Below are 72,089 nucleotides of genomic sequence, written 5' to 3'. Positions count from 1 at the left end.
TTTGAAAACAGCTTGAACCAAAACCATGTATATATACAACTTTACTTACACATGGACTGTTTTTCAATTAACCATTCAAATGAGAGTTGTTCATTATTTTCCCCCCATCTGGGTTTTAAAAAAAATAATAATAATAGCAGTTCAAATCATTTATGTCTCTCAAATAAAATAACTGTGTTCACTGAGCATACCCTTAAGGATGACTGATTGCCACAAAATTTATTTATTTATTTATTTAATATATATTACCTAGTCGTTCTACCTATGCATTCATATAAATTCGTTTTCATTAAAACAAAAAAGGTTTGAAGTAAAAAAATTTGTATTTTTTTAAAATCATCAAACATATACAATAAAACCTGTTCTTCTTGTACTAAGTCTAATGATTTAAAGAGCACATAGGGTAATATATGAAAAACAACCTCAGGGAAGTTATTGAAAAAAGTAAGCTCTCTGACACCCATAATTGATCTTCTCTGTGGGCTATTATTGAAGACTATCATTACTGGGGATTAAGATAATGTACTATTTGTGTTTTAAAATGAAGAGGAAAAAAGTTAACATAAAATACAAACCAGCTTTGCACGTGTGGCTCTCTAGATATACAGTAGGGGCTCTCTATGATGTATTGCAGGAAAGTTTTCATTCTTGTATTTTCTATTGACATGAACTAATACTATTTGCACTGATTTTTCTGCCTAGATTGTTACATTATTGAGCATGAATTTCAGTTCTATAAACATCCTACCAGACAGTAAATAGCAAATCTGTTTACAGTCTCGTAAATTTGTCTTGAATGACTTCAGTTTACAGCCCCTCAAAAGGATTTTAAAAGGATGTTGTTTTCTTTACATTTTTACCTTGTTTTATACATTCAAACCCTGCTTCTCCAAGTTTTTCCTCATGTTTTATGGAGTAAACAGTAACTCAATTGAAAAAAAAAAAGAAACCTTGGTGACAGGAGTTTTGCATTTGGAAGGTTTTATGGACTTCCAGCGGCGGTGAAAAGCTGAATTAACATCCAGAGAGCGCTGCAGGAGAACGGAGGTGCCATACTGTGAGACAGCCTAGTTAGTCTCCACAGCAACAGCCTGGCAAGCACAAAGGCTGGGGTGGGGGGATTTGTGTGTGGAATGAATATGCCGGAATCCCTCCTCTGAACATTTAGCGCCTTCTCTTCACAAAGCATGCCCTTCTGGGTCCATCTAGTGGTCAGGCAAAGGTATGTCACAGGAACGAGTTTAAATAAAGTTGTGATCTTGAATCCAATTGCATAACATTTTCATATGAAGAAAACATCAAGATGTCATAACCGCAGGATCATGCTCTTCCAAATTCATTTTCATAAGCACTTTCAAATGGGAACCACGGTCACTGTGCGGAATGGGAAAGGGAAATTTGCATATATTTCAAACATTTTCATGGACAAATTGCATAAGAAAATAAATTAGGGGTGTCAAACTGAATCCCAAGTTGGCTGCAGTGTCTGTGGACTTGTATGGCTTTCTTGTTCTTCCGTGGTTTAATGGTAGTCAGAAAACTAGCTTTTGGTGCATTATCGCTACCTTTTGTGGTTTCCTTTCAATCAGCTGCCAGTTAAGGCTTTGAAAACAAGGTGTGTGGATTCCTTAGCCAATCAATGACTTAAATGAACCACTGATGACAAAAACACCTTGACAACCAGTAGACACTACAACCCTCCGATATATGGTTGTCGTTGTCATTTATGTACTGCAGTTTTCCTGTTTATTATTGAATTAAATTAAATTAAATAATAATAAATTATAGATAAACCAAAAACCAAACTTTTTGTGGCCACATGCGTTTCCTTTTTTACCGTTTAAACAAATGATCTATTATAACTTTACCAGAATCCAGTTCACAAATGAAAAAAGTGCAGCAACAAGTATAGGTCAGTTTCATAAAATACCACAGAGCTGACATACAGTAATAAAATCTAGTTTGTATCACAAACCAATGGAGGAGCATAATGGAAGTAAATATTATTAATGCAATTTCATTAGTGATCGTGTGACAGTTCATACACTGGACAGAACTTTACTTGAACTGGGTTATAAAGATCCTACTAGTTGTCTTTGTAGGCACCTGCCCGTCTGCTCTCCTCTCTGGGCAACGTTTGAATTCTTTCAAACGTTTCCTTGCTTTCTTACCTGGCTTCCTTTCCAGAGTTCCTCCTGAACACGTCATAGGGAAACATGAAAGGAAAGGAGGCGTGGAGACGAGGACCGTGGGACGGTTTCATGAGAATTCAGACATCCTCATTCACGCCTCTGTCATTTTGCTCTATCACACGCACACACACATACACACACACACACACACACGCATACACACATACTCTACTCACACAGACAAACTTGTGCATACTTAATACTTGATTTGCATAATGCCATGGATATTGTTCATGTACTGTTAGAACCCCCAGGTGTTCAATCTACAAAATAACAGTGACAGTATGTGTATATGGCCACAAGGTGGCAGAAAATACACTCAATACATGATAATGACCATTCACAGGTCTGCAAACATATTCTCCACAAATCAATTTTTTGTAAATTACAACAGGATGATAAAATTCAAACCAACACGACACAGTAGACCATATAATTTTTGTTCTCCGTGTGAAAATATTATTATGGATATATTGAATGAATCTTTTAAGAGTGTTTAAAGTTAGTGAACTCACACCTGACAAATAATAATTAATATAATATTGATGGCTGGCTCCTCTCTGTGTGCCACAGCAATGGCGGTGGATATGCTCCACTGTGGTGAATGTGCTTGTTCTCCACTGATGTCATCTTCTTGGAAGGTTTAATTAACTGTGCCCTCTAAAGGATTTCGCTCAGCCGCTGTGGTAAGATCAGAAGAAACATTTCACTCCAAAAGCTTGGGGATGAGAGTTGAGGCTGCCCAAGCTGATATCCAGAAGATGAGCCTCAGTTATTTGCACCACAATGCTCAAAGCATACGCAGTAAAATGTTCAGAGTTAATTTAACTCTAACTGAGTACGTATGGTCCTACTCTGGGCTAGAGCAAGACCATTTGTACTCTGTAAGAGTTGCTTTAGCACTGGACATTCTACTGTGTAGGGAGAGCCTATCAGCCATGTCTGACAAATCCTGCTGGCACAGAACTCATCAAATAATGGTTCATTTTCCAATCTGTGAGGAATGCAACACGGAACTCCACTAATCAGCTTATTGCTCTCAGTTTCAGTGATGGGCCTTTGGTGTGGTGTGAGTCTACACAGAAAACATCTTCTGGGTTTGACAATGCACTTTGAACTCACAACTATCCAATGACAGGATGTTACATGGAGATCATGCCTATAAATACCATGAACATGTGTGCTGCAAAAGACAATAGGAGAAGAATGTACTGTGAAGTAAAAGACGTAGTGGCTACATGGAACTAGACAAGACTGACCTGTTCTTAACAGCCATAGCCAAGTACAATGAATGATTAAATATATAGATGCAGCCCCCAAAGCCCAAAATGGAAACCTAATGCAGCCAACGCCAACCAACCATATATTTTCGATGGTATATTTGCATACTTTTTTTTTCAAAACAGATGCACTCAAGTTCAAAACCTAACATTTAAGTGGATATCGTTCAAAACCCTAAAAATAGTTTTATAATAGTTATAGAAACAAACTCGTAATTGAAGTTACGTAAACGGACCAGTCACAGCTGACTCCCATCTGAGTTGGTGTTGAGGGAATTTCAATGTTGTAGGCAAATGAAATAGACCAGATAGACTAAAACCGGCATTGCTGCACCTGTGACTTACAATATGTTACAGTATTTTCAGCATTTTTATGTATTTTATTTATTTATTACATTTTTTAGCAATATAGCAGTGTTGAAATTTTTGTTTACATAATTTAATTTGTAATTTCTATGCCAATAAATCCTTTACCACAGAATTCCTATGACTTTTTCTTGTTGCATGGACAATGGCACATTCTATACAGAAAAGATGTGTCATGTATAGTTTGTAAAAAAAAAAAAAAAAATCCATTCATTCTTACTCTGTCAACCACAGAACAAAGTAATACGTAAACTAATTATGTACAATAACAAAAGAGAAAATAGAGAGCAACAATACTGTAAGGCCACCTGTAGTAATCATTGTGCTATGATGGACAAAGTATTCTTGACGGAAGAAAACTAGTGCTGGTGTTTCGCCAAGCTGCGTGTTGGTGTGGAGTGTTGTATGAAGAGCTTGGAATATGTGAGCTCTGTATTGAAAAATGCTTGTTAGCAATTGTAAAAAACTGTAAGTGCACCATCCTGTATTTAGTCATGTGTGTTAAGAACATTTTTACACTGCAATGGATACTCAAAATTGAGAGAGAGAGAAAGTCAAGAGAAAGAGAGAGAAAGATTAATGACTGCTGACAGCAGACTCTTGACTTGTCTTGTGTTTTCTGGCTGAGTGCATGCATACGTGTTTGTATAATTTTCTCTGATATGTGTTTGTGTGTCTTTCTGCACCATTTTGTCTTCCTGTGTACACACCCTCATTTATAGTTTTTCACAACTGCTAATACACATTTCCTGAAAGGATACTGTATTTTCCAAAAACAATAAACAGAAAACAGAAAAGCTCAGACTGATCTGACCAAACCTTTTGGTAGTGTACATTTTACGATCTACTCTAATCTACACAAAATATGTAAATGTGCACGAGTTTGCAGTAAAACCGTACACAATATCAAAATTGACTAAATCTATCTAGTATTTTTCCGGTAGACAAGAAAAATCAGGAGAACAAGCAAAAATAAAATCAAAGCAAAAAACGAAAAAATAATTATAATAAACTATTCAACGAAAATACGGGATACGTACAGGTTGTTAAAGAAAGAAAAAGGTCATATTTACACTGCCCCAGCATCCTGCCTCTGGGTCTGGCTCAAGCCATCATAGGCAATGTTAGCCCTGGCCAGGCAGTGGGGGAAGTGCCCCCTGGTATGCTTTATCCACCCCTGGCAAGACTTGAATGTAATGTTCCCACAAGCCTCATCCATTGCCTGGAGAGGGTTTTCCCGCTCAGACAAATTTCTTTCATATACCCCAGGGTGGCGGATGGCAGTACAGTGTAGCATTGCCACCATGCTGGCCAGAGACTTCCACAATAGCCCAGTGGCCAATAATGTTCTGTCCTCTTTTCCTCCATTTGGTGAGGTTAAATCAACAAAAATGAACTGATGTGGAGTGCCTTTGGCTTCAAGCTCAAATATTCCCTGTAAAAAATATAGGAATACATATATTACTGTAGAAATACAGTAAATCACTAAAAATCATATAGCCTGTACTATATACTCTGGAAATACATAACTGGTTTTTGGCTCTTTTTGATATTCCTTTCAAAAGGAACACTTGCGTAGGCTTTGTTTCATTCATATTCTGTTGCATTAAAGGATGTGGTCAATGGTTGTAATGCTGATTTGGTCAGTTCTTTGAAATATACCCGCATCTTTAATTATTCCAATCTGAATTTCCTGCAAACAAATAGCATTGATGGCTATGACCATGTTGACAAGTGCAAGTTTCCTGCTCTTCTGAAATAAGTTATGGTCTGCCTCAATGAGTTTGTCTTCTCTCAGTTCTGCAAAAAATAGAACAAGTACTGGGCAACCATTCATTATTATTATTATTTATTTTTTTTACAAAATATGAATACAATTCCCAAGTTCATGTAATACAGTACAGTGATATAATGCATTTCAGGAGCATTACACTAGAGCAAACAACAGGTAAGGCAGCAGAGTATAGCACTCCAATGTTACAGTAGGCTAGATAGCAGTAGATTAACTGGATTCTTCTCTGAAGTTCCAGATAATAGATGCTATTGTGAAGCGGCTCAAATTTGCCTGTGCTCTTTTCCCAGCTTCTCTCATTGTCATTCTATGGACAAGTAAAGACAGCAGCACAGATCTCATCAGATACAAATGTTCTCATTGCCCTTCCTTTTCCTCTTTCACCTCCTCTCGGTTGTACTCTTCCTTTTACTTCAGCTCTTTCTGCTTTGTTTGGGTCTATTGAAGTATATGCTTACCTGTGGCCATTTTGAGGTTGCAGGTCCTGATTGGTGTACTAATCTTTTTCTTCAAAGTGTTTGCACCCAGAGAATTGGGCGTAAATTGAGTTCAGGTTGTGAGGTCTTGCTTTAATCATACTGATTGTTAGTGTTCCTAAAGGAGCACTTGCTGCAACCTGTGCTTTATGAAGAAATTTGTGTGTAAAGTTTTGCACCATGGGTTCAACAAATCTGGAACTTGTGAAAACAAGTGAATAGTCTTCATGGTTTTGAGAAATTAGTCTTTTTTTTTATAGCTGATGTAATGGTTTGGATGTTTTGCTCATAGAATCTGTTTCAGTGAAGCTATATAATTTGCCAGCGGAGAGGCTTGGCATCCTGACAGTTACGTGTGAAGTCCTCTCACTGGCCCCAAAGCTATAAAATGGGTGCAACAATTTATGTCAGGTAATTCCAGCAGTTGTATTTTGTTAAATAGCACACCCAGGGGGTGTAATTTTTAGTGATTACTACTGCCTGCAATTAACACCTGCCTCATGAGAAGACTGTGTGCTTGTGTGTGTGTTTTGCATGTGTGTGTATGTATGTGCAAAATGTGTGTGTCTGTTTGTGTTTGCGAATTTTTCACAAACACAAACCCATTTGTGTGTGTGTGTGTGTGTGTGTGTGTGTATGTGGCATGTGTTTGTGTCTGTGTGTGTGAGAAACAGAGAGAGAGAGAGAGAGAGAGAGAGAGTGCACTCGTGTTTAAGGGTGAATGTTCTTGTGCCTGTTTGTCTCTTTCTCAGTGATCTATTTGACTCTGATCTGCAGGGAGCTGAGGTTTAATTATTCGTTCACAGGCTCTACTTGCTTGTATCTGAGGGTTTTCAGTAAGAGAGTTCAGGCTGATTAAGATTCCTCTGTTCTAACATTTTACTGCTCATAGAAGGCCAACCTGCAGTACCTTAAATAAGTATGGTAACGAAAGAGTGAACTTTTTCACAGCTGAAAATGGGGGGACTCAAAAAAGATTTTAGAAAAACAGCAAGCTTTTTTAAATTTATCGGATATACTTTATTAAATACAAATTTAAATATGTTTGCATATGTGCTATATATTTTACATGAATTAAAAAAATTATTATCCTTAAACATTTTATTGTAGCACACTAACTGCTAACACATATTTCTTAGTAAGCTGAAATGTTTCACATAGTTCTTAGGCTTTCACAGTTCACAAATGTCCCCTCCCTTTAATCTTTGAGGCATTTACGCATTTATGAATTTATGATTTCCTCAAGGAGTAAACTTTGACTGACTCACAATGGGATAATTTCTCTACTTCGGAGCTCTTGCTTCAACTCCCCATCTATGTAGCCTGACAAGCACAAACTCATGATCTGCTTCTGCTCCTAGCATGATTCTGCAAGAAGGAAAGCCAATGAAAATCCTTAACCACCTTCATTACCATAACCGCCCTCACCATAAATCAAGTCGAATGAAGAAAAGAAAAGTCTCCTCACAAATGAGGACTATTTCCGTGGGGAGTAATATTTTTAGTCAGTTGTTTGTGGATATTTACAAACCAATAAGTATGGTGAGTTCTCAAGTATGGCAGCCAATAAACAAGAAATGAGGGCCGTCAATAAGCCAGTTCCCCCAAAGTTCTTTTAAAGAGCCGGGGGGGTATAGCTGTTGGGACTCAGAAGTTCAGACTGCTCTCTCGCTGAGCTCTGAGACAGACGCGCATGCTGACATTTACAGACTCCGCACTGTATGTTTTGTTACATGATAGGCCCCGCACCACGTGACCCAGCCCGTGCAGTGCCCGGCTCGACTCAGGTTTTGAGACCCCGGACACTCGAGTCGCCTCGGACGCCTCAGATGACAAACAAACACGGCTATGGACATGGAAATGGGGTATGCTCTTACGTTTATAAATGCCTTTTCATATTTATAGAAAGAGATGATGATACAGTGCGAGCCCAAGAGGCAGAAGTAGGACAAGCAGTGAACATACTGTCCACACTTTTACATTCAAGGCTTTTAGCACACGCACTTATCTCATCCCACCATCCATTTTCTGACCAGCTTATTCCTGGTGAAGGTTATGGTGGGGGCTTGAGTCTATCCCAGCATGCAGTAGGGGAGAGGCAAGAATACGCACCCTGGACAGGTCGCCAGTCCATCACAGGGCCCACACAGCATTCACTCACACATTCATACCTATGGAAAATTTAGTCTCCAGTTCACTAACTGCATGTTTATGGACTGTGGCTGGAAACCGGAGTACCTAGCAGAAGCCTATGTGGACCTGAGCAGAACATGCAAATTTCACACATAAATGCCCTCGTTTCGGATTAAAACTCAGTACCTTCTTGCTGAAAGATGACAGTGCTATTCACTGAACTATTGAGCCACCCTCCTTTTTAGCGTGTATTATGCAATTACATTATGTTTACATGTAACCCATGTATACAGCGTGCTATTTTTACTGAAGTTATTCAGACTAATTACCTTGCTCATGCGTACAATGGCACTGCCCCGTCTGGGAATCAAATCAATAACCTTGTAGAGCAGTGCAAGCCTAGTTCCCACAATATTTATGAATTCCATAAATTAAAATTAAAAGCTGCTTGTTTTTGTATACCTATTTTGAGCTAAGTTCTTCTTCTGGAGTCAGTAAGTGTGAACACAATGGAATGTGTTTGGTGGGATGTACCAGACATGGCATGAATGGCTCGTATGAATGCTGGGTTCCCCATTGCATTGCATTAACTTTTTTGCTTTGCATTAAGCAATGGTTTGAGTTTTATGGCCATAAAAATCAATGAATGACAGGCCATCGATATTGAAAAATAACAACTGTTTAAATCATTTTCCAAAGTCAAGGGCACGCAGCTCGTTAGATCAAAGCCCTGCTGCAACTATGAGCTTTGGGAACCTTTAACTCAAGAAGAGAGAATTCTCGCGTTGAACATCCTACAGTTGTGTGCCTGGTTGAGCATGCACGTTTTTGGATGTGTTAAAGACATTCTGGTGCATTAATATTGCTTGTGACTAATAACAAAGGCCGTGTTTGTATGCAGGGGCGGTGGTCTGAGGGGTCTGGACAACGGGACCGGATGAGCAGCGGGAGGTGCCGGGCTCATCCCTTTCCGCACAGCGCTTCTATATTTAAATCCCGCCCTGTGATCGACCCGCCAGGACAGGGGCTATCTCCTCCTCCCAGGCCCGTCTCTGTCGTCAGAGCCCAAGGAAGAGTGGATTGTTTTTAGACCCGAACTCATGACGTTTCCCCTTCCAGGACACCGTCAGGAAGCGCGACTGTTATTTCAGTTACACCCTTTGGGGTTAAGAACCGGAGCCTCGGTTTCCTCGCAAGTGGCCGAAAGGCTATTTTTGGTCACGGTTAACCGGTGACCAACCACGGGGCAAGGATGGCCACTGCATGTCCACCTGCATGCATTACACACGGTGAGACCTGACAATCTGAGCACACTCCCATAATAGGCCCATTCAACACCGAGGGGCTCTGGCTGTTTATCTAAAGAATTTATCTCGTCATTTCATTGAACCACAGATGGGTCAAGAAGTATTTCTCTTCATTTTCCTCACACAACGTAGATAAAGTAGAACATGACGGTTCTCTTTTACTTAGTATGCCAGTAATTTAATCTAGTTTCAAGGCAAGGCCCAGCTAACAAAGAAAGTAATTCAATAACACTGTGAAATATTTTATTTTCCATTCAGTTGTGTAATAAGATAAGGTTATGTCAAAAATAGTCCCCAAAAAAAGCTATAGATCTTATTGTTCCAAAAATGTTCTGTCAAGGTCACAGAAAAATGTTCCAGGAATGTCACAGATATGCTTACAGACAAACTCCCATAATGGCACTTATTTAGTTGTGACAAAAACAATGGAAAGTATGTGGTAATGCTGACAAGAGTATGTTGGGAAAACAAGACCTTCGGGATCACTAACCACCTTACCTTAGTACAGGGGATTCCAGACCTGGGTTCCTGAAGGAGTCCCAGAGAGACCTGGGGAAAATAATACTCTTCATGTATCATCATTTTTACAGGTTTATTTACACTAAATTGCACACTTCATTTCATATGTGCTGTACATCTATGAACATGCAGGTCAGTTTTCCTTTATCTTGCTTAATGCTGATTGGTTAAAAGCTGGCCTCTGGTAAGTGAAATGTCTCCAATATCAATCTGGGTTCATTATGTGCCACACCATCTGTGCCTGTGTCATCAGATCGCTGAAACATGAAATAGAATATTCATGATACTGAACCGGAATGTACTTGACGGAAATAGGAAAGAATAATAAGAAATAGAAGAGCGAATTAACCGTTCTTTTAAGGACTGCAAAGAAGAGACAGCGAAACAGAAATGGATACAGTATTTAAACAAACAGTAATTACATTCTTATTCTTATTCTTATACTTATTCTTGTTCTTATTCTTATTGTCAGACCCTGAGGGCCCGAATTTCACTGAGGGACTCCCCATTGTGGAAACGCGTGCGAGTAGTGGTGTGCAGTAGGTGGCAGTATTAATCCATAGTCGAAATGTGTGCAAGAGGTGGGGCCTACAGTCGATGGCGGTATTAATTTTAAACGACTAGTGACAATACAATAATTTTGAAGGACAGAAAACTGCGCAACTGTGGGTGTGAAACGTTGTTAATTTTGTTGGTAGCTAGTGAAGTATTATATTAATAGCCTACAGCACATTGCATATTTTTTTGATAAGTTCAAAGCACCTTAAAACATTTGCTAGTTTGCTTGCTAGCTAACTAGTTTTTATATTACGGCTCAATGGTGTGCTGAAAGCTTACCTATGGCTAAGCTACTTAGCTAACGTTTGTTTAATAGTTTGTTTAAAAGCCAGCTTAGTAGGTCATTGATTGCCAAAGACCTTGTTTAGGTATGGCGAGGTATGGCACTCACCATACCTTGGATTCATAAACATTTTTGTTATTGATTAAAAAACAAGAACAAAAAGTGATATCATTTTGACATTAAATAAAATCAACGAGAAAAAATTCATAGGACAAAGGTTCCAGTTTCTGACAGACACAGTGTTCTGTGTTCCCCACAGGAATTATTATTATTATTATTATTATTATTATCATCATCATTATTATTATGTGGAATATTCAAACACATCTATCAGGAGTTATCAGATGGAAATGAACATATACACACACACACACGCAGCAGTGCTTTCTCAGCCTAGATCCTGGGGGGCATGATCTGCATGTTCCTGGTCATTCCAGCTGGGTTCTTAATTAATTGGGTTTGATCCGGCCCGTTAGGGGACAAGGCATGACTGATGCACGGCAGGTGAGTGAGGCTATGTTTGGCTGAGCTGTCAATTTAATGCTGCTTTTGATTTGACGTCACTTAACAAGTATCTGCTGTTGCCCCTTTGTTACAGATATAAATTATTATATCTTATTTTGGTTGAGGCTAAAAGTGCATTTGTTACATAAATTTACCCATCTGAACCCCTGAAGCAACTGATAACCTTCAGATAAGTGATAGCCTTCAGACAGACAAGTAATCAGATTTGTATAAGCTGGGATAGTAATGCAGTTATTTTTGAAGAGAAAGTGTTTGCTTACTGGGGGCATGTAACTTTAAATAACTAATTACGCTTAATTGACGCAACTGCCTTGATTTTTGATTACAGTACTTTGTTTCACATCATTATAATCTGCTACAATCACATTAGAGCACTTTGCACGCACAGTTACATTCAAAGCAAACTCCCGTATCATGTTTTTCAAGAAGCTAGCAAAACATGTTAAAACAATACACAATTTTACCAACTACTTACTACTTACACACCATATAAAGCATCGAAAGGGAAATGACTGCTACAAATCTTTATTCAGGGAGCGGTCCAGTAAACCATGCCCGATCAGCAGTGAAAAGCGGTGTGCCTCGTGTTCTCGCAGGACCGCGGATGGGAAACGTCAGAATGGACTGCGCTCCATTACGGTACAGGCCGGTGAATTGGCCCAGTGTACGGTCCAGTGGCCATCTGTGTTAACGCTCCGTTTTAAGCCGTGCCAGGGGCTTTGAAACGCGCGGTCCGTGCCAGCGCTACATTATCCACACCCGTAGTTAGCACAGCAGGTACATATTTTGTGGGCTTTGAGTTACCGAGGGCTTGGGTTTCGAATTACCCTTATCAGTCCCTGCAGGAACAGAACAGTAATACGCTTGGCACGTTTGTTTGAGACACGTGTGCAGGGAAGGAAAAATATTTTTGAATGTGATTCTTAGATGAATGGGTTTATCATAGACCTAGGTGAACAAACACATGTATAGATCAAATTTGTTAACATTCTTTTTCTGCTTTTATACTATGACAATGGGACTTATTCAGTGTGCATTCTGTGAAATAATCCCAATGTTTTCTCTTGGCTATTAAATGTAGCCAAAAACAAATGATAGACATCAAATTAGATTTGAAGAAAAATCAACCAGGAACAATACATGTGAAATATCATCATCACATTCAAATCAATTTAAAAATAAACATCCCTATTGTCTGTATTCAGTGATCTCATCTGGTTTATCTTCATCACTGTCATGTCAGTGTTTCCTGACGGTATTTGTCTACATGCAAGAGATTCCGAAATATTATTTTATGGGACCTTGCCAGATGTATTTGAGAGATATGAATCAGTTGCTGCAGCATAGGGCGTGTGTCTACAGACAACTGCCATATTACTTTTTAGATATGACATTTGCAGTTATTCCTGATATATCCTTAAAATGTTGTTGACTAAAAATCTAATCTTAACTTCAGCAAGAAAGAACTATATGTAGACAGTGCAGAACCAAAACATTACAATTAAATCAAACCTGATTCTTTTTGTCCATAATGATAGTGCATCTATATAAAGAAATAGACCTCAGTGCAGAATGCAAAATCACCATTGTGCAGAGATAAATGCTGGTAATTGGGCCCTCAGATGAAACAGAAATTGATGGTTATTCTTCTTTGAGGGAAGCTAAAGTAAATCAGAGCGATTGTAGTCAGTCTTCCGTCAGGCTTTTTCAGGGAAATAACTCACTTCCACTCTCCTTGGAGCCATGGTAACTCTCTGTCCATTACAGAGGTGCATCATGGGAGTCACAGCAGTGTGTGGAATCTTAAAATCAAACATGAAGGCATCGTGTTTCCCTGTTTAACTGTTAACATTTATCTTTATGATGGAGGATAACACCCTCAAAAACAAAACTGCATTTATTTGCATATGTCCATTTATATTCTATATTTGTATTTGCATTTATAATATGACAATGACATAGTATAGTGGGGACAAGAGAAGGGTATGACAGAAGGAGTGTAACTGCTTCTGCTGTGGATCCTGGACTGGAAATCGGAGGCTTTTTAAACATCCCATCACACAGCTGATCCTGGTTGGACACAATCAGAGAGGTCAGTTGAGCACCCATCCTTGGCCACGCCTACATTTCATGCCAACACCACATATCAAACCACAGGGACGTAACAATATACATACATTATACATTATCACATAGTGGTGCAGTGTAATTTATGAATGAATAGAATGCTGCATGTCTGTATGCAATTATGTATGTATTTTTAAATGCTATAGAAATACATTTTTTAGTAGTATGATATAATATTTTCAAGATTTCCTGGTTCATTGCTTTTCTTTTTTCTTTACATTGTTTTAGATCAATGTTTCTGCAGGATAGACACCCTCGACTGCCTTGCACACCCCTGCAGGGCAAGACTCTTCGTTAAACTTCTGAAAACTTTCAGTACTAACCCACTTATCATGGAGGATCTACTCGATTTATTTATCACTTGGTTTAATCCATCCAAACACAAGTGCAGTCAAAATTAATCACGTCACACCACCTGATGAAAGATAATATGTTGACAACTAATACTTTCAGGAGGGCTTTATCACACTATGGTCAACTGAAGCATTTCCATCTGACAAGCAAGCAGCTTAACAAGCTGTACCTTACACTGTTCTTAAAAGTCCAGAGGTTAAGAAATGGCACATCTGTGGGCCTGATTACACCTACACTTACTAACAGAACTTTGGTCACATTACCTCAGTTACAGTGGTACAGTGACTTCTGGCCAAGTGGTTACCTAACTTGTGGTGTGACTGGGAGGAAAAAAAGAGCTTAATTTGTAGAGTTGAGGAGGGAGGGAGGGAAGAAGGAGTATGAAAAAACGTGAAAGTTAAGGATTGCTTCCTTTTCTGTTTAAAATTAGTTCAACTGCAATTAATTGTTGACCAGTTGGCAGATTCCTTTGACTTGCTTAGAGTGCTGTTACATCACAGTTGCATTGAATTGAATTCAATTGCTTTTCAGTTGCATTTTAGTATATTTTTTTCAGTTTCTGTAACTTACTGGTGATTCATCTGTGGGTTCGCAAGAGACCAAGCTCTGCTAGAGAAACACACCGTGGCAGCCACAACATGGATGTGGAGACACTCAACAAGCTGCAGATACAGCCGCAACACAGCTAGTTTAAACGGACTCCTGCCTGTTATGTCTTTGCTCTGCACTGGCCTTGTGCTTTACAAACAAATGATATTCAGCAATCTACCCCTCCTATATGCTCTCATTAGAAACTTCACAGCTCTTGTAATTACTTCACTATTTTTGACACAGAGTGATTATGTGGAGATAATCTTTGCCTCCGGGCTGTCATTTCTTGGAAAATTAACAAAATTGTCTGGGTCAAGTGATCTTTTCTTTCATCATCATTTTTGTTTGAATGTGGGACTGCATATCAAGTGGGGAGGCCGGCAATTACTCATACAACTCCACAGTGGGTTCAAATCTGGTTTTCTGAGTTTTAGAGCTGGCATCATCGTTGTCAACAAACTGTAGCACTGAAGCATTGTTTCAGTCATGTTTTTGAATTACTTTCTACACAAATGTCCAGTGTTAATTCAACTCTTAACATATAACATTTGGTCCCACTCTTGAATGTGGGACCAAATGTTATCTGTTAAGAGTTGAATTAACACTGGGAGTTTTACTTTGTTGACAGTTAAACCCCTTCATTTGTTCAAATTTGAATTTTCATTTTTCAATCAGACAGACATTTGAGGCCTTTGATCGTTTTTTTAATAAGCGAAAGGCATGATTTTCAAGGCAGGTTTTGCATGCAGACTCCATCATTAGAGGACTTTCAGCCTGGAGGGGCTGGAGTGAGGTGGTCTGAGGACAAGCAGTTTCTCATTCAACTCCACAGAGCGTCCAAAATTGTTTTTCCAAGTGTTGGCTGCATTTCAAACACAAATTCACAGCTGAATGAATTTCATTTTTTTTCTCCCTTCACAGTGAAGCCTGTTGAGCTGAATTCTAAAGTGTTGACCTATTAGTAGTATAATACAAAGTAGCAATCCAAATGACCAGGATGTTCCAGAGATAAAAGGCTTGCGTGTTTCAGAGATAAAATGCTTTTACATACAGAAACTGTAAGCATCACATTCTGAGTCTCCGCGCTTGCCCAAGCCACCAGTTCAAGCCCGTATCGACCCCGTTATCCTATTTTCCCTTATACTACACAGTAGAATATCACCATCAATACAGAAATATCAAATATAATATAAATACTAATATAATAACAATAACAATAATAATAATAATAATAATTTTTGTATTTGTTTTCTGTAATTATTATTATTTTTTAAATAATTTAAAGTCATTTTAAAACACCCACACAGCAGAAGACATTCACAACAATTGCAGGAAAAAAAAGGTCACATCATCAAAACAAACAATCAAAAGCAAAAAAAAAACACAATGAATAAGAGCCCAAAAAAATATTTGGAAAGGTGGAGTGAGGACAGTTCATTGTTTTTCTAATTGTTGGCTGCTTTTCAGCGAAAAATTCACAACTAAGCATTTCTGCATGATCTTTGTTTGAATGTGAGGAGGGTCTGCATATTTGGTGAGGTGGACTGAGGACAGACAGTTTCTCTTACCACTCCGGCATGTGTTCAGTTTTGACTGCATTTCAAAGACAAATTCACAACTGAGCATTGTTTAAAATATGATTAGCATCTTAACCAAAATGAATTTAATTTTTTTACACAATGGAGACCATTGAGAAAAGTTCTGAAAGTGTTGACCTACTACTTTGCAGTTTCTATTCCTAAAAGCCTTATTCAGAGCCTCTCCAGGAAAAGGGTTCTGGAAAGGAAACTAGGGTTTTTCACCGAAACATAAAGAACTCTGCATTCATATGGAAGCCCTTATGTAACAACAACATGCAGTCATCAAAGGCTGTTTTGACCCAAGATTTTTTTTTACAAAGCAATGGGGCCTGCACGTTGCTTGATAGTGAGTGACCAGAGGAATTGTTTGATAGTCCAATAAAACGCAGTTGTAGCCAGCCGACAAGACCGTTATTCCACAGTTCCTGTGCCTGTTTCCCTAGCCAATGAAAAGATACTCTCTTCCCCTCCTTTGTTTGGGATACTGCATTGCCTTTTTTTTTTATGGGGGTGGCTAGGAGACCCCGAACTGGCCAGGCACACAATGTTCGGGCTAAAAGCCCCATTGAGAGAAGGAACAGAGAACCCATTCTGCTCTGTCCCTGGCTTGGCCCAGCCCACTGCAGCATAACTCCATTCCACTTATTCAGCAGCTCATGCGCGATCACGTGCCAGAGCGGTTACTCTCCAAAATTTGGTGCTACATCCGCCAATGACAAGACAGAAACTGCAGACTGTGCAGACGCGAATGTAAACGAAAAGCCATGTAATTAATAGCCAAAAGGAGGGTGCAAAACAAAGCAAATCAATAAATGAAAGAAGTGGCATCGCAGTGTTAGTGTACCTCAGGGCTCTGAGCTGGGCCCGTAGCAGTTTCATTCTACATAAATGGCCTGTGTGGTTTTCCCTAATCTCATCTTGATCGCATATGCACAGGCAGAGATCTAGCTGTGCTGATGCCCATGGCAAGATTACAAGATTGAGGTGATCAGGGACCATTATGGTGTTTGTCCCCCTTAAAACAGATGTTATATTGTCTGACTGCCTATATTGTCGATGTCCTGGTTTCCGTTCAGCTCCCTTCCACCCCCGAGGTAGTCTTGAAATGGACATACAGGCTTAGCTGCTGTACAGATTTAACTGATAAGCATTTGTACACAATATCTGCTGCTGCAATAAACCCTACCACCCTGCCTCACTTCACCAATTTTCCAAAATAGTATTTTCTGTCCCTGTTACTTTGTGAATGTACTTTTCCATTATTTACTCTCAGACATCGGTTTAGAAGTAATCCCCTAGTGCCCATGCTATGGACCACTCTCCACAAAAATAAAAATGGAAATATCAATCCATTCAACTTTGTGCTTTTGCCTGCAGTTCAAGCTGGATTCCTGTAGTTCCACCCTTCGGAAACCTTTAGTCTTTGAAACGGTAAAGATAATGGCGGCATTCTGGGCAATAAAATACACTCTTGGTTACATAATGAAGGATCCTTTGGAACAGTGCTGTTTCCTGAACCACCTCTTACACGCATTCTCTTGTGTTATCAGACTGACAAGCAGCTATGAAAAAAGTAACAATTTAAGTGACCTGGATGTTCTAGAGATAAAATGGTCGGATGCTCCAGAGGGGGAAAAAGAAGATTTACATGCATAAATCCAACATAATGTGTGCATAATATTCTGGGGCCCTTAAATTTGTTTTACCTGAGTTGCCCAAGTCACCAGTTTATACCCTGATTGGCCCCATTACCCTATATCCCCTTAAATTCTACATAGTAGATATATCACCATCCATACTGCAATATAAAATTACATGTATATCCTTTAGAATTTATACTGTCCCAGGATCAGCTCTTAAAACTCGAATCCCAGCCCTGAAATATAAGTGGAAAGTGGATTCTGATCCAGGATGGATCACATGGAGGACATGAAGGAATGTGGCAGTGACCAATAAGAGAAATGTTTGAAATTCAAGAACTTCAAAGAACCGCTGTACAGAAGAACCTTTGAATCCTTGATTACATTTTTCAAAATGTCAGGACTTTCAAAGATATTCAAGGAGCATGGCAGCCCTTGTTCTACGCACGGTTCAGACATTGTACTGTATTAATCCCAGAACAGTGTTTTTATTCTATCCATATAGCAAGATTCACTTTGGTTCTTGAAAACTCACTGCTATACAGCTGATCGTCAACCTGGCTATGCAGCTTTGACCCCTTAGCACACTACTGTTAAATACAAGCCACCACTTCTCCTTTTGTGGAGTCACACATTTACTGCTGGTCTCATGCTTCCCAGTTCAAAGGGCATCGTAAGGAGAACACCGAGTATGAACTATGGATTACTAATCTATTGTGAAAAAGCAATCACAGCACACAAAGGGAATGCCAATAATCAAACCTTACATTTCACTTTATTATATATATATATATATATATTTTTTTTTAATTTAGTGAGGGGTGGTGGGGGTGTGGAAAATTCTAAGGGACTGACAGAGGTCCTCAAATAAATCTTACAATGTGAGTTTTTTTATTTTTTTTATTTTTATTTGAGTTGATGTTCACCTGTAATTGTGGTTGGTTTCGCTTCAACCTGGGCTTATGTGTCTGTGTCCAAGAATGACAATGAAAACATTTAAAAAAAAAATTCTAATAATATAATGGAAAAAAATCTGACTCATCGAAAGGACCATGCTTTCATAAGAATCTCAAAGTTCACTGTAAGCGATGAGTCAGAGGATATGACCTAAAACAGGAGCCCTATAGTAACCTATTGATGAGGCAAAATGTTTGCATCTATTCACTGAGAGCTCATTATGTTGTAGGAACACGAAGGGACAATTTGCTGCCTGTTTTTTTTTACCTGTCTTTCCCTCTGCAGCTCAGAAACCAAGCATTGTCCCCGCCATTAAACTGCAACACCACCAGGCTTTATCTAAAAAACACAAACTTTATTGTCACGATTGCTAATTGCCACAGGGCGAGTTGCAAAAGAGAATGTTTCAAAGAGGTGATAAAGCAAGACATGAATGCAAGATGGAGTGTTATCCATATTCAGTTGACAAAGGCAGCCGTGCAAAAAAAAGGCAAGAGAGGTGAGAAATACACTCTCTGTAACCTGAACTTCATGTTTCATTGCCGAGTCTATCACTTTTTTTTTTAGCTACAAGTGTGAGGATATGCAATGATTGCTGGAGCCTTCCAGCAACTCTGCGTGAAATAAAACATTTTTTGAAAGGACGCTGTCAGAAATGTAGAGTTATAGCCACTTTGCAGTTCAGCTCAGCTGCTGAGTCAAGAAGGCCTACCATGCAATGGTGTATGAACCACTCACTCTGCTGTGGAAGGCTGGTTGCGGTAGTGATTATGCTAATGCTAATTTTTTTTGTTGTTTTTTTTTCACCCAGTGTCACATCATAAACCTTACTTTGGTTGCACAGGGCGCTGAAATAAGAGAGAGACATGATTCATTTCCCCATTATGTGTCTAGTGTGTGAAAAGATACAGCTTGTTCTTGTGCCTTTTGTGTCCTTGATAGCGCTCTATTCAGCTGTGGCCATTTTTTTTCTGTTGCTGTTTCCATTCCTCTTAGCTTTCTCTGGTAGAAGACAGACATGTGACTTGTACTTTCTTCTTCCTCATTCACATAGGTTTCTAGGAACAAAGGGTACAGTGGTGTTTCAAGATTAAATTAAGTCCAGGACCCAGAATGCCTGTTGTTTGAATGGATACAGCTTTAACTAGATTTAACAAGTTTTTCTATTTTAAATGACGCATCCTTGATCACTTGCAGGTTGCTACATTCAAATATTTCTGTTTAATTGTAGATAAAATAAAAAAAATGTGGGAAAAAAAATTTCGCTTGCTCTTTCACATCGTTGTACAGAATGATCTACAGGTGCAGTACACGTGCTGTGTGTGTGTGTACGTGCATCCATGAGAGAGAGAGAGAGAGAGAGAGAGAGATAAAGAGAGAAGCTGAAGGCTTCTAACTGTATTGTCAGCGCTCACATTATAAATGTTGTATCCGCCAGCTGAATAGCTTGGATGTCGGAAAATGATTAGAAAGGATTCATGCTTGCATGTTCGACAATTAAGATCCATTTTCATTAGTAGCAGGCCAATGCATGCAGTTTTCATTAGTAGCATGCCAATGCTTAGAGAACTGGAGCTTTCTTTTTTAAACAAAAAAAAGAAAACAAAAAAAAAAAACAATGATTGTTCAAATTGCTTTTTTAGCAGCCTAAATGAAGTGATAAATCCAAAAATAATAAATAGCAATGTTCTTGAATCAGCAAGGAAATGTGCGTAATATTTAAGAGACAGAGAGTAATTTAAAACTTTTACACTGCATTGTTATTTTTCAAGAGATGAGACTGCAGCTGAAGCACCTACAGTTTACAATAGTTATTAAGATCAAATAATGGCTTCAGAAAATTCTTTCTTTTTTTTTATTTTTTTTTTACAATGCTCCCAGAATAAATTTCACCAAAACAAGTGCAGGAAGGGTGGTGCCATGTAACATGAACTTCAGTGATTATTGGTCAATTCCTAGACAAATGCTGATGACATTTCTAGGTGGGGACCAACTTGATTAAATTGTCCAGTTGGAAATAATAGCCATAGCTGGTACAGGTCAAACTACCAAACACAACGCCCATTGTAAAAAAAAAAAAAAAGTAGTCCTGAATAAACTCCCAAGGGCAAAACATCAATCATCCTGCAAATGATAGACAAAATAGATGTTTTCTGATAAATCTGGAAGAAAAAAAAACATGTCTGTTCATGCTACAATATTGACGATATCACTGCAAATACGCTCTAAACACCTGCGTAAAAATACTTTTCAGACTTAAATGTGTCAAATCTGGGAAGAAAATACAAGCAATGTTTATACGTCCATAATATTTGGGATAAATACTATTTTTTCTTGATTTTGGTTCTGTGTGTGTGTGTGTGTGTGTGTGTGTGTGTGGGGGGGGGGGGGGGGGGGGGGGCGCATGACAGTTAATGTGCCGAACTTCATTTTTTTTGCACACTGATTTATATATTATTTGCATTAAATGTGAGGACATCATATCAAAAAGGGAATGTATTATTTTTAAGCAAAGTTATAACGACAGTGGCCAACTGCGGCTTCTACCTAGGCTCTAGGCTGTAAACGTAACATCTGCATTTATCAGGGTCCACATGTGACGAATTACAGGTGGTACTTTCTGTGCTCTAATCAAAGTGTGCATTGAACTACATTTTGAACAAGATTTCATAAATTAATAAATTACGTCGATCGAAGGCCGTCAGTTTCAATGGGACAGATCATTAGGAAAAAACATGGTCATATTCGGCCTATTGCCGATTTATTTGTAGCGCACTTCCTGATAGGCATAGTCAGCCCTAATCGACTCATGGTTAAGATACATTCAAAGGTAAATTTCACGATACATGAAAAAAATTCACGATAAATGTTATAAAGATAACTAAAAAGCGGCTAATGGTCAGTTTCTCGTTCTTGTGTCGCCAACCGAAAAATGGATTTCTCTGCTAACAGCTCTGTGTTCTCCAGCAGAGATTGGACAAAGAACGCTTTGTCCGGTCAGCCTGTTGGTACCACCTAAGATGACTGTCTAGGCTTCACCACAGCACTTACGAGCGCTTCGCGCATTGTCCATGACAAGCGTATATTGCGTAAACAGAATGTTACAATAGGCCTACTGGAGAACTGCGAAAAAGTAACCGAAATCATATCAGTTGGCATTCCCCGGCATAGGCCTATATTAACATAAATGTCTACGCCGCGTTTTTTGTCGTCGCAGTTTTCGCCTTGAAGCGTTAACATTGTGGCGACACTACTTCCGGATTTCGTTCGGCTAACTGCACTTTTGGAATAATAAACAGGTAACCAAGACGGTTGTGCAATACTAGCCTACTACCATAACTTGACCGCACTACTTATTCAACCATATGACAGAGCCGACAGACAGCCTACTGGGCTGTTCTTCACTAAAAACGTCATAGCTCCTCATATTTATTCAGTGAGTAGGCAGCGACATCAGAGAACTGGCTTCTTCTGGTTTTACGGCACACATAAATACAAAGCGGAGTCTGAGACAAGAGGAAAACACAAAGAGAGGCGTACAGACGCTTTATGCTGAAGACGACCGCAGTGAGGTAACATATAGACTGCATTTTAATAGAACTTGCTACATTTAGATGACGTCTTTATATTTCTCTTTGTCGGCTTTCCAGTTTGATTATATTAGCTAAAACCGTAAACATCAAATAAGTAAACATTACAGCCGACTTGTACCTGCCGGCGCCGAATAGCTTATTAACTGCTGTCAGGTCTGGGCTACTAGGCTACTTGTCCATAGGCAATAACCTACGAGTCGAGTGTTATTGTTCATTAATGCATCGTTTTCATTTTAGATGTTTTATTCCCATTGCCGGGATTGTATCACCGGTACTGTGCTGAACGTATAGCCTAATAATCAACGTAATAGCTGTGTTTTCCTGCTAGTCTATTTTTATATCAGTGTATGCTATGAAATTACTGAACTGTTATTGCTTTTCCATCCCTTGAAGCTATAGCATATACTGTACATGTAGCCTAATACACGCATACGGTTGGCGTAGATATTAGCTAAATGTTGATGACTTTTGCGTGAATAAGGACGATTCTGTACAGTTCATCTTTGCACACCCCTGTCAGTAGTGCCACATTGACATTCTCACTTCTTTACGTGGCAGATCAAACCGCTGTGTGTCTCTGGGACTCTGTGAACGAGAGCGCGCAGACTTCGCTATACGCCGTGTGCGAAGGTGAAACTTTAGTCAACTTCAGTACACCGGGTGATGCGCTTGTCTGTGCGAAATAGAGGAAACTAATTTAGCACTTTTTTACATAACTTAAAAGGAAGTTTAGTCGAAACAAACTGCGACTGGCAGGGAAAACAAAAAGGCAGAAAAGTGTTTGCAGACCTTCGATGCATGTAATTGTAATTTACACTTGCAATAATTTTATTTCCTTTTATTCTGAGGTAAAAGTCACTTTATAAAAATACACACATCGTTTGGTCGAGTTTTCACATTTCCACTCCAAAACTTCCAGTCAGTGGCTTTAGCCTATGGGCTACATTACAATTGTCACAATTGTTGAAACTAGCGTTTTACTCATATATCCGAGGCCTCTGATACTATGCAATGTGACTAAAACGAACTTCTGGTCCCATCAACGACAAGGGATCTCTGTACAATTGTCTTTCAACAACTGCAGTCTTTTAAAAAATATTTTTAGTTTTTCTTTACATTTCTTTGTTGATATTGTGGTTAAGTTATTCTTGTTTGGAAACTACACCCTGAAACATTCCAAGGCCACCCTTTTATCTCAGGTGTGTGTTAAGGTAAAATAGGAAGGTATGTTTGGAAGTGAGACAGTCTTATTTGGCACCTTTTGCATCAAAAATATTATCTTGAGTAAGTACCCTTGAGCTAATGTGATGCTGTGCCAAATAGTTTAGCATCAGATAGACAATTTAAGTATTTGTGTTTCTTCAAACAGAGTGTGAATCAACATTAATTCATCAATGCAGATTGTTAAATAATTTGAAATTTTCTAGTGAAAAGTGTTATGTGGGTACATATGCTTGCGCTTTTTAAGGAAAACGGTCCACTCGTCAATTCCGGTTGAACTTAGTTTTACTTGCAATATATTATAGCTGTCACTAGAGGGCAGAAGACGAATGAGTGTATTGGACCCAAAAATGACCAAAATCACAAAAAATCGTCTTTAAAAGCCATTGTCCTGTAAATACTTTGCGATTAACCTAATTCCATTGTGAATTGAAATGTAACCTCTCTTAAAAATAATAATAATAATAAAATAAAATAAATAAATAAAAGTTAACCTCACTGACTCTTATCTTATATCACTGACTCTAGAATCTTATAATCACGTTTACGACGGAGCTTCATTGCGTCCCATTTATTAGCATTCTTTTCTGCCTTCAAGTGTTAAAGATGTACCAAACAGAAAATTTGTTCTACTTCATCTCACTTTACTTGACACTCCAGTCATACCTGTTTCCGGTTTACATATTGGATTAATTGCCGCTGGTTCAGTTTCAGAACGACTTCCTGACATTTGACACTGACAGTGGGCATCTGAAGAGCCTCTCCAGATACATTTCTCAGGAACACAACCAAATTCTGACGCTGGAGATGTTTTGGATAAAGCTATGTCTCAGTCACTTTACAGTGTCAGGAACTTAGTTGTCATGTTTCCTGGTTAACGTAGGCCTACGGGTTTGAGTTGATTTTTTTCAGTGTGCGGTTGTGGCACAAAAACAGTTTTGAACAATTCTTCAGACACTTGGCGCTGTGACAAGGCTCTGGAGACGTCTGTGTCACTCACCAAGTAAAGACAAATGCAGGAATAAAGTCAAGAGATTCTAGGTCGTACATAGCCTCCCAATCAGCCACACTTTTAGGAGAGGAGACTTGACTTGGGCAGTGTGTCAGGCAGTTGGGGAGTAACAGGACCAGATGGGAGAGGATGGAGCATGTCCATAGAAAGCTTGCATCTTTGGCAAATGACAACTCCATTCTCAAATTCCTTTCTAAACACTAGTCTGCAAATCTGTTTCTATTTGTCGGCCAGAAAATAGGCGTTTACCTTTTAGTCATCTACCAACGTTAATTAGTTTCCACTTTATTTACAAGTGCCAGGAGCAGGCTTCTCAGTATTTTGCTGTCTCATATGATACACCTTTCAGTGAGAAGTGTCAGCTTTTTGTGTAGGCTGCATTCTTTTGTGTTTGTGTGGGAATATTGTGCAACACGTTGAACTGTGCCAAAGTCAAACAAAAGACTGAACTATGATTGGCGGTCATCTTGCACTGTTTTAATATGAAGATGCATGTGATGTGTAACTTTGGCAAAGGGTCACCTTGGGGCAAAGACATTATAAAGCTAGCTGGGCACAAGAAACTTCTGCAACTAGTGATGTCCCGATCCAGGTTATTCACCTCCCGATCTGAATCGAGTACAGTAACATTCAGTATCGGCCTATACCGATCTGATACAGATATTTGCCCCACTTTAAAATGGCATATATTGCATTATTATTAAGCATGAAGATTCCAGTTAAAGGTAAAAATAACAAATGCCCAACGTCGGCATACTCCTTTGATTGGTGCTTCTTCTTCAGATGCTTTGTTAAATATGTTGTATTGTAAGAAACTCTGTTAATGTCGCCCCTGAAACACTGGAAGGTTGAAAGTAGCCGTAGGGCTGCTTTTGGATTCCACTTTGTATACGTTCCACACAGCAGATATCGTAGCGGATACCAAGTCGTTTCATAAACAGCAGCCTCATCCGCGGTGGCGAATATATAGTGATTGTTCACGGGAGTAGTGGTGCATTCAGTCATTTGACGTAAACAGATTAAACAGGCAGAAAGTGCGGAGGCTTTGCGACAGGCAAGAATTAATATGCATAGTAAGTGTTGGGTTCAGACCGGATTCAGATCCGGCGAGTCCTAGCCGATACCCGATCCACGAAATATGGTGGTATCGGGAGCCGATACCAATCCACGGATCGGATCGGAACATCCCTAGTAACATTTGTAAAATAGCCTTCATTGTTCATTTCGCACGGCCAAGATCATTCATTGCACTGGGCTTTGTTGTAGTAGTTTGGTTGTTAGGGGCAGAGAAATGTTAATCCCATGCATCAAGACTACTGATTTGTTCGCCCCAGATTTGCATGCTTCTAACAGTACATGCATGTGTGCGTACGTGGACGTGCGTCCTGGCGTTATAATATAAATTACTTTCCTGACCTGATGCCCTCATCCGGTTTGACATTTCCACACTGCTCTTTTTACTGCACCAATTCAAATGAATTGCATGGTGCAGTGGTTCGGTGGCCCTACTCTGAAATTCAACCTGTGACATTTGCGTTGAAACCTTTAAAAAAAACTCGTTCTGCCACAATGTCTCAATGCAGCCCAGTTTGGACTTGCCTTCATTTTACTGTTGCAAGCGTTCCTATTGGCTAATAATTGAATGAATGCAGTGGAGGGAGAGTGAGATTTCATTGGTTGCATGATGGGCGAAGCTATGAAGGACTGTCAGTCATTGTGACCTGTTTGAGCCGAGGTAAAGATTTTGCTCTTTAGTGCAAAATACAATGATTGGTCCAAATAAACGAGTCACTGGTGACATGGTAGCTCTTACCACTTCTGGTTTAATGAAGCTATATTCTCCCAACACTAAATGAGTGTCCCTTTTCTGAGTATAGGTTAGTATACAACATTTCTCAGTCACCCCTCCACCTCCCCAAAGAAAGGAAATACACTGCCATCACAGCTGTCTCTGAGTTTTTAATTTGCATATTTTAGTATGCTTGAATATGGAGATGTATTTAATACAGCAATAAAGCTGAAATTGGTGTGATTGAGTGATTTTCAACGGAAATGTTTCTGAGTGCTGCAATTTCCCAGAGTTAGCAATTAAAGTACACCTGGTCCTCAGTGGGTGGCATTTTGACACAGTCTTAATGCTGTTTAAATATTGTAGTGAGAGTTTAGTTACAGTTTTCCTAATTTAGAAGGCAACTATTTTGGACAGTACAATTACTATTTTTCTTAATCAATTTAATCAAGGTGTATCAAGTTTTAATTCAGAAAAAATAAAATGCAGTAAAATAAAGCCTGATTGTAAAGGATATGAAATGAGATATTTATTTAGTATAAAACACGTTACTGGAAACCATTTCCATAGATACAGAAATTTGGCTCGATGACGTAGTGTAAACAAAACCTCTCCAAAATATTGAGTGGGGTCTGTGGGACACACAGACAGAAATAGTGCATAGTGAATGAGCACAATGCACAGACAAAACAAAGTGCACATTAACAGAAAAAATGTCTTCTATAAGCACAAAGTAATTATTCCTAGTATTCCCTTGTCGGTGTGCTTGGGTCCTGTTTCTTGGGTAAGGCAGATGTGTTCTCAGCATGCTCAAGTGCTCATACAACTTTTTAGCCTGGAGCACTCTGAATTCTAGTTTCTAGTTTCTGGCTTGAGTGATGATCGGTGGCTTGATGCATGTTGCCACTGGAACAAAATAAGCTGGAAGGACAAGCTGTCGGGACTTGTTCAAAAACCTTGCTGTCGAGGAAAAGCAGAGTTAACCTTAAAACTGCTTTTCCTTGATGGCAACAGCTGTCAAAAAGTAAAAATATAAAATATTTGATTGTAAACACGAGCCCACTGCAAAACTTAAAAATGCTGCATAGTATGCCTTTAAACTACAGTAAATAAAATATCCTCAAGAGAAACAGTTTTGTTCATTTACTTAGAAAAGTACTTCAGACTTTTTCAAAATTCTATCAGCACATGCAGTGTTAACAATGATACGAATTAACACAACTTGAAATTATGTTAAAATTTGATTGACAATAATTCGCAAGGATTACAATGGCAGTTTCTGGGCAGCCCTACAAGAATCCACTGTTGGACTATGCGTAGAAGAACGCTTTTGGTGTTACCTGACATGCTACGACTGGTACGGCACTCGTACGCTCCGTTTCCGAAGGAATTCCCAGTGTGCTCATTGCTTCGTCAGGGGACCAGGGATTTACATTCTCGGTGAACCTCCCAACTCCAGTGGTTACTCGAGGTATTGCAGTTTAGTTAGCCTGGTGCCAAAAAGCAAATTTCCCCATTGAAGTCCATTCAAAACTGTTAATTTACCCTGGCCAAATTAAATTAATTTGGACAGTACTTTTAAACTCCAAAATTTGTTTACAATTAACTGATTAGTCTCCAGGCATCGAGAGTAATTAGACTTTGGACATTTTGTGCGCGTGGTTTTGCGTCACGGTCCACACATCTGCCTACACTGGCACACCTGCGCATGAACGAGTGTGAGGCTGCTATTGACTCAGCAATATGAGTCAATGAAATGAAATGAGTTGCCTTACCCAGAACCGATGTGTCAGAATACGATGAGTCATTCAATACATGAATCCACCGTCATTACTGTTTTGATTATATTGTTATTTTGATATTATTACTATTAGTATTACTAATAATATTGTTACCTCCATTGTTAATGTGAATAATGTGAATAAAAGAAAAATAATAAATAAGTGATAAAGCTGCCATGTGTTAGTCTTAAATTAAAATGCTATTATGCTGATGACACCATATTATTATTTTGACTACATTGTTAGTTTGATATAGCTAATTGTTATTGAAAAATTGTCATTGGTTAGTATTTCTGTCTTTGCATAATGATGGTGCGGATGAATTGCATATGAAAAATAAATAGGCCAACTAAATAAAAAAAATAAAAAACTGCTTTTTGATGGATACAAATGTTAATTTCTTATTACTTATGTTGCAGTCGAGTGCCACTGAGTGTTTGTATTGTTCAGAAAAGTTTGTTAGGTAGCTATAGTGCAACTCTTTTACTATCTGTCTAGCTGGCTAGTTGTAGCTAGGCAGTTGGACAGCTCCATTAGCTAGCTTCTATACAAATATTGAATTACTTTAACTTACAGAAACATTAGAAACCACATTAGACATGTCCTTGTCACAATGTGCCAGTTGTTTTCTTCCATAAAACCCTGTAGCTAGCCAACTACTAGTCGCCATGTCACAGTTTGTCAGACAACTTAAAAGGTTTCTCTGAACACGCACCTGCGTGTTCTCGTCGTTGCTCTGCACTTACCTGTTTACCGAGAACCTTCACATTTAGGTATCCAGTCCACATGCTCTGGTGCCAAAGAGCCCCATAGTCAAACATGGCAGCCTCCATGAATTGGCTGTATGCACCAATGAGCAGCTCTCATAGGAGTGTGTGGGACTGGTTAGCGGAAGCTGTCTCCAGATCTTGTATAGCTTGATGGCTCCAGTCCTCCACATCTGCCAAACAGATATGTCTACTGTGTGCTGTGTGGTTCCGCAGTCGACTGGCTGGGTCTTCAAGAGACTAATTTTGCAGCGTAAAAAATTCGCAGTATAAGCACAATGGGATAGCTGCATTTTGTATGCCATACAGAATTATATTGGATATGAGAATACTTTTTTATATTTGATAAATAGTGCAGCCCTACTTTATATACATTTTGTCAGACTGACATTCTTTTATATTTTGCAAGAAATGATGCCAGGAGTGTTCATTTCTTTTTTTTTTTGTTGACTATTTTGTACATTTTATAATGGTTTTTCTTGTTTGATTTTTAATGTGGTCAGAATTACATTTTAACACTGCAATTCTGTAAAATTAACCAAACAAGGTGATTGTTTAACATTAGCAATTTCATTGTTTAATAAAGCAAACAGGCTTAAGTGCATTCATGTGAAATTTATGCACATTCATTTTTGAACGTTTTGCTTGCAGGCACACAAATTCACATGGCACGACGCTGACGCACATGCACTCTAAAAACTTTGCATTACTGGTTTGGGCGGTGCCGTATTATTAGGTAAGGGCACAGCCCTGAAATATTAGCAAGCATGATGATGCAACACGAGAAAGATCTCATTGCAAAGTGTTGGCATATGACTGACCCAAGTGAGGGCTTGAGGCCTACATGTGGGCCGGCATCCTGAAAAGACCTGGACTGACAAGGGGCAAGAAAACGATACATCTCTGTGAATTGCTGGTGAAAGCACACCCTTGGCACAGAGCATTGAAGCCCAGGGTTGTATAGAGATCCCTGGCCAGCAAAGCCACCTATTCAAGCTCAGAAGTTTCCACACAGCGTTTATTCAGGGTTTGTTATTCACTTAGCCTTGCAGTTTTGAAATGAGAAGTGCATTTTTCCGCCCTTTTTGGTCTGCGGCCTTGTGTGTGGCGGAGTGCTAATCAGCTTTTTGACTTCGTAAGAAATGTGATTAGAAAACGACGGAATGCGAAAAGTCGGCAGAAATGAAAATTTAAAAAAAAAGAGAAGCGGTTTTGTTTTTGCTCCTGCCGCGGCCTGTTTTAACCCTGATTACAGGCTGCGGCCTTTGTTATTACAAAACCGAAATCGGCGAGCATTAATAGGATTTTAAGAGCACTCCGGTTTTAGAATGAGGTGCTTTTTTAGGTCAGCTGAGCAGGTGCTGACAGGATTAATGGCAAAAAATGAGAACGGAACATGGTGGTTGTGTTTGAGGAGGCTTTTAGCCGTTTCCAGGTAGTGGTGAAACTATTAAAATATGGCACTTTAATGAAATATTATGCCACGGAGAATGGATTTAGCCCCTACCCCCACTGAGCCAGTGGAGTGCCAGCGGTGCTCTGACTTGTCCCATAAGCATACGCTGCAGACTGATTGGGTCTCCCTGGCTGATCCTGATTTTAACTCCCGAGCACTGTAATCCACAGAGCTATGCCGTCAAAAGTGAATTGAGTGAGCCTCTTTCATGTAATTCCTTATAGAAATTGGTGGCTGAAGATTAAGTGAACTGTGTTATGTTGTGTGTGCGCGCACGTGTGTGTATGTGTGTTTATGTGTGTGTGTGTGTGTGTGTGCGTGCATGTGTGTGAGGGGACTTTTAGAGCCATACACTCGTATCTCCTGCCCTGTGTGTTATGTGACATAATATTCAATGGCAACTAAGCCTTTGACACAGATTTAACAGCTTGGTCAGTACAATTTAATCACACAGCAGCACATCGGAATGTGCGGATCCCGTATTCATTTGCCCAGGTTTGTGGTTTTACTCCCTTCTGAGCAGAAGTGTCCACAATTTCCATTTTTGTGTGCCTTAATGGGAATGGAAATAAGTGTGGCCATGTGTTTGGCGTTGCTAGGTGACTGTGGCGGGGATGGGGTCTTGGGGGGTGATGATTTGTGACATCAGGAAATAGAACAGCGCGTGTCTCGTCCTCTCAGAGGAAGTGCTCTGGAAGGGACAGGTTTTGTTTAGTCTGCTCACTAATGAAACCCGGTCTCCTCTCATCTTCAGATTTCTGTGTCTGCTTCTCATCACGGCCTTTCGCCTGATGCCTGCTGCACGGTCTCTCACCCCATACCTGTTGGTTTTTATTAATTTTTCATTATTTTTGCTGTTGCTTGCTGTCGACTGAATTGCTTTTACTTTTGGTTCAAGCTACTGTGGGGAAAAAAAAGGTAATATTGTTGCCAGACAGGATATTACGCTAAGCCATAATACAATGTTCTCAATTCCCTGGAGCTCGTCACTTTGTTAACGTCAAATAAATGTATCTGTTTGGCAGACGTCCTCTCACGGGGTGACTTGTGAAGCTTATGTTTTTCCATATTTACGCTGCTGGGCATATACAGGAGAAGGGTTGAGTGGCACGATCCGGAAAACAATGGCCGTTCCCCACTGGGGGAGCCGAACCTTGTTCCTTCAGGTCGCGGGCTCCGTCCGGTGACTGCAGCTCTGAGATGCGGTCATGCGAACAGCCGTTGACTGGCTTGCGGGCCGCGGTTTCCCGTTGTTTTTGATTAGATACACGAGCGGGCGTAATGGGATCAGGGAAACGTGCTTCGAACATCTCCGCCCTCAGCTCTACCCGGGGAGAGCTGAGCTGCAGTCAGCGTAATCACGGAGTACTGAGCGGGGAAGGCTTGCCCTTAGCGGAGCTCTTCGCTCCAGGCACGTCCTGGCCGACTGTGGACATGTTCTCTTATTCAAACTGTGCTAGCACATAAACATTAGGCATTCTCAGTCAAGGGCCAACCAGAATCCCGAATGTTTCTCTGACTGCAGGGCGCAAATGTGCCACCTGTTGAGTGCCAGTTATTGGTGCCAACGTTCCTCCCAGCGACAATTATTCAGTTTAATGAAATATTGTGAAATATTGTGGTTGCGGTGGTTGGATTCACCTTTTGCCGTTAGTGATAACTGTGCCTTTCTTTCAGTGTGGGTCTGTACTCCTGTAATACTGCGTGGCCTGAAGTGTGTAGAACAGTCACTGCAGAGTAAAATGTCCAGTGTTAATTCAACTCTAAGAGAGTATATATGAGTCCAATTGAGATTTACTCTCTAAGAGATTATTTAACAGTGAACATTTTACTGTGTGGGTTGTTGAAGGGTGAATCTGAGAGGTACATGCATTTGCCTGCAGTATACCTGGTGACACAGGTAAGCGTAGTCCTGTGGTTACTGGAAGGGGAAAAAACATTCCAAAAATTGTTCACTAGGAGACAGAACTCTTGGAGAACAAACACTTCTAAAAGGTTGATAAACATAGAAAAGCTCAGCACCAAGGGAAGAGGCCAAGGTACTCTGTCTTAGCATGAAAAAAAAAGATATAAAGCCTTTATTAAATGGGCTAGAACAAAGCTAAAAAGAACAACATGTATCAACACCAAGACTTCATCAGGGTCATCATCATCAATCATGGGACAGTTTGATGTTTCAAAGCCCTCTGTTTGGGGGAAAAAAACAACAATTCATATTAACACTGAGGCTTCATCAGGGTCATCATCATCAATCATTGGACAGTCCGATGTTTCGAAACCCTTTGATTGACAGGCCGGCGTATAGCGATGCGTCCGACCGTAATCCTTGTGCGCTCCTCTTCCTGTCCGCAGGTCCCCTAACAGAAGAGCTTTGGCGGAATGCAAAGTTGTGAAATATCTTCAGACAGCACTGATGACCCCCTTTGTAGCGGCCCACGCGGACTTCGGCAGCCTCGAATAGTAGTCGTCGGCGCGGGCTTGGCCGGCCTCGCTGCGGCGAAGACCCTCCTGGAGAACGGCTTCGCGGATGTGACTGTCCTCGAGGCGTCGGATCGAGTCGGAGGCAGAGTGCAAAGCGTTCAGCACGGTGAGGGCGCCGGGGGGAGAAACGGGCCGTCCGCTCGCCCCGCCTGAACAAAAAAACAAACAAAAAAAAAAAAAACGCTGCGCTTCTGCTTCTGAAGAAAAAAAAAAAACAAAGACAATGTGACAGTATTTCCTACCAAACTGGAGAATTTGGCACTTTGAAATACTTAAAGTACGGAATGACAGAAAGGGTGTGAGGGTGTTTTCGTATTTGTATTGTTGAACATTTGCTTGGAAAAAAGAAGGAAGACTTTTTTAGGGCAGCCCTTTTGCATGTACAAATGTTTGTTTCTAAAATGTATTTTATTACCATCAAACAGTCAAAGAAACGCATTTCGAAACTACAACAGATTGAATTTCATAACTGAGAGTAGGCTGCCCAGTCAGTGATATATTTATCCAGTTAAAAGAGATGGAAACTTGAGGAATAAAGACAGCAAGCACACGCACACGCGCACGCACACACACATATACACACACACACACACACGCATAAGAGTGTAGGCATACACACCCACACACACACACATGCACGTGTGTGCACACACATTTCTTTTTTTCTCTGTTTTATTAACAAAATAGTTTTAGTTAGTTTGGGACTCTGTAGGAATTTGAGACGTTTTACATCAGGCATCTTTTGTAGTCTCAAAGAGTCTGAAGAGTCTGTTTCCCTAGGGATTTGGGTAACATTGAGGTACATGTCAGTATTGGAAATGGGCTCAGAATAGCATTTAGATACGATTCAGATGAGGTGACAAATACCACTGAGATGCACATGTTGTAACCTGGTAATTATCCCTTTTGCTTTGTGTAAGCATTGAGGCACAGGTGTCTCTATTTGCAGTCTCTTGTGCTTTATAAGAGCCCTGAGGCACACTCGTTTGCATTCCAGACTGTTTCTTGTTCCTCTGTCGCTCCGACGGCGTCGGGCGAACGTGTCGCAGAAACGGCTGACTCTCCCTCTCCGTCCAGGACAAACGACTTTGGAACTCGGAGCCACCTGGATCCACGGTGCCCATGGCAACCCGGTCTTCCACTTGGCGGAGGACAATGGCCTTCTGGAGCACACCACAGACGGGGAGAGGAGCGTGGGCCGCATCAGCCTGTACACCAAGAACGGTGTGGCCCACTACCAGACTAACAACGGAAAGAGGATCCCCAAGGACCTGGTGGAGGAGTTCAGCGACCTGTACAACGAGGTGAACCAGATTCCTCTTTTTTTTAAAACACAAAAAAAACATTATGTAATCTTTAAAAAATGTTTAGAACATGGTGCAAGTTTTACAAACAGATAGATTAATACCTGCTTTTAGGCAGCTACAAGCTCATTTCCTTCCAGGATTTTTTTCAGTATTAATCCAGTTATATTAAACTTCGTCATAAAATTTATAGTCGGCATATATTACCAGATATACTGTGGATGTGCAGTATATTTATGTTTTTGACAGTATTTGTGAAAAACTGAAGGTAGTGGAAAATAGCAGATCTGTTTTATAATTTACTGTACACTCCCACACTCTTTATAATAGCCACTCAATCCTGTGATTCACCATTTGCTTTTAGTTTCTGAATGAGTTGTGTTTGGTTGATTTCCGGAGTGTCGTTTGAATGAATAGCGATTGGGTGAGTGGAACAGGGTCCTCTCTGTTCTCGGAGGGAAAGCTTCCCCGTGTCCCTGCCTCGTCGCCGCGTGAAAGACGGTAATCGGCAGGAAACGTCCGTCACAACCGCCGCGCGGTTCCCGCAGCCGGGACTTAGCTTAATTGAACGCTCTCGGTGAAAGGATTAAGCAAGATCTAATGAGGTTAAGTATTCCTATTGTGCGTCGCGCTCGGTTTGTTGATAAACACACACCACGTCGTGGACTGTGCTTGTGTCTGTGAATCATGTGATGGCGAAATTCTGCCCACACCAGTCTGACACGGCTCTCCCTTGTCAGTCACATTTCACGTAAAACGGCATCTTAAAACTGCAAAGGGTGTCTGGTGTCTATATGCAAACGTAACACCCAGAAAGTAAACGGGTTTCATTTCTAGTGTATGACGTAAACTTTGCCGATCCCTTTTACTTGACGTCATGAAAGACGATGACAAAATGCATCATCGCATCAACTATGTTTCCCTGTCATACATTTGCGTCCAGTTACTGGAAAAAAGGAACATCCCTCTTCCTTTTTTATCCTTCTCGAAAATTTTCTGTACTGCATCTCCTTTCTGCTAGAGGTGTTACTAGTTGTCATTCCCCATGCTGCTGACCTACATTCAACCTTTTGGGCCAATGGGGCGATTGCTCATGTGGTCTGATGCTCCTCATTATGTGCCACATAAAAGGCTCTAATCCCCGCCGTCCCCTTTGTGCGTCAAGCCTGGTTGTCTTGCTGAGGCCCACACTATAATTTAATTAATACCTTATAATTATAATCCTTAAAGCGCCACTTGCGGTGCTAGCGGATTCCTTTATTTCAGGTCCCTGCGTGTCCTTAGGTCTTTATCGGCCGTGAGGTCACTGTGCGCGTGTTCGTACCCTGAAGGATCTGCCCCAGTTAAAATGTTAGGCCGGACGTTTGAGCATGTGACCGAAAATAAGCGCACTTATGTGTTTGCTTACCAGCTTCGCTCAGGAGTTCCAACTGGCCCAGAAAAATCAGCGATAAAGACCAAGAAAAAATGACGAGATACGGTCAAATCAATGCATCCTTATCCAGTGATTACTAAGAGTACACAGGTGACGACAAGCAATAAACTCTGGACCGTTTACCAAATTCTTATTGCATTTACTTCCCGTTGCACCAGTGGGTGACGTAATTGAGAACAAGATACAGTGTCACAAGTCTCCTAAGTAAAATGTGTACACATATCCTGTGCCTTCTGTTTTTCTTTGGCCTTCTGCACAAGTCAATACGGGATACATTAAGGATATTAGCACCTAACTTTTTTGTGTCAGCTTGCAGTATTTATGTTGGCTAATAATATCTGTTTTTAGGACAGTGTGTTATTATTTACAATACACTTACTGGCATTTAGCAGATACTCTTATACAAAGCAGCTTACACAATACATTGTATCCATTTATACAGCTGGGCATATGCTGAAGCAATTAAGATTAAGTTCATGGATAATGTATTGCTCAGTGGTACAACAGCAATTTCTGACCCAGGAATCAAACCGGCAACTTTTAGGTTAAAAGCCCAGTTCCTTACCCAGGATGCCACAGTGGATCTCACAAGCAGGGGCTGACTTCTCCTTCTGGCTGTGTTCTCAGGTATATGACCTGACTCAGGAGTTCTTCCAGAACGGGAAGCCGGTGGGAGCCGAGAGCCAGAACAGCGTGGGGATCTTCACCCGTGATGTCGTCCGCAAGAAGATCATGCTGGACCCGGACGACTCGGAGAACACCAAGAGGCTCAAGCTGTCCATGCTGCAGCAGTACCTCAAGGTCAGCATAACAGCAGCCCATAACCAATCTTTTCAAAACACTGTGAATTGCATCTGTACTGTAAATATACAGAGCTCCATAAGGTTTGGGACAAGGACATATTTACCCTTTATTATAAGGGAATTTTTATACATTTTGGTTTTAACGTGTAGAAATGACAGCATATTTTATACATACTGTAGTCCCCCCATTTCAGGACACCATAATGCTTGAGACAAATGGCTTTATTTTACTGTATGAACAGTGATGTAAAAAAGAAAGTACTCCCTCTTCCAATTCTATGGTTGTAAATACTGTATTAGTACATAGCTCACCTCTCTCTCTCTCTCTCTCACTCTGTCTGTCTCTCTCACTCTGTCTCTCTCTCTCTCTCTCTCTTTCTCTCTCTCTCTCTCTCTCTCTCTCTCTCCAGGTGGAGAGCTGCGAGAGCAGCTCGCCCAACATGGACGAGGTGTCGCTCAGCGAGTTCGGGGAGTGGACGGAAATCCCGGGCGCCCACCACGTCATCCCCGGCGGCTTCATCCAGGTGGTGGAGCTGCTGGCCGAGGCCGTGCCCGCCCGGGTGGTGCGGCTGAACCGGCCCGTCCGCCGCGTCCACTGGAACCACTCGCGGCAGGAGGAGATCGCCGACCACAACGGCGACCGCCGGGCCGCCCCGCTGGGCCACCCCATCCAGGTGGAGTGCGAGGACCGCGAGTTCATCCCCGCCGACCACGTCGTCGTCACCGCCTCCCTGGGCGTGCTGAAGAAGAGCCACGAGAGCCTGTTCTCCCCGGGGCTGCCCGAGGACAAGGTGCAGTCCATCCAGAAGCTGGGCATCAGCACCACCGACAAGATCTTCCTGGAGTTCGCCGAGCCCTTCTGGAGCCCCGAGTGCAACAGCATCCAGTTCGTCTGGGAGGACGAGGCGCAGCTGGAGCAGCCGGCCTACCCGGAGGAGCTGTGGTACCGCAAGATCTGCAGCTTCGACGTGCTGTACCCGCCCGAGCGCTACGGCTACATGCTGTGCGGCTGGATCTGCGGCGACGAGGCCCTGCTCATGGAGCGCTGCGACGACGAGACGGTGGCCGAGACCTGCACCGATCTGCTGCGCAAGTTCACAGGTGTGTGCCCCCCCACCCCACCCCACCCCACCCCTAGCGGTCGCCTGGGAAACAGTCCAGCTTCGGGGCCTGAGCTGTAACTCAGAGTGTGGCTTGCGGTGATGCTTGCGAGAAATGGCATCATTACACGACCGTGGTGCCGTTTCTCAGCACAGGCTAGCCTAGCGTACATGAATCACGCTGCGCTCTCTGGCGCAATCACGGTGGGAGTGCTTCCACATCTGTCACTTTGAATGATGTCATGCACCTCATTAGTTCTCAGAAGTTAGTTCTCCCTTAAAGGCATACTATGCAGGAATTCTGTCCCTACTTCACTCCTGTGTTTATAATCAGAAAGGCCTCCTCCTCCGTTCTCCACCCTGCCCCCAAGCTCCAACAAATCTAGATATTTTGCTCTGGCTAGCAAAGTCAGTAGCTGTAGCATTCGTACTGCAGACTTCTGGAATCTCATCTCTTTCAAAAATACAGCAATAGCTGCAATAATACCAGTCAGCCAAAATGCTCGACTTACAAATCCGATAAAAAAAACTCCCACTTCACTGTCATATGCAGCAAAGTTATGGGGTAGCTAGCTTTAGCTTAGGGGTGATAGAATTGACCTACACTTTGCTAAAGTCTTTAAAGTCTTGTTTTCCGAGCTCTTACACAAACAACAATTTAGTTCCTGTAAAATAATATCTGCCTGATAAAAATGGTTTCTCATATTAACATGTAAGCACATGCAAGAATGTTGAAAACATCCAGTATGGAGCCAGTTGTACTGGTCTCGTCATGTAATTTAATCTCTTCCCCTATCTCGTTACCCACAATGCTTTAGTTCTATTCCGTTTCAATACTATTATTTTAAATAGAAATGACACCCATTGTATTATAAATTGTAATCATGCACAAATACAAAATAAAAAAACAGGCACACATTTTCATTTTTCATGGAACATCGTTCTTATTGCCCATGAGTATTAGAAGTAGTGTTTACTGTACATGTAACTCTGTGAAACTGCAACGTTTTAAAAGAACTGTGCCCTTCTGATTTGACAGGCGGCCGCCATGGTTATGCTGATGCCACAAGCTAAAACGACGCTAACCCTTGTGAAACCTTCACGAGCGTCACCTCTATCCAAAACCATTCCGATGACGGATTGGCTAATGGCTGACGGGCTAATGAGGCAGCTGGAATGACGGGGCTGCCTTTCAGCACATAGCTCCTATAGAGAAAGAGCCTGGCTCTCAGGTGACATAAGCCTGGTATCTAAAGACCACTGGGTCACCACCTGCTGTAGGCCAACCGTGTCTGTTTCCCCTCACGGCCTGCCTTATTACAAAATGGCTCCTTCCGCCCGTGGCTTTCGCTTCTGACACCGGCCGGCGCTATGATTTGCGTCCCCGAAATCGGATTTGGATGACTTCTGGGCCTGCGCTTGTGGAAGTGTGGTTTGGCAACTCCCGGCGTCTGGGAGATTAAATTGCGTTTGGCTGCCAGAAAAAAAAAAAGAACGGATGTCAAATGGTTTTATTGTTTTGAATCTGGCAGGACCGGCTTGGGTCCTGCGCGGAGAAGTAGCAAATCTGGATTATTTCTGTCTATTCATTTATTTCAGGTCCTCTGAAGATCTCGTGCTTTTTCGCTCAAAGCCATCACAATGCAATAATGACCTGGCAGTAAACAGGCGCTTCGCCCGTCGCTCTGAGCTGATTGGTCGGAGCAGTTATTAACGATGAGTGAGAGGCCGGTCGGACGACGGCTACGCCGACGGCTTTGTGCGGCCGAGGTTTCGGTGACGAAGGCCAGAACAGGCCGTTTCTGGAAGGACACCTGCTCCCCTTCTCCCCTCCCCTCCACTCCTCCCCCCGCCCTCCCCAATCGTTCAGACATTGAGCAAAGCGCCGCTGCCTCACCGAGTGTGAAGCGAACATTTCCAGTTTTATGGAAGATGCCTGCTCAGATAATATTTACATTGCATTTAGGCACTTATCATAATATAACATAACATAATGACGAGAACAGGCCATTCAGCCCGACAATGCTCGCCCCTTTTTCCTGACTAAATTAGCACTCGGATTACCTACAGACTAGATAGGTATGACTATCAAGCTTAGTCTCGAAAATCCCCAGAGTTTCTGCCTCTGCTATGTGACCTATCGCACAAGGTCCAGAGCCATTTTCCGGCAAACAAGATGGCGGTGCTCACGTCGGCCCCTCTCTCTGCTCCGTTCCAGGGAACCCCGACATTCCGAAACCTCGCAGGATCCTGCGCTCGTCCTGGGGCAGCAACCCCTACATCCGCGGCTCGTACTCCTTCACCCGCGTGGGGTCCAGCGGGGGCGACGTGGAGCGGCTCGGCATGCCCCTCCCTTACGCCGAGAGCACCAAGGCGCCGGTGAGTCACCGGACGTTTACTGGATGTACCGAGAGACGGCAGCCGCCTCCTCAGTCCCCATAGGAAACAGCCGTGCGTCTGTGAATGGTGTCATTTACGAGCACACCGCATGCTGCCTGTCATTTACTGCCCCTTATGCGGACTGTCACTTAAAGACACACATGAAAGAACTTACTAGTGCATTACTCTATAGGCTGTGTTGATGCATATAAATGTGTCGTTTACATATGAAACTGACAGCAGATTTTGAACCATATGCAGGAAAGTGGCCTATAATTATTTGGATGTAATTTAATTAAATATTAAGGGAGCACTCAACTCTTCTTCTTTTTTTAACGTTATTGTTACAGGTTTGTAAAGTGTTTTGCTGTGGATCTAAGTAGCTGAAAGCCATTATATCTGTTGTAAATGTTCCCTGTTACATCAAAGCGGGCTTGTCCCAACGACAGCCCTTGAAAGAGCAGCCTGACCTTGGAGAAGGCCTACTGAACACCGCTGTTGTGTGCATAAACGGCACATTGCTCAGAGAATTGCTCAGAGAATTTCCCGTAGCATTAGCACAACAACAGCATGCGCCATGTGCTGGGTCATTGTGACTTTACCCGCTTTAATTTCACCCCCCCCCCCCCACCCCCCCCCACCCCCCCACCCCCACCTCTCTCTTCCACTCCCCACAGCCTCTACAGGTGCTGTTTGCTGGGGAAGCCACCCACAGAAAATATTATTCCACTACCCATGGTGCTTTGCTGTCAGGCCAGAGGGAGGCCACTCGCCTGATAGACATGTACCAGGACTTGTACAATGCAGATGCCACAAAGCCTAACGTGTAAAATGAACCACTGACTAGTGAATAAAACTCTGTGTTTTCTTGCTTTTTGTTTTTAATATATTACAGTAGAGGGCATTACATTATAAAAATAATAATAATAATAATAATAATAATGATAATAATGAAGCTGAATTTTTACTGTATTTAGACCTAGAGCTCTGTAGATTTTCCTTTGATTGAGATGTACTGTATGGGGTGACAGAGAGAGTACTGTCATCTGGTTCTTATACTGTTTTTTTAAATTGATAAATATGTTCATAACACTTCTATAATTTAACTTGTTTTGTAAGTGCCTTCTGTATGTAATGTTATGTTATTGACGAAAGAACATGAAAAATAAATAAATTGAATATTAATGTTTGGGGTGCTTTTGGGAGTCTTTCTTTTTTACATAAACCCTTCCCATGTGGAACTTTAGGGGTGTTAGGAACTTGACTTCTCTTTTCCACAAATCAGTTTTACTAACCACCTTAGTGACTTTATCTTTTACATTCCTTTTCCATGGTAACATATGTTGAAACAGTTGATTTTGGTTAGACATCTTGTTTTTAGATATGTATCCTCTCATCTTGTATCTGGAGTGAATTATGGAAAAAAAAAACCCCACTGTGGTGTAAACTTTCCGTCTGCTGAAACAATGTCTGAGCTCTGTCTTGTGGTAATGACTTTCTGCAGTGCAGTGGATAGTACATGTCTGCCAAGGAAAATATCTTCCACTTTGTACATATGGATCCTGGAGACTGAACTTCAACAGTTTTTCCCCCCTATTATTTTCCAGACATGATGAAAACATTCACATTCATTTTTATTACTTAATGTTTGGGTTCTAGAATTTGTTTTTGTTTTACCCATAATTCCATGCCGTCCCTTTGCTGCCATCTGCTGGTGATTAAAATGTAATTTAAACCTCTCAAATAATGTAAACAAGTCTTAGAAAATCCAGATTACAGCTTGCAGTGACCTGAACTGTTATACTGAACTGAAGCAATCAGTGACAATAACTATATGAAAAAGATAAAATACTCCAACAAAAATGTAATTTCTTTATCTCATAACATTACTTGATGCCTTAAGGATATGTCTTTACACTAAGGACACCCTTTCAGGACTCACATCAATGTTAATGTGAATTTTACTGATTGCTTTCTTTTCACAGTGTTTTTTCCCTTTTGACAACTAAGCATAATGCAAAGTGATATGCATTGATAAAAACTGGTAGAAAATGCAGCTGAGCAGTTCAAGAGTCATATATTTTCTCTGGCAAATATTGTTGTAATCTGGACAAGCGAACATGACCTGAAGTTGCACTTTTTGACTGTGCTAGCCAAAATAATAAAATATGTGTTCCATATTTTAACTGCCTTAATCAGTTTTTTTTTCCAATACCACCATCTGCTGGTCATAAAAAAGAAAGCAAAACCATATTGTTCATGGAAGTGTTCTTGAGGACTCTAAAATCTATATATACTCCCGCCACCCACAATTCAAATCCATTAGTGATGAGAGTAATAATGCATCTGAAGACTACAGGATAATTGTTACATGAGGCGCAAGAGATATGATGGAAAAATAAGAAAAAGACGTCATTCATACAGTACGTGCAGAAAGACAGGCTGGTTCAAACCCACATTTTCCCATTCTTGGACACTTGACTAATAGGCCATTGGCTTATTGAGGTCACTCGTGTAAACAAGATATGCTTAAAGGGAAATCTTATTTCGGAACTATTGAACTTGATATGATTTGTCATTTTTGTTCTGCAATTGGTATATTTATATTTCTATATTTCAACATACTTTAGTCTGTAGCTTGAAAACACAATGAGTTGCCACACAAAGTATATATGTGCTTGTGCAAATGGTGGTGAGGAATATTGGTGAGTGGAGTGTGAGCAACAATTAATTCTCAACAGTGACCAGCAGATTATAGGGTCCTGACTACTTTTGTGACTATCCTGAATTCCACCAGTATTCATTGAAGTGTGAATCTGGTATTACTGTATAGAGAATACAATAAAAACTGTATTCATTTAATGGATATTATGTGAGTTGCAAGCTGCATATTGAGCCTGTACATCAATTTAATTGGTCAAACAACACAACATGTTAATCTCCTGCTGCAAGGTTATATTAAAAGGTATGTGTTACTTTACCTATCCATAGCTTAACTTTGATCTAAAATATATGTATATGTAAAATGAAAGACAAATGATCCACTTTTTGTTGGGGACAAGGACAGGCTTTATAGAATATTTACAAACAACAAGCTTAATTCCTTTGTGAGAACAAAGTGCTAAGTAAAAAAACTACTTTGTAAACAGAGTGATACTGTTTAATATTATACGGTCTGGCATATTCCCATAAATCTTCATGTGAACTGTTTATACTCTCATGTCAGCAAGCTAAACAAAATCCCAAAGGAGGTCCCAAATGGATACGTCACAAGCAAGTTTGATCTACTGTGAGTCTCAGAAACAGGAGCACACGCATGTGTCCAACAACGTCTCGGAGTTACTGGCAGACATCAGACCGGGTATGATATCTTCTTAACATTCTTCTCACTTTGTACTGAAGGAAGTTTAATTTATTGCCATGTTTGGTTTAAAAATGTTTTGTCAGCTTGTTATGTCTAGCCAGTCATTTTACATTAAAAGAAAGGAAAGGACTGGTTGGGTTCAGTTTATGCCAGCTTTAATAAGTGATTTTTAATTCTCATTAATAATGACTATAAATAGTCACACCTTTTTAGTAAATATGCATGCATATGCATGAATTTCTTTTAACACCATTGTGTATGTATTGTAAAACATGCATTAATAATGACTCATGCTGTATGTGTCTACCTACAGGGAGAATTATAAGATGCACAGTATCCATGGACCAAAAACTCAACGACTGAAGCAGATACTCAAGAAATTATAAACCCTACCCTACTTAAGAAAATAAAAATAGGTATGTAGTGCTCTTGTCTTTCATTCTTATACATCTTGGCTTCATTGTATTATAAAAAAATATATATAATGACACATTAACTAAAGTTTTTTTTAAATTAATGGCTAACATTTAATGCACAGATGGATGGATACTAACCTCTATGTCTCCTGGATAGCTGTGGCGAAAATGAGTAAAATACTTTTTGGAGCTCTGTGGCTGGAGGTCCTCCTGGTTTTCGTACCCCTGGGAAGGTGCATGACTTTCACCTTACTGCTGTCCATGCCCAACACCTCCATACCGTACAGCGTGGGAAGAATTGGAGCAGCAGCTTTGATTGCCATTGACGCGATCAACAGGAGTCCAGACCTACTGCAAGGTTAGCCTTACAAGCAAAAACAAAGTCCACATGCTTCCACTGTGTGGAGCTGCATGAGTTGTATGTCTCTAGTAACTGCATTGAATTAAAATCAATATATTGTTTAATTGTACTCACTTCCTCAATTAAAATAATTTCCTTTTAGTGCTGGTCTGTTTGACTATAAAAGTCTTTCTTCAGCACTAATTGGCTACAGCCCTGTAGATGTGTTTCAGCAAAATTTGTGGGTTGTATTTTGAGTTATTATTTTAATATTTAGCTACGATTACATTGGCATCATTCTCCAAATGTATTTGAAAAAATCTGATAAAAAGTAAATAATTAGGTTCAGTAACTGCTCACAAAATCCAGAAACAGACTTTCTTTCCATGTATACCGCTGCTCTTTGTAGTTTTGGGTTTTGATTTATGAACAATGCAACCCGAAGAACACTGATTACTCTTCTTGAACACAAGACATTCCTACATACATTTCCTCATCCCAAGAGCATTACACAGATTAATATCCCACACTATAGGACACAAAATACATAGCTCTTCCTCCATGGTTTTGACTTTCTTGCTGAGGTGTGATCTTGTAAGACTAACTCTTTTTTCTCAGTGAAATATCTCATGTCAAGCTTATAAACAGAGCTTAATATCACAGTAGTTATAGTAGTTCGACATGCACGCCTGTCTGGTTTACAAGATTGGGAAGGCACCATACTGAAAGCTTCCCTTTGATCATCTCACCTTTAACACAATAGCTCTCAGAGCAGATTTATGCCAGTCTGCTTCAATTATGTGATGTATTCTTCATAAGACTAATTCCACAAATTGGTTTGTACTTGTTTACATGGGTTTAGCGGAACTGAAGGTCATCGTTGTGCATGCTGATGGGGAGGGCTTACGAAAGCTCCTCTGCTAGTACTTTTGTAACATATACAGTACGCGCGGAAGCTAATCGTTGTAGCGACGTGCTCTGCGGGCGACAGGCCGAGCAGAACCTTGATCAAAGAGCCGTGAGAAAGACTGTACCGTTTGAAACGGCGCGCAGGTCACCGGCTGGAGCACGAGTACGTGGACGATGAGTGCAGCGCCGTCCGGGGCTCCGGAAAGGTCGTCAGCCTGCAGCACCAGCGCAACTACAGCGCGTTCATAGGGCCGTGCTGCTCAAAGGTACGGCCCTAATATCAGCGTCTCACTCATACTGCTGCTGCTACTACTACTACTACTGCTACTACTGCTGCTGCTACTACTACTACTACTACTACTACTACTACTACTACTACTACTACTACTACTACTACTAATAATAGGCCCTAAAATCAGCGCCTCACTCATGATAATAATAATAACAACAATAATAATAACAATAATAATGTTTTCTCGGAGGTGTGTTCCCAGATTGCCAGACTTGCAGCCTACTGGAACATTGCTGTGGTCAGCCCCATCTGCGCAGACCAGGAATTTCTGGATAAGAAGGTTTTGTTTGCGGATAATACATACAGCACAGTATTAAGCATGCAGTTACCGTAGCACTAGAAATCATTCACCGATGAGCACAAATCCATTGAGGGTGCATCACAGAAGGGAATATACCAGTGAAAATTTAATAATTATCAGTTTGAAGGATTGACCCAAATAGCTGTGTTTGAAAGGGAAGGACCTTTATTAAGGATTGCTATGAGTATAGACATGCATGCCTTCAAGCATTGAGGGTAATGAGGAGTGCTAATTAACAGTTAGTCTAATCCTTTATGAGATATGTTTCTCTTATTGGAATTAGAAAAAAAATGTGGTCGAGAATTCCCTGTATGTGTTTCACTGAATGTGTTTTAATGTTTCATATTTCCATAACTAACTAACCACAGGGCTTCTCCGAGAGCACCTAACCATAACATAAACCTCAATCCACGTGTGTGACCTTAGTGACAGTGTGATACAAATGAGATGAAATAGATAAATCTACACGGATCACTCACAATAGGATGTGAAGTGATTACTTGCTCCCTCCAAGCACGAACAGCTATCTGTACAGATACTCACCCACAAAAAGGCAAATGAGCGTGCCTGTTAGCAGATGCTTACATTAACCAGAAGTGTCTAAAGGCTGAGGTTTATTTTCAGTGCGTTCAGTATCAAGAGTTAACTGGTGCATTATGCATACACATGAGCACATCTCAGTTCAAACGGAAGTTTACTGCGGTCATAAAGCTTGATGTGGGAATTACTGAAAGTGTTGCAGCATTTCTTGTGACCTGACTGAATGTAAACTTTGGCTTTCTCAGTCTGCAGTCTGGCCACCTTCCAGTTTAATTGTTTAGATAAATCTTTCTCTCTCCCCCCTGGTGACTTGGTGTAGTTTATCCTGCATAACCCATGTGGTGTATGACATGTCTTCACTTTCAAAACTTTCAGATTTTTTTTTACATTATAAATGTAATTAATCACCATGAGCACCATCATCATCATTATAACCATCACATCATCATCATCATCATTCCCTCTGCTCTGTGATGACAGGACTTCCCAACTCTCACCAGAGTATTTGGCCCCTTCACCAAGATGGGTTCCTTCTTTGTCAAGATATGCAGGAAGTTTGGATGGAAGCGCATCGCCATCATCTACAACAACGAGCCCATCTGGATCATGCCTGCTGAAGGAATCAGGTACAGACAGACAGCAGCGTGAGGTATCTCCATCACGCAGTTCAAAGGCTTATGCATGGAAGGGCTAATTCAGAGCTTATGTTGAAAATGTATCAATTGTTTCTGCACTGATCTATTTAAATGTTTATATAGCAAAATGTATTTGATAGCATGTGCATGCCTTTAAATATTAATACCTCAAATTAAGCTCTGAACATTTAATCACTCTATTTATTTAGCATCTTCATTTGAAGATATTGTGTGTGCTTCAAAAGATATGGAAAGTTAAGCTATAATTGAATTCTTAAAGTTACAATTAATTGCATTCATTAGTAGGCACCCCTTGACTAAGTGATGAAGAAGAGTGATTCTGGAACATCCATGAGAACATGTGAGCTGGGGGCTCTAACTTCCTCCTTCTATCTGCTGAAGGTACACAGCGGAGGAGAAGAACATCACTGTGGCCGAATATCTGGAGTTTCATGACCTGGACGAGCAGGGAAACGCCTCCCTCTCCGCAGCCGCGATCCTGCGGCAGGTTACGGCTGTAGCGCGCAGTGCGTACCCTTTCTGTTAAGGCTTCTCTGTTGTGGTCGCATGTGTTAACATGCACCAGTGCACCTGCTCAGTACTGAATTCAGCTGAGCTGAACTGATGCCCTCATCTGGACTCAGAAAATCGCATTTTAGAGAATGTTACTTATTTCATGCACGATGTCTTGAGTTGCATGACTTAAGAAAGCGTTGAGGAGTGCCGCTGGAAATAAAGGGTAACGCGTGTAACTTAAAGTTAAGGACATCGATCATATTTTGGCCTGAAAAACCTCAAAAGTCAGTGAACAATTGCTTGTCTTAAAGCTTGATGTATTTGTTAATGTAGTTTAATCAAATTTCAGACCAGTGGTCATGAGATTGTAAACTAGAGACATTACTCAGATTAACCAGAAAAATATATAAAGTCACCAGGCATATAACATACAGACCTGTGCATAAATGTATGTGTTCTGAAAGTCTAAGTTAAACTTTGGACGGATAGGTTAAAGACAGAAATGAGTACTGTATGCTAATGAGTGCTACACTGTGCTCCAACATTCCGGATCCTGTAGAGGTCATAATGCTTTATCTGGAGCATGAAAGGGCTTCTCTGTACAACCGGAATAATGTTCCCTGACAGCCAGTAAGGTTAAATTAATGTTAAGTTAATGTCAGTGAATGAATATGCATGAACACGGGAACAGTGGCCCGTTAAACTACAGTCACGTGGTCACATGGTGCAGCGTGGCTGTAGGAGAACTGAAGTGAAAATTAACAGACCACCCCAATAGGGTCACAGAGACTCAGGGTTACTCCACCAAATATTGAATGTTGCACGCTTCCTAAGTGAACACATTGTTATTTTAATAATTTTATGGTTATAAAGTTATTTAGTTTGCCTTATTCAATGTATAACAGCATTGTGTATTTCAGTGTTCGGACCAATTGTCAAATTTGCTGATATGCAAATTTACCAGTTTTTGGAAAGTAAATGTACTAAATTTTTGTTTGAAATTGAAATTTACACAGACACATACCCATAAACTGTGAAACTGAGAATTTATTGTGGTCTCTTAATTTTTTTTACGAGCGGTACATTGTAAAGCACATTCAGAGAGCTTGCAGTGACATTCCTGTAGATACGTTCAGCGGACCCTAATCCACCATCCTTCATCCTTGCTAATTCATTAGAAACGATAATCTTCTTTTCTCCTGTAGCTCAATACTGTCGTCGGACTTTTGATATTAATTACATCAGGCACATTTCGATTTCAGCGGAATGTAAATCAAAGTACTTTGTGTGCATTTGAACATACAGAATGTAGATGAACGCAGAGTAGAGAAAGGTCCATTGCTTTCGTTCAACTCTAAGTAGATGTCAGCAAAGATAATGATCAAGGTTCAGTGTACTGCATCATTTTCCTCATTACATTGTGCTTATTCAGTTCTCCTTATGTAAATGGTTGTACACAGGGAGGAACTGGTCTATCTTCATTTGCTCAAATGAAGTAGGTACATAGGTATGTAAACTTACAATGGGTTGTAAAACCAGTTAGGTATCAGGAGAACGGGATAAATTGGGAGCTTTCCCCTCCCTTTATCTCTATATGGGAAACTACAGCAGCCTGTCTGTATCAACATTGCATGATGGGAAATGACATCCCAGCCTCCTTTGATAGCTGGCCTAGGTCAGGCAGACATGTCACTGAGCTGGCATGGAGGACAAAAACTGGGTATCTCAGATAATCCACATTTTAATAGTTGGTTGTGGGACAAATGTCAGAAAGCTATTCATCATAAGCTTTTAAACTTAAAATAGCTTTCCTTTCTTTGATGACCAAGTCTCATTACCGAGAATACAAAACTTTCATTTTCCAAATTTCAAGTTGGTGCTGATGGGCAAATCTTTAACCGAGCTGTTGAGTGAGTTTCCTTATAAGCAAGTCTGTGACTTGCATGCAGAATGGTCAGACAACATTACATAAATAAACTCTGTGCTGGTAGTTGCAGTTGTATGGGTGTCTGGGTTTTGTTACTTAGCATTGGGAGCACATACTTTTTAAATATAATAAATAGAGTTTGTAAGTGGAAATTCCACTTCACTTGGGTCTGGGCAGAAATAGCAGAGAATCTGAGATTTCCAGAAGCTCTATCAACTCCTCACTTTACCCATAGTTTTTGGTTCTGGTTTTAGAATTCATTTAACCCCACGCTACCCTCTCTTGGGGCCCACTCGACTCGAGCCAATTTGGAGGGAGCTCTCACTGGTTGCTTCATTTTTGACCGTGACTACTCCACTCATGGGAAACAAAATACTGCTAATAAATACACGTAAATGTGACAGGGATGGACCTGTTTCAAGGGGTATGTTTTGTTATAGTATTGAAGTAGCATGCTGCACTTTGTGAATAGGCTGCGGTTCCCACTGGAACCCAAGAACTGTGTATGTGTGTCACCGAGGTCAAGGGGCAACGTTTTCCCTCAGCTGACATGTTTTTTTCTCTCCAGTCATTGTCATCTCTGCTAGAGGCGAGATGGTGAGGACCTTCATGATCGAAGCCTACAAAGAAGGGTGGATCAATGGGGACTTTGTCTTCTTCTGCTTCGAACTCTTCGAGCAGAGGGACATGTTTGGAGACTTCAGCTGGAAGAGAGGTTTGTAAAGCTGCTAAAATGCATATTACAAGACCACAATATGTTCAATTAATTAACTTTGCAGTGTTGTCTCAGGTGTCTTCTAGATCTACATGTAGATAGAGGGACAGTGTACTTCGGTCAAGTATGGGTTCTTGTATGAGTTCTCAACATTATAGTGCATTACATACTAATGCTACTAAGTTTAACACCAGAGTTTAATGGTTCTTCAAATGTCAAACTCCCATGTATAAAACATTGCTTCAATGTGCAGTTTTGCTTCAGGTTTACTGCTGTTGTTTTCACTATATTTCTTTTGAAATAAGCTAGCAGTACCAATATTTCACATAGCACAGTACAGTATGTACATTCATTTGATGATCTAAAATCCAGAGCAACATACATGTACAGTAGTGTACATTTACATTACATTTCTGATTCTATCAAACAATGGCAATAAGTTGTGTGAATGCAAATATTCATGTGTAGTATTTTCTTTGGTTCTGTCAGTAATATTCAAATTGACAGTGACACATAACCATGCATGTATATATCCCAGGAGATGCATATGACTCCATGGCCAGGAAAGCGTATTCGGCACTGTATCGACTGTCCCTGTACAAACCTGATGACGAGCGCTACCAGAACTTCTCTGCTGATGTCATCCGAAGAGCAAAGGAAGACTTTGGCTACACATACACCCCTGATGAGAAGGTGCTCTTCCATTAGGATCATCCTCTTAATGCTGATTCTATACGTCATTGTGTGACACCATGCTAACTATGACATAGAACAAGCATATATTTTTGTATGTTGATAGTTCTACATTCACTTAAGTTATATGCTTGAGTTAAAGGATCGTTTTCAGGCTATGTGTTGTATTTTATGCTTATTTTCGCATTATTTTTCACAGTTTCCTGTGATTCTTGCTGATCTGCACTTATTTTGCTGTTTGTGTCGTGAATGTGACAAGCGTTCGATCTGTCGTGTCATATTAGCCTCCTGCAGCACCCTGGATAACAGGATCTGCCACATGTGTAATTATACTTACAATAATCTCATCAAGAGGAACTGTCTTTACTGAACAAAAAAAGGGGGGGTTTTCGGCGTAGGTGGGTACACCGTGTTCGGAGATGTCGTGATTGCCTCTGCCATCGGCAGCATACGTGATTGTGTGGAACGCTCAGCCCCAACGCTAATCAGGTTTCACAGCAATTCTTAAGCCGTTACCACACCAGCCAGGCATGTGCTTTCTCCGCCGAGAGGAGATTACGTTGTATAAGCCACTTTATAAGGCACAGTGTTATCTAAGATATGAACACTGAACAGACTTATACCGAATGTATTCAGGGAAATGTCCAAACCTTTCATATAGTTTGCAAAGGACCTGCCTTTTAAGTTCATGTGATGCATTAAATGTTACAGTTTAGATTTTTTATTTGTTTGGTTTTCAACGGGCAGGTGTCCGTTCTGGCCGCTCTCTCCCATGATTCCGTGTGGCTGTACGCCCAGGCGCTGCACGAAACGCTGTCCGAAAACGGAGATCCCTACGACGGCTACGCCATCACCCAGAAAATGTGGAACAGAACGATCACAGGTTTGGCTCTGGGGATCGATGACTGCGGGTCGCAAATGCAGTGACTGGGAAACGATGGCAGGAAATTAACATTGACTCTAAAGAATTATCACAGTTAAGAGATTATGTCCCAATTTCTCTGGTAGCAGGGCAGCCCTGATTTAAAACGAGCGTTGCTTTAATACAGGCATTCAGGGTGACGTGACGATCGATGACAACGGAGACAGAGAGTCGGCCTACATGATGCACCACTTCCAGAAGAGTAATGGAGAGTTCGAGGTGACATATTTCAGACCTCTCACTATTATTTTCTGCTGCCATAACCCCATGACATCATAAACAGTCAAATTTTATTCCCAGTATGAAAAAGTTATTCAGAAAAATAACGAGTAATTATTCAATATGTGTTTGAAGGTGCTGCAGTATTGAATATTTAGCTGGTTATATTTATTTTTAAGCTGCATTAAGCACCAAGGTTCCTCTGCATCACCTCCTGCAGCCATGAAATCATCATTATTTATATCGCTAGTAATCATCAAAGTGCAAATGGAAATTCTATTCTGTCATTTACATTTGCTATGCAGTCAATAAAATTGAAAACTTTCCTCTCCATAGGTTATTGCAAATTACTTTGGGACAAATAAAACATTTGAACAAGTGGAGGGGGTCATGATCAGATGGCCTGGAGGCAGAACAACCCCCCCTTTGGACAGCCCTAAGTGTGGATTCAGAGGGGAACAATGCCCACACACTGGTACTGTGCTCCTGAAAGTCCACCCAGTTCACAATTTCACACACCCTCATAGGCCTGGACTACAAACTGCACATGTTCAATCACAGCCAATGCACTTAGAATTAATCAAACACGATTACGATAACTGAACCCACCCTGTTCCAAGTTTCATCGTCAGTCCAGATTGTTGACGCTTTTCCGATCAATGTTAAAATGTCTGCAGTGTGGTGGAGCGCCACCAGGGGTCACTATAACTCTTTCTCAGTGGCCCTGCTAAATCTCGTATCTCGTAATAGCGCACCATTTCTCCCTGCTGCTCGCTGCTGTTGTGAGCGTCTTGTCCGCTGGGACCTCAAATAAGGTCGCCAAACTCATTTTATCTCTGGCCTTGGTTCTTGCTAGCCCAAGGTGAGAGAAACACAGAGTAAATTATTTACAGTTGCCTCCCAGGCCAGAACTGCCATTTCTTTCTGTGCTGAAATATGTATCTTCTATAATAATATCAGGTTATTAAAGTTCTCTCATCTAACACCGGGCTTTATTTTGAATCAAGTATGTTTTGGGAAGCTTAAGTGACAGGTCCTGATATATATATCAGCTCTTTTTTGAAACTTCACAGGACATTCAGTACCTGATATGCATTGTGAAATGTTGTATCTGTCCTGTCTGTAATTTTCATTGTCAGTGTTATAGTACATAGTGTTAAGAACTCAATTAGTTGTGCCCTTGTTAAATTTGGAATTTAATAAGATGGAAGACACACTGTCAGTGTGTGTTTACTGTGAGCTAATTACTTCTTATTCTTGCTTAACCTCCTTGGGCTAAATAAACTACACCACTGAATGAATTGAAATGATATGAAGATGAAGTACACAATGGAAGTCAGTAAATAGTAGGCAATGGAAAGAAAAGGCCTGTTAGACGTTGGTAACACAAAATTATCAGATGTGGAAGGTCCAGGGGTCAGAAAGTAAAAGACCTGTCCTGTGTTTCTTCCATGCATGAACTCAGCCAGCTGATTTCACTAATTAGTTCTACCTCCTAATTGAAAAAACTGCGCTAATTAGGAAATCCAGATGATTGGCTGAAGATACTCGGGTGGACTTTTACTTCCCGAACCTGGATTTTCCACCTTGGGAAATGACTAAAGTTATTTCCATATTTTCTGCAGAAAGAAGCCTGGTGATTGCTGTTGCAGTGATAATCAGCTTGTTGGCTGCAGGGACACTCCACATAAGTCTCCTTTACAGGTAGCTGCTATGTGCTGTTCATTACCTTAATTACCCAGCTGCGAATTACATTTAACATTTTATTCAGGCAGAGAGATGTAATTGAATTTACCGGAGTAAACACCCTTCTTCTCCTCCACCACTCCTCCCACTGTCCTACAGGGTTTAGAACAGCCAGTGTCTCTCACTGTAGGTCAGTACACACACTTCAGTAGGGGGAGTTACAGTTGTTGATATTATGGGGCAGAAGAATGTTGTAAACAGAAAGAAAAAAACCCCAGCTTGGTATCAATAAATATATATCATTGTCTGTCTGAATTTAATAACCCAATTTTTTTTCTCAGGAAGTACAAGCTCCAGGAGAAGGCTTCGATGATGTCATGGAAAATCGGTTACAGCGAGGTCACTATAGTGACAGAGCCATACACATCCCCATCAGCATGTCAGGTGAAAGGACTGGCCTTTCTAGCATCATCTCTAGTATCACTGGAGACAAGCAGACTGCTCTGTCTGATTAAAGTATATAAAACTATTACAGGATGAAACTATACTATACTACCACATACCATTTACTAGCTATAAAATAGTATAGTAACATTATAGTTCATATTTTTGTATTTTATAATATTGTACTTTTCCAAATGCACAAAATGTACTATCCTGAAGGTTGTCTTGCACAAGGAATAAGAAGCAACACAAAAACAAGTTCAGAATAAACAAGTGATGATATTTGTAGTCTGAATCTTTAAAACTAAAATTAACATAAAAAATGAGAAGAGATAATACACATAATTACATGTTGCAGTAGGCCATACTGATTAGGCATTAGGGGGTTTTTGTGCATACAGATGTCTTTTTCACAAGGTGGTTTACTTCAATGACAAATCAATGCACTCCTCTTGGGGAGCTGGGGAAGGAAACACAGAAGGCCAGACCCCAAGCCACAGGTCTGTGGTGTATAAAGTAAGCAGCCTAACCATCGTTCTATTGTCCTTCAGGAGTGCCCTCCGGGGTTGTGCTGTGTGTGCCAGTGAATGAGAGAGAGAGAGAGAGAGAGAGAGAAAATTAATTCTCTAGGGTTATAATTGGCATCACTCATTATTTGTGATTAGGTTCTAATCTGCACCTGCTTCACTGATCAGATATATTGATTGTCTCATTATGTTTCTTCAACCACAATGATGGCAAGCATGCATATTAATAGATTACTGTGTTGTATGTGAGATGCAGGAGGCTAAACACTAGGTGCAAAATGTCATTCTCTCTCATTCTTGTGTTGATTTCCTCATCTGGCTCAGTTCAATCAGTTCATTTAGGGGAGCCATGTACTTGCAGTACGGCACAGCGAATCAAATATCTGAAATTGTTTTGTCTGAGTGCAGTCTTTTTTTCAGAAAGATAAATAAAGAAAAGCAATGCAATTGTTACTCATTCTCACTGACTATTCTTTTTTTGTTTTTGTTTTACCCTTTAAGGAGAATGTGTGTTCAATTTGTTTCTTGCACGTGAAAAGTGTTAATTTGAACAAAGAACTAATTACAGAGTTGAAACAGGTATGTTGATGATTCAGCGTGAATGACATAAATTTATATTTATGGAGGTGGGATTTCAAATAATGTGCTATTGCACCTTTTTTGTGTGTTTTTGTTCCTGTCTTTTCACAACAGTGCAAAGATTTAGTACACCCAAACATCTGCAGCTTCATCGGAGCCTGTTTAGATTCTCCTCATTTTTTTCTTCTGACTGAGTTCTGTCCTAAGGGAAGTCTGCAGGTACTCTTTAATTTCTTGTCTTTACAGACACTTAGTTTCTCTTCTGTAAATAAACCACAGGGAATATGTTTGTTTGTATGTGCCACACATTTATTAATCAACCTTTTAAGGGCCAGCACACACGGCTTTTGTCCAACTAAACACTTTCCCAGGGGTTTCCCTCCATATGATGATTTACTTTTCCCAGAAACATTTCAATTAATTTCAAGCACCAACAACATCTGCTTTTTAAATGATAAGTACTGTGGGGCAGGAGTCGGTTCCCTTCACCTTATCATCTCTGTCAGTGACTCAGCTGGTTTTAATCTTTAAACGCGGTGGCTTAACCCCATGCCGCGATTCCCATTTCAGGACATCCTGAGGAATAACTCCATCAAACTCGACTGGACTTTCAAGTCCTCGCTGATGCTGGACATCGTGAAGGTAGGCCCTCGAAGCCGCGCAGCTCGGACCGTGAGGACGGCGGCGGGGTGACCGCGTTTTTTTGCGTTCGTTCGCAGGGCATGGACTACCTGCACCGCAGCCCCCTGCGTTCCCACGGTCACCTGTCCTCCTCCAACTGCGTGGTGGACAGCAGGTTCGTGCTGAAGGTCACCGACTTCGCCCTCGAACACCTAAGATGGCAGGTCAGGGGGGAGATGGGCAGCGACCGTTGCGACTGGCAGAGTAAGTGACTCACACAAACAATCTTTCCTGCACGCGCCGCGGAAGGAACAAAATTTAATTTGCCAGCCAATATACGGCTGACACTTTACACACCACTCGCACGCCATCGACACAGTTATTTTACTGAGGAAATACGAGGTGCCGTTGAGTGCCTGGCCTGAAACATCAACAAAAATGATAGGTTTCCTGCTTAAGATTCAGACCCACAGCCACCTGCTTTCATGGCCTACGAGTGCATGCCCACAGTACTGCCCAATTCATTATTGCTGCCCAGCCTACAAGCCAGATTAATCACACACAATAATAAGCTACAATGATTAGCTAGTTAGTATCTATGAATATCCAACTGTATACATTAAAATGGAAGCTACTTTAGTTTGACAGCCTCCTCTCATCAAAACTGATTATTATTATTAAGATCGTGATTACTGTGATTAAAAATGCTTTCTCAGGTCATTTTCATCCATAGCAGCTGTTTCGTCAAACCCCACAGGGTTATTGTGGAGAGCACCAGAGCTCCTGAGGCACAGGGGGGCCCCCAAGGGGACGCAGAAGGGCGACGTGTACAGCTTCGGCATCATCGTCCAGGAGATAGTGTACCGGTGCGGCCCCTTCTTCATCCCCAACTGCACCCTGAAGGCCAGAGGTATGGAGCTTTTTGCGCCCATGCATCACACAGGCCAGATATATTTCAGCCCATCCTTGACACTCTATCACGCATGTTGTATATCACATGTGCTTTATTGGTTTTGGGATGTCATTGGATGGGGTGCGCCTAGGGGGGCATAATGTAGATGGATGAGTGCACTTGTCTTCGTAATATATCCAATATCCATTGCTGTCAGTCACTGATTAATTCCATCTGACAAAGTGTGACCACACACAGGACCACACAGATGAGACCCAGCCATGAGCCAAGACAAATTAGCAGGACTGAAATGGACTCCATTTTGTTCATGTTCAGAGTACTAAATAACACAGTCACATCTGAGTACAGGGCATCCCACGGAGGATAGCAAACATACAGTGCCCTCTAACTTCCCATTACCATCTCCCGGTCGCCCGGTCATTGAGTCTGCCAGCATTGTGAAACAGCATTAGGGCTGTCCGCTAGTGTGCAACTCAAGGCTAGGCAGTTGAGCTGAAGAGCTTACATTCTAAATAGTTGATGAGTGGTGCAAGTGGGCCACCGTAGTGGTGAATAGGCGGTAGCTTGCCAGTATGGCTCTGCAGCCTGTGAGAGCTGGCCACCGTCGGGGTGTGTTTCAGAGATAGTGGAGAGAGTGGCGGCGGGGGGCTGCAGCCCCCTCAGGCCCCACGCTGACCCGGCGGGGTGCCCGGAGAGCGCCGAAGCCCTCATGAGGAGCTGCTGGAGGGAGAGCCCGGCGGAGAGGCCCGACTTCTCCGCCCTAAAGGCCGTCGTGAAGAGGCTGTGCCCCAGCGGGTGAGCGCCATTTTGTTTCGCCTTCCTGCCCATGTCCGTCTGCCCACTCCCCCCCAGACCCCTACTACTAACCGCCCACACACCCAGCAACCCCCCCACTACATACCCCTACACACCAAAGACAACCTGTAACATCTATACAGACAGGGCCAGATCTAATTTATAATCTTTCTTATTATTGACGGAAAAGTTGAAACTGTTCCAGGGTCTTATGGAAAAATATGTCACTACCTCCCTTGTTTTTACTGTGAAGCAAAGAAAAAGCCAAGATACTCCAGTCAAGTGCAAGGAATTATGTTTACTTGAGTTTTGACAGGAGACCAGTCCATGGACTTGCATTCTTGCGTTAGCTTGGAGTTGCGCAAAAACTTTCTGAGTGAGTGGATGGAAGTGGTCCTGTCAGTGCTCAGGGAAGGAGTGTTAGGCAGAGTCCCATTAATAGCCGTTAGCGCTGACAGCTCTTTATCAAGGTAAACGAATGCTGCACTTGACAGCATTGCTCAAGAGGACCAGGTTGACATCCAGCTTCCCTCAGGAGAACGTCGCTGTCAGGCAGCATTACGCTCCGCGCCGATCCCACGCTGAGCGATCGCGGCTGTCTAGCGCGCGGCCCGTACGAAAATATCCTGCGTGTGCGCCTCCCCAAACATTTAGGCCATCGATCAAATTATATGACTCGAAGGGAATGCATCGGGAACTCAGCTTAAAAACATTTAAATGAAATGGAAAAAGTGAAAACTGCTTTGTGTGTGTGAGGATGGCAATTTAATGGACATCCCCTGTATAACAGGGCCACTTCCCCCAAGCATGAGGCGTGACTTCCAAGTATATGCATGCAATGCAAAGCAAACTGTCCTGAAATCAAATGAAAAACTAATGCTGAAATTTGGAAATGACAAAAATCAAACTGCTGTGTTTATGTGAGAGCAATGCTTTAAGGGAACCTGACATTCTTGTGCTGCAAGACCTTGTCTCTGTGTGCTGAAAGAGGACCTGTGTGCTCTGGTGTCCAACGTTATCTATTATTATTATTGTTATCACCATTATTATTATTATTATTATTATTATTAATAATAATAATTCATTTCAAGTCTTTTGCCTCTTGTTTTTAGTGTACATCCTTTTAACAGTGTTGTCTGTTGAAAAAACAGTCTGTTTTTTTTTATAAAACACCACATTAGAGGGAGTGACAACATTCTGGATGACTTGCTGTCTCGCATGGAGCAGTACGCCAACAATCTGGAGGAGATTGTGAATGAGCGCACGGCCCAGCTCCTGGAAGAGAAGAGGAAAGCCGAGAGCCTCCTCACGCAAATGTTGCCAAGGTAACGCCGAGCGGCGCGGCGCCGACAGATGCCCCTTGAACGCATCACCCCAGCGTTTCTTCGCCAGCGCTCCCAACCGCTCACCTGAAAAAAGGGGCGCATCATTCCCCCCGGTCTGACTGCGTCGTCACGTCAAAATGTCAGTCGTGTCGGAAAACACCTTGGCGGTCTGATCCCAGCAGCTCCCACACAACCTTCCACGGGCGCCGTGACAATCGAGAAACAAATCTGCACGTGAAAAGCGCAGCTGTTTTTAAACCTGACAACTTTCGGGCCATCTGCCTGTCTTTCAGCAGCGCCTCTCCCTTCCCTTTTCAGATCTGTCGCCATCCAGCTGATAGCTGGGAAGGCGGCACGAGCCGAGACCTACGACTGCGTCACCATCTATTTCAGCGATATTGAAGGATTCACTGCCATGGCCGCTAGAATCTCTCCCATGCAGGTTAGATTCTATTTATGACCGCATCCTCTAAATTGTGCGTAAAGCTGCTGCAGCCAGACCTGGAGGAGACTCAAAGGAAAGCAGCGAGCCTGTTCGCATGCTCGCATTTTTACGGTGAATCACGAGCTGCCCCTAATCGTAAAAAGCTTTTAGCCGGGGTGTTCGCGGGCGAACGTCAGTCTCGGCACGTAACCGCACAAAGGAACAGTCTCCGCTGAAGGTAACTGCGGGGTTTTTTTCCGAAATGGTTTCAGGTGAAAGACGATAAAACTGCACCGGGCAAACAACAGCAGCTGAAGCTAAGTCCCTGGTTTCTTTTCAGGCAGGGCTAAGGTGGCCTGTTCAGAATGCGAGATGCTGGCTGAATCCTGGGGCTAATGCTCCCAGGTTTGAGTGACCTCTCTGGGGTCACCCTGACCTTACTGGGGCTTTACAGCACGGTTGGTTAAGGTCAGGAGTTTAAATCCCAGACTGGGTGTTGCTGTGAATGAAAGTATTCAGTATTCAGTAATTCAGTAGGGCACTCCTGCGATACACAATGTCCTAGGCGTAATACCGGTAGTGTATTAAGATGGTGGGGATGGTTCAGCTTTTCATGATGTTTTAATTGCTTAACAAGTGGCTTCAGGAACTCTTTTATGAACAGTACCTCTTGGTTTGGAAGATGAAGAATAGGTTGATAAAAGAAGTCGGGAAAAATCATGATCTTATTCATGTGCAATGCTTATTAAAAATTCAAAAATGCATATTAAAATGCACTAAGTGGATGTTTTCCTTCAGGTGGTTAATGTGCTGAATGACTTGTACACATTCTTTGACAACATCATTGACAGCCATGATGTTTACAAGGTAATGCTACATTTATACCCATTTATTCACAGGAGTAATTATCTTCATTAATCAGCCAAGACCCTCAGTTAACATATTTTCTAGGCTTCTGTAATGAATGCTATGTACAAAGAGTAATGATAAATTCTCTCTACTTTCTCATAAAATATTCCACATATTGTAGTCTGGGGTTCCCAACCTCATTCCTGATGTACCTCTGTGTATTCTGGTTTTCATTCCAATCATTATTGCAATTCCTGAAGTATAATGAGCTGTTCATTATTCTTATTTATACGCATTTAATGTATAAAGAAGAATGGTTTGCTCTCTAAATGCCACATGCTTTCAGAAACATATTCAGATATCTTCCAAAAAAAAAAATACTGTTCCATGTTCTTTTGAGGGCTTTTAATTAGTCGGATCAGTTCTAAGATAACCAAAGCTTTTACATGCTGTGGTAAATTAATCCTTTCTAAAGAAATTACATTTTTAATGATTGACCTACTGCTGAAGTTCTTACTGCTGAAACACCTGGTCATTGAAACCAAACCATCTTTGGAATGTGTTCAAAGAGTTCAAATATAAATAAAATGGTAATCAGCTAAATCTGCATTCTGGTAAAATCCGTGTGAACACAAATATATGGAGCTTTTCCATTTAATTCTTGAACTAGTTGGTTGGAATAAAAATCATCAAACATGGGGGTATATACAATGTAATGAAAGTATATTGATGGAGCCTGATCATTAAGGTAGTGACACATCTTGCATTCTTTTTTATTGCATTTTAAGATGATGTAGTGGTTTTTAAATCCTGTGATCCTTAGGCACTGTATTAAATATTCACTCTTTGCTTTTAAGAGACTGTTCTGTTTCACTTATTTACACTGCTTTGAATCACTAACACATTCAGGTAGAGACCATCGGGGATGCCTACATGGTCGTGTCTGGCTTGCCGATCAGAAACGGCGATGACCACGCTAAAGAAATCGCCAGGATGTCCTTGGCAATTGTGCATGCCATGAAGCAGTTCAAAAGCGAACATGTGCCAAACCAACAGCTAAAGGTTCGCATTGGACTCCATTCAGGTAACCACTAAGGCCGGTCTCAACTGGAAACACGCAAGCCTTATCTGTTGCAGAGCTATTCAGTTTATAAGTTAAAAGTATTTATTATATACCGGCATTCTTTTAAATGTCGGGGACAATACTAATTATGTGCTATCACGTTTCATGCATTTAGCGGACACTCTTACCCAGAGCAACGTAAAAAAAAAATAAAAGAATAAACATTAGTGCTTTTAATGGATTAAGAAGAGTGACAATAAACCCGAAGAGGATAATTGACAGTCTTGGAGTCTAAACGGATAACCTGTTCTGTAATTGCTTCAGGTCCCTGTGTGGCAGGAGTGGTGGGACTGAAAATGCCACGCTATTGTTTATTTGGAGACACTGTAAACACCGCCTCGCGGATGGAGTCCCACGGGTCACGTGAGTCCGCGCTGCCCGTCACCGTATCTGCCTGTTTACATCCGCCTCAACAGTCTGCCCGTGTGTGTTCACACCACCATATCTGCCTGTTTCCATCCGCCTCAACAGTCTGCCCGTGTGTGTTCACACCACCGTATCTGCCTGTTTCCATCCGCCTCAACAGTCTGTCCGTGTGTGTTCACACCACCGTATCTGCCTGTTTCCATCCGCCTCAACAGTCTGCCCGTGTGTGTTCACACCACCGTATCTGCCTGTTTACCTCCGCCTCAACAGTCTGCCCGTGTGTGCCCGTCACCGTATCTGCCTGTTTACACCCGCCTCAACAGTCTGCCCGTGTGTGTTCACACCACCGTATCTGCCTGTTTACCTCCGCCTCAACAGTCTGTCCGTGTGTGTTCACACCACCGTATCTGCCTGTTTACATCCGCCTCAACAGTCTGCCCGTGTGTGCTCGCACCACCGGCCCGTAAGAGCGGGAGACTCTGCAAAAAGAACATTCTGTTGTGCAGTGGTTCCCAATCTCTCCCTGCCCAGGATGCATTTAATGAGTGAATACGTTTCTGTGCCCCATCCATTATTAAAATGTAGCCAGGAATGCATCAATATCAGAACAACGGAGTGAATGCTTCAACTAATAGAGTATTTGTAACTCATGCAGTGTTGACATATACGTAAATAATACATGGCTATGATAGAAATTGCTCCATACACTGTAGATATACGTGGCTGTATACTGCATGTGACTGCATATGTTCAAATACACTACATGGCCAAAAGTATGTGGACACCTGACAACCAACATCTCATCCAAAATTATCGGCATTAATATGGAGTTGGTCCACCCTTTGCAGCTACAACTACCTCCACTCTTCTGGGAAGGCTTTATGCTTGAATTTGGAGCATTGCTGCAGGGATTTGCTACCCTTCAGACAGACGAGCATTAGCGAGGTCTGGCACTGATTGAGCAATTAGGCCTGGCACGCAGTTGGCTTTTCAGTTGATCCCAAAGGTGTTGGATGGGGTTGAGGTCAGGGCTCTGTGCAGGCCAGTCAAGTTCCGGAACGATCTTGACAAACCATTTCTATATGGACCTGCCCATATACTTCTTCATGTACTTTTGGTCATATCGTGTATGTCTCTTTCAGACTACCACTGTTGCAGTATACCGTACCCCCCCACACCACCAAAAGGTTTGCGTTACTTTTACATTTTCACTGTCCTTCACTGTTGTTTAGCCCTCAAGATCCATGTAAGCAGTGCAACCAAGGCCCTCCTGGATAAATTTGGAACCTTTCACTTGGAGCTGAGGGGAGACATTAATATGAAGGTATGGTACTTTCACCTTATCAATGGTGCTGTTTTATTTTTGTTTTTGACAATGCCACTGGCTTTTTACAAAGCCACTACCAGACCAATGCGTCACCAAAAGTTTCCGATGTCTTGTAATTTGGATGATAGAAGGCTACTCTATGCCACACAAGGAAGCTATTAAATAAAACATAGTCACCATTAAAAATATGAACATGATGATGAGTCAGAACACCTTCATCATTTAAAAAATGAGGCTTGTTTCTATTTCAAGTATAGAGCAAGACTAAAATAGTTACTTGGTGACTGATAACAAATTTTACCTGAATGAAACTGCATGAATGTATAAAATAGAGAGAGAGAAAGAAAGAGAGAGAGAGAGAGAGAGAGAGAGAGAGAGAGAGAGAGAAATTCCTTTGACAATTTTTCATTCATATCACTGCGAGAACTCTGACATTTTCTTTCCTCCACAGGGGAAGGGACTATTGAGGACATACTGGCTTCTGGGCGAAGAACCATGAAAGTTTTATGCATATAGATATTTTGATGGATTATGCAGCTCTAAGAAAATCCACCTCAGACATGTTTGAAGTGTAACTTATTTAACTTAAAAAATATATTTCTGTTATTCTTTGTACATGTTCTGTGTCAAGTTTAGACAAGAAATGCTTACACAGCTTACCATTTTATGATTACACATCCCTTTTGGATATCTTGTTCACAAGTCGTCTTTTGATCATGTGAAATCTGATCATTTGTCATCTGAAGATTCTTATTTCAGTTGTGAACAAAAATTGTGTGCTTTCACAAAAGTCTTCAGCTTTACGAAGACATTCACATTTCCAGGCATGTGCTGGACACAAGATTTTTAACCAACAGATTAAGTTGTTTTGGAAAGTATCTTCCATACCAGAATCAAAGTCCGTCATCAAAGGAAGGCCAGTTCACTGAAGTGCTTCTCTGGCTCAACATTCTGCTGACTTTTAACAAATGTCAGGCCTATGAGGTGATTAAAAAAAAGAAGTAAATAGTTTGCGTCCTACTTTTTTCTTATCTCAGCCAACACATGAAACAAACAGGAAATGTTAGCCATTTAGTGAACAGCTTGAATATAACAAGCAAGATTATTAATCTTTCATCCAGATCATTCTAAATCTAGAAAGTTCTGTGCCTGCCCACCTCTCCCTAACCCCTCTCTGAAAACACTGTTATGTAAAATGTCTCTTTGGCTCGTGCCAACTTGTTTGATTTCTGTATGAAAACCAGTGGGACCCACTTTAGTGGCACCAAGCAAATGTTGAAAGCTCTTGACTCCACCCCTGGAATTTCATGATTCAAAGACCCACTTCATAGATATCATCTTAATGTTGTTAAATTGCAGCTGCTGAAATTATATTTTGCCCACTGTCATTTTGCCCTTCTGTTCAACTTTTCATTCATTCATTTATTTATTTTTTTTACAGTAAATCAGAAAAGGGCTGCTTGCCTGCTGTTTGCATTTCATAGTCTTGAATCTACTCATAGTCCATCATCTCATTACTGACATGGATTCAATGGGTGAATTGCAAAGTATGCATTTTTGTTAAATAGTTTAGTGTAGTCAAAGTTTTACCCAAAGAAAGAATCAGATTTAAAGGCATTCTATGCAGGATTTCTGTGGATCCTGTGTTTACAATCTTCCATCTTCAGCTCTGCCTATGCACCCTGAATACCTGACTTTGGTTACCTGGCTAGTAGTCGCTATCTAGCATAGCTAGCTAGAGACAGTTGCTACAGGTAACATTACCTACAGGTCGACCATAAAACAAGCCAACTCAAAGTCACTTTTCATCCCCTTGCCGAACTTCAACTGATGCCACCAAGTAAAAGCAACTCCGAGGTTAATTCTAGTTCTGGAAAAAGGCCTGTTGGCCTGTCATTTTGCTTTGCTGTATCTGGGCTTCTCCTCCACCATTGCACCAGCTAGCTAACTGGAGACAAACACTCTACTGAAATCTAATCCCAGACCAAAAATTTGCCATGTGACAGCAGTTGAATGATAAATGTCCAGAACATCGAAAGCACCCTTATTATGGCTTGTAGGGAAAAAAAATGGTGACCCTTGCACATGGATTTTACAAGGATGTACTTTATAAATCATTCGATATCTTAAAAATGTGCTCAAGAATATATTACTTACACCCCAGTAGTTTCATGATCTGTACTTTACTTTGCAAAATTACTAAATGCATGACCCACTTCCTTGAAATATTTATCTGTATAAGCTGGCTGATTTGAAACAGAATGTCCCTCAAGCGATTTTTTTCTCAAGGCATGAAATTTGAGTGCTGTTTTATACTGCTACAAATCTTGTATTCATAAGCAATGATGCCTGCGTCTCACAATGTCAAATTCGCTCTCTCCCATTCAACAGGGTGACAATAAACCCCAAGTCAGCCATGCTTGGGAATACCGAAAATATTTACAGCTTATCATAAAATCTCAACAGTCATTACCGAATTGACCCTCATTTAGGGGTGGGTCGTCAATCACTCCAGATCAACCAGACAGGCTTTAAAATTTACGGTTTCCTCTGGGGCCAGGTGAAGAGACAGAATACCGAAAGGCCTGTTTTAACAGGATTTAAGGAGGGCTGGCGGGTGGGGGGGGATTAATGACTCAAGGCAACTCAAGCAAAATATTGTCATGATCTGGTCATCTAATGAAGGACCCCAACTGTCTGCAACAAAGAAGAAGCTGAGAATACTTGGAGAAAAATGTAGCTTTTGGCATTTGGATCCCATCACTGTAACCCTCGCTTTAAGTGACAAGCAGCAGGGATTACAGCGGGCGTCAGGCCAAAGATGGTCATGTCAGGTCTGCTAAAGTGACCTTTCTAATTGTAATTCTGCCTTTTTCTGGAGTTTTTGGAATTGACTCAATTGACTATTAAACCGATGGGATGAAAGGAGTCTGGAGACGCGTAAGTACCCTCATTAATGCCTTTCATCTGAGAGACAAAGCACCCATCAGGGCATTTCAACAGGTTATACTGAGGCCCAGAAAACCCATGTGAAATATAGGCACACATTTTTAAACTGTGATAATTTAAGGTGGACATTTTTACATATGTGAATATAAACAGCATATGTAGGATTTATAGCTGATTCACAATGAAAACTGATAATTTCATGGAAATTTTACCAATAAGCTACATATATAAAACTGGTATGTTAATATCATATTTTAAGCATGGATCAAACTTACTCAGAGTGTCTTGCACTGCTAACTGTTTTAATGAAGCAACCCATTTTTTTTTTTACAGCGGGAAATATTGACAGAAGCAATTCAAGTCAAGTATCTTGCTCAAGGGTACAGCAGCAGTACTTTACCAGAGAACCAATCCTACAACCTTGGAGTTCCATGCCATTAGCTGCTATGGGAGACAGACATGGTTCATGTTATGCTGTTCAGTCATGCTGTCATTCTGGACTCCCCAGTTCAGTCGACTGGAAGCAGACCTAACCTTTATGATAACGGAAGCACAGGTAGAATTTTCTGCAGGGCACAGTTTCATTGTAAATCGCGAGCAGGACACAGAAAACACTGTCCCTGATGATGCATAGGCATTACAACCCTCATAATTTAAATGGCCACATGATCTTTTTGTGGCAGTTAATCCTTTCAAAATGCATGTATTTACGTCATTTAGATGTCACCATCTTTTTGACTTTCTGGCTGCTAAAGATAATAAACAATTCCCAACTGTAGGAGTGTTGCACTAATGTTCAGCCACCTTTTTTTGCCTGAGTTTCAAATAAATGTCCTAGCACCCTGACAACATGCTCTGTCTAAGACTTAGCTTGATAATAGGGTTACTCGTGTGCCCTCTGTACAGACAGTTTAATTTAGTGCCTTTGCATAACATGTGAATGAGACTCTGCTTAAACACATTGGAGATAAGTGGTACCCAGGCAAGGAAATAAATGAACTCTTATCAGAGCAAAGACCCTGAACTGACAGGGTCTAAATGAAAGAGACAATGAGAGAAACACTTCTCCTTTCATTGGTACTCTCAAGATTGTATCCATTTACTCATTGAAATGTTCAATTCCCTAATATCAGGTCACAATCAGACAAACCGGTAGTGTTCAAAGCAGCAATTTTGTAATATAAATTGTTCTCATTTAATTATTAAACTGAGGGTTTGTATTCGTTTATTTTTTTATTTTCTTTTGAGAGTATCGGTAAGTAAACTGCCATGTAAAATACTGGAATCTATCATTAGAGATAAGTTAGAAGTGTTTCTTGAAAATAACAACATCCTGAGGGATAGCCAGCATGGTTTTCGCAAGGGAAGGTCATGCCTGACAAACCTTCTGGTATTCTTTGAAGAAGCTACCAAGTGTTTTGACTATAACGAGGCTAATGATATTGTATACTTAGAATTCCAGAAAGCATTTGATAAGACTTGACATGACAGACTTGTTAGCAAAATGAAGACATTAGGAATTTCAGACTGATTTGGAACTGGCTACAGGGTAGAACACAAAGAGTAGTAGTAGGAGGGATATTATCTGAACAGGGAAGTGAGTGGGAAGTGGAGCCCCACAAGGATCAGTGCTGGGACCACTGCTCTTCTTCATTTATATCAATGACCTAGACAGGGACAAAGAAAGTACATTTGTCAAATTTTCAGATGAAAACTGTGAGGCCCAGCTAATAGTTTGGAATCTACTACAGTGATCCAAGAATATTTAAACAAAATCCAGATGTGGAAATACAATATAACCAAATGTAAAGTTCTGCATGTGGAAAATTAAGTAATTTTACTTTGCCATAATAATCCCTCCATATGCTTTAATAGTGCAGTGCAGGTATGGAAATATATGGAGGTCTTTCTAAAATAATTCTATGATGCACCATTTTTGTTTTACCCTTAAAACATGTTTGCTTACTCTTGGCACCACCACCTCTTTGCTGATAATGATATGTTTGATCATATGCTTAATTAAGCAGGGCCTTTATTGTCTTGAGTAAATTTTAATAAATCATACCCATCACCATCAGACCTCTCCATACCCCCCTCCCCCCCATCCCCCCCCCCCCCCCACCCCCCCATTCATTCAATGGCGCAGATGTGCCGCTTTTTCTCCACTCGCATTACACATATGAATGACTGGTTTAAAAAAGCTGGAGTGGATGCGCCTTTTATCCGTCTCTAATTAAAATTCCCCCACCCCCTGTGTTTAATTAAAAAGCGTTCGCCACGCTTGAGGGGCAGCCCTCCGCCTGCAGCCCCAGGTATTTCAGACGGGCTGTGCGTGGCTCTGTGGTAATGACCTTATGGAGATGACTGAGGATGCTGGCTAAAGAACAGAGCTTCACTGCACGGAGGGGGATTCACCGAGTCACTGTGTTCTTATAGGGCATACCCACTGAGAAAGCTGCGGCCATTGCAACTGACGCGAGGACAATCATTCTGCATTGTGGCAGACCTGGACTCCAGAGGCTGAGGAATCTGCCCAGCTAAAGGTACTGTATGAGATCATTATTATAGCAGAAATTGCAGTATTTCACTAATGAACATATATAATATGAGCATCCTCACTTGTCGATACTTGTTCCTGTCATGCATTCATAACTGTAGTCAATGAGTGGGATTCGTTTTAGCATCACATTATGTCTGGTACAGTGATTATCAGCAAGTCAGTTTTTGTTCAACTTAACGACTCTCAGTTCACTGGATGTTTATGAACATTTCACATTTTGGAATCATGCTGCATCATATTGACTTATATTGCAGTGACAGTACATTTTGCACCACACGAGATAACATTTAGATAGCAGTAAAAAAGCAGAAGAGTTTTTAATTGGTTCAATAATAGTCCTCTACCCCACTTCAGATTTCCAGGCGCAACATCAGACTTTGATGATCAAGCGATCCGCCCAGCCCGGACGACCCATTGGAGGACGCGTGAGGGGGATCGGATTAGCATAAGAATGGCGCTCCTGCCCTCCCCTCTCCCAGTTTGACGGGGAAGGCTGCTGTGGCTGTCGCGTGCACAGAGTTCGCCCGGCTTCTCACGTCCCACCCTGTGCCACCCTGTGCCACCCTGTGCCACGCTGAGTGACGGGAGGGGGGAGGACAGGCCTGTCACGGCCCATCGGCATGGGGTGGATGAGGGCAGGGCACTAACCCCCCACCCCCCGCACACACACCTGTGAGTACCGCTTTTCCTTTCCTTCTGAGCGCCGTGCACGTGTGTGTGTGTGTGTGTGTGTGTGTGTGTATGTGTACGTGTGTGCATGTGTGAGTACTGTACATGTGTGAGTGAGTGTGAGTCTGTGAGTGTGTGTGTGCGTGGGTGAGAGAAACTTAGTTGTCATTTTCTGTAAATTGTGCTATACTCTATATATAATTGTTGTATAATTATGGAGTGATAGGGGAAGGAGAAGTACTGATATTCTAACCATTATCAGTAGACAAAGGGCTGAAATATTATTACTGTAACCAGGTATTGTTACACAGTAGAATGTTCAACCACTTTGTTAAACCACTTTTACAAAGTATATACGGTCCCTAATAAACCCATATGCACTCGTTTAGAGTTAAATTAACACTGGATTATAAACACACTATGTTGGCCTGTACATATACCTTCTTATTATTATTGTTGTTGTTGTTTCTGACCAACACTGCACCATCAGTGAAACTGTTTTTTAATATTACTGTTATTTTCACCATAATTGGGGTGTTATGTTTTGTATATTCTCACTCTGCTATGTGGCAGTTACGCTTTCACAGTCATTGAATCAGGCTTAGCTTGTGCAGGCCAACTGTGTGCGTCCACTTTACGACAGGGGTCACTGGTTGGGAACAAAACAGGAATGTCCTGCCGAAAATAAATAAGAATAAATAAGAAGAGGGTCACATCTAATAGCTGGAAAGCCTTTGGAATACTGTATCACTAAATAAATCTGTCAGGAAATAAAAAATAGCATTTCTATTTCAAATACACTGCTCTTTAAAGTTGATATTCATATTTAACGCATACAAGCATGAGGCTATTATCTGTAAAAGTTGTCACGATATGAAATGACGACATTAATCAAATAGAATTCAAACGATAAAATAAACTTAACTCTGTGTTTTGCATTACCCAGTATCCACGTCCAGATATTACTGTGAATGTTAAAACGGCATATTGAACATAAATCTAAACCCACTTGGGAATGATTACAAGCTGGGTGAAATGCTATCTTTCTTTAGGGTGGTTGACTTTTGTGGTCAGCGCGAGAATTTACACGCCTGCAGGACATGCTGGAACAAAACTGAAGTGCCCTTTCGCTCTTATGTCCCAGGACAGTCAGAACATTCCTAGAAAGAGAATGACTATTTTTGGGGGAGTTAAGAACTATGGTATTAATGGGGGCTGTTCTGTTTATGCTTTCTACACTGCAGTTAGAGTAGACATCTCAGCATCCACCAAATACTAGGTTTTAAGAAAGTAACAGTAGGCCTACGTCTCATTTTAGACTTTTAACTAAAACATAATTAATGTTGTTTTTTAACTTATGTTACACAGAAAAAGTGCTACTTCATTTAACCTTTTGATGTTTAATGTTTGACCCCTAGAGCCACTATCCAGCAGATTTAATATATTCTCAGCTGGCCATTTTCCCACCAATGTGCCATAATGAACAATTTGTTGATGACAGCAGCAATGCTACATATATGGCTAAGAGGCTTGCGCTCCTTACAAGTGTTCAGACCTGGTTCCATACTGATCAGAACACTAACTATACAACTGATACATTTAGAACATTCTAATTTGACTTCCATCTTCAGCTTTGTGAATATTAGTGGATTAAGAAAATTCCTCTGAATGACAAGCCTCTCGATTGAATGTGAGCAGGCCGGGGGCAGGCTGAAGCTGGGTACCACCAATTTGGGAACGCGGAGGAATGGGTACTGTGTGTAGCCAGGATTCTTATCAACCATGTCCAGGTAATGACTGTTTTCATATTCCTTCATGTGAAGCTGTCAAATGCGGGGAGCTGGGGGAACCCGCAGTTTCTATTGTCACCGCTCCCTGCAAGCCGTCTCCGTTGCACGCCTGTCCGCGACTGGCACCAGCAGGGGAAATCCGCGCTTAAAATCCTGCCGCCGCACTGGCGACAACGTACCCCGCGGTGTTAATTAAAAATCTATTTTTGCCGCGCTTCCCCCTCGTTTGTGCGTGCTTTCCTCGCGCTTCGTCTCGGATGCTCTTCCGGCGGCTGCCTGCGTCACGGGCTGACGAGCTCGGATGCCCCTCATCTGGGTCGGCACCTGCATGCAGGGCTGCCTCTCCCTAGCAACAGCTTCGCCGGTCCCAGTCGTGCTGCCGCCGCCACTTCCCTGCCAGTAATTGGCAGCGTTCCTCAGAGGGGCCATATGCTCTTCATGAGCTGATTGTCGAAAAAAGATGGAGATGCTTCAGTTTCACTGACAGACATTTCAGTGCCAGTGCAGAGCACCAGAAACACCTTGCTTACCGTTATTATAACACATGGGACCCAGGAGGGGCAGCATGGGTGGAACGGTGTTGTACCCCTCCTTACTCCACATACCAGCGGCTCAAACGTCCTGGTGCTGTAAATCGCCATTTGGAATTATGGTCACACCCTGCAGTTCAGTGTCTGGTGCAGTTTAGTGATGGTTCCTGATCTGAGAGATTACAAATATAGAGTACTGCCCGTGAATTTTATCAAAAATAAATTAATGGGATGAGAGAATGCTCTTTTTTTTCAATGTTTTTGTTGTACAACAGATATAAACACAAAAATGTTAAAAATGCCATAATATGCAGTTCAGAAATATGCTGTGATATGGGACTTGGAACGACTCAGAACTATGCAGTAGATCAGGCCCTGTAATTCCAACTGCTCACGACAGTTGACACAGAGGAATTTCCGTGAAAGGGTTCAGCTGGGAGTAACTTCGAAGAACTCTGGGTCTTAAGTCAGAGAAAAGTCAACTAAGTGCAATTATGTTATGCTTGACCACCTTCCAAATAGCTGCCATCAAGCGTGTGGTCAACAAGGGCATGGTGTTATCATGCCCTTCTCCACTGGAGGAACAGTGTAGTAGCTAATATTTCAAATTTTAAAGTGATTCTTGGCCTGACGCGTAAACTCAGGTTGCCTGGTTTTACTCACTCACCCAATCAGTGTCCAGATTATGGTGAATGATGGCATTTCTTTCGGTGACCTCATGAAAGAATGATTTTTCAACTTTCCTTTTAAGGTCTACCTTTTCGCTATTCCTTAAAAAAAAAACATTTTATTAGAAAATACCATGCCAGACGACAACAAACATTTCAGTGATTTACGCTCAAAGCGGTGGCTTTACCATCTTGTCACCGTTCACAATGAAGAATGAAGAGCATATGATTTGGGCATTCTTGCATTAAACCTTTTTCTGTGTTCACATAATCAGCTTTCATGATTCATGGAATTGCTTTTTATGCTAAAGTGAATATACTATTGATCGTATAATTGTAATTGTATAATTGTAA

General features: G+C 41.3%; 3 protein-coding genes across 3 annotated transcripts in view; all 3 read left to right on the top strand.

The window, feature by feature from the left end:
- Nucleotides 1-22,106: 22,106 nt before the first annotated feature.
- Nucleotides 22,107-40,991, top strand: smox (spermine oxidase). The gene is made up of 7 exons (XM_035419466.1): nucleotides 22,107-22,252; nucleotides 32,652-32,886; nucleotides 33,858-34,084; nucleotides 36,147-36,320; nucleotides 36,733-37,423; nucleotides 39,641-39,801; nucleotides 40,479-40,991. Exons 2-7 carry the CDS (start codon nucleotides 32,679-32,681, stop codon nucleotides 40,629-40,631), a joined length of 1,614 nt encoding a protein of 537 aa, XP_035275357.1. The 5' UTR covers nucleotides 22,107-22,252; nucleotides 32,652-32,678; the 3' UTR covers nucleotides 40,632-40,991.
- Nucleotides 40,992-43,095: 2,104 nt separating this feature from the next.
- On the top strand, nucleotides 43,096-63,577 carry si:dkey-37g12.1 (atrial natriuretic peptide receptor 1). The gene is made up of 28 exons (XM_035417279.1): nucleotides 43,096-43,162; nucleotides 43,479-43,581; nucleotides 43,739-43,939; nucleotides 44,975-45,096; nucleotides 45,313-45,402; nucleotides 46,444-46,589; nucleotides 47,001-47,125; nucleotides 49,610-49,756; nucleotides 50,295-50,449; nucleotides 51,197-51,332; nucleotides 51,499-51,590; nucleotides 51,927-52,065; nucleotides 53,216-53,294; nucleotides 53,618-53,720; nucleotides 54,138-54,236; nucleotides 54,749-54,826; nucleotides 54,941-55,045; nucleotides 55,397-55,468; nucleotides 55,546-55,711; nucleotides 56,205-56,357; nucleotides 56,981-57,155; nucleotides 58,337-58,480; nucleotides 58,799-58,922; nucleotides 59,703-59,771; nucleotides 60,663-60,837; nucleotides 61,141-61,239; nucleotides 62,475-62,566; nucleotides 63,021-63,577. The coding sequence occupies exons 3-28, from the start codon at nucleotides 43,750-43,752 to the stop codon at nucleotides 63,066-63,068; spliced, it is 3,123 nt and encodes a 1,040-aa protein (XP_035273170.1). The 5' UTR covers nucleotides 43,096-43,162; nucleotides 43,479-43,581; nucleotides 43,739-43,749; the 3' UTR covers nucleotides 63,069-63,577.
- A 4,266-nt stretch (nucleotides 63,578-67,843) lies between these two features.
- Nucleotides 67,844-72,089, top strand: part of LOC118228456 (5-hydroxytryptamine receptor 4) — a 5,902-nt gene continuing 1,656 nt past the window's right edge. The window contains exons 1-2 of the mRNA XM_035419981.1: nucleotides 67,844-68,061; nucleotides 68,433-68,750. The gene's annotated coding sequence lies outside the window, so the exon portion shown is untranslated. The remainder of the gene's footprint in view (nucleotides 68,062-68,432; nucleotides 68,751-72,089) is intronic.

The sequence above is a fragment of the Anguilla anguilla genome, chromosome 5 (assembly GCF_013347855.1).
Source record: "Anguilla anguilla isolate fAngAng1 chromosome 5, fAngAng1.pri, whole genome shotgun sequence".
NCBI classification, from domain to species: Eukaryota; Metazoa; Chordata; class Actinopteri; order Anguilliformes; family Anguillidae; genus Anguilla; species Anguilla anguilla.
Note: the sequence above shows the minus strand (reverse complement) of the source record. Positions and strands in the feature narration are given on the sequence as shown.

Excerpts from the sequence above, each read along its gene's own strand:
- smox (XM_035419466.1), top strand. The coding sequence starts at position 32,679 with ATGCAAAGTTGTGAAATATCTTCAGACAGCACTGATGACCCCCTTTGT. Across the intron at positions 36,321-36,732 it reads TGCTGCAGCAGTACCTCAAG|GTGGAGAGCTGCGAGAGCAG; the intron begins GTCAGCATAACA and ends CTCTCTCTCCAG. Across the intron at positions 39,802-40,478 it reads CCGAGAGCACCAAGGCGCCG|CCTCTACAGGTGCTGTTTGC; the intron begins GTGAGTCACCGG and ends CACTCCCCACAG.
- si:dkey-37g12.1 (XM_035417279.1), top strand. The coding sequence starts at position 43,750 with ATGAGTAAAATACTTTTTGGAGCTCTGTGGCTGGAGGTCCTCCTGGTT. Across the intron at positions 49,757-50,294 it reads AGACTTCAGCTGGAAGAGAG|GAGATGCATATGACTCCATG; the intron begins GTTTGTAAAGCT and ends TATATATCCCAG. Across the intron at positions 50,450-51,196 it reads CATACACCCCTGATGAGAAG|GTGTCCGTTCTGGCCGCTCT; the intron begins GTGCTCTTCCAT and ends TTCAACGGGCAG.